The 72,089-nt window shown below is 35.5% G+C and overlaps 1 protein-coding gene and 2 non-coding genes across 3 annotated transcripts; 2 read left to right on the forward strand and 1 right to left on the reverse strand.

The window, feature by feature from the left end:
• Positions 1–26,543: 26,543 nt before the first annotated feature.
• On the forward strand, positions 26,544–26,651 carry LOC148565925 (small nucleolar RNA R71). Its single transcript, XR_015885177.1, has one exon. It is a non-coding gene; the product is annotated as a small nucleolar RNA R71 (small nucleolar RNA).
• A 20,576-nt stretch (positions 26,652–47,227) lies between these two features.
• LOC148565926 (small nucleolar RNA R71) lies at positions 47,228–47,334 on the forward strand. Its single transcript, XR_015884311.1, has one exon. It is a non-coding gene; the product is annotated as a small nucleolar RNA R71 (small nucleolar RNA).
• An 8,748-nt stretch (positions 47,335–56,082) lies between these two features.
• LOC107642071 (purple acid phosphatase 17-like) lies at positions 56,083–59,524 on the reverse strand. The gene is made up of 7 exons (XM_016345391.3): positions 58,955–59,524; positions 58,137–58,293; positions 57,934–58,041; positions 57,317–57,441; positions 57,040–57,168; positions 56,879–56,946; positions 56,083–56,763 (listed from the first exon to the last, which is right to left on the reverse strand). The coding sequence occupies exons 1-7, from the start codon at positions 59,138–59,140 to the stop codon at positions 56,553–56,555; spliced, it is 984 nt and encodes a 327-aa protein (XP_016200877.1). The 5' UTR covers positions 59,141–59,524; the 3' UTR covers positions 56,083–56,552.
• Positions 59,525–72,089: the final 12,565 nt, after the last annotated feature.

Consider the following 72,089-nt stretch of genomic DNA (forward strand, 5'->3'; position numbering starts at 1 on the left):
ATTCATCAACATATTCAACAAGTACAATTTATTATTGCCAGACTTGGAAGCATACAAGGATTCAATTTGATTCCACAAAGCCCTAGCATGAGTCTCATTAGCAATGTGATTATAAACATTATCATCCACCCATTGCCTAATAAAACCACAAACTTGTTGGTGTTCAAACTCCCATTCTTCATCTGTTTTAGATTCTGGTTTTTGTGTAGAAAATACGGGTAAATGTAGATTTTTGACAAACAACAAATCTTTCATTTTTTCCTTCCATAGATGGTAATTAGTGCCATTCAAACTTATCATCCTAGTAGAATTATTTGCCTCCATCTTTCAAGCAAGTTATAACCAAATACCCAAAACTGAGCTCTAATACCAATTGATAGGAATAAAACACACAATTCCCTACTTGCAAGAATTAGAGGAGTAACAATATCTACTCACAACAAGTATTAACACCAACACAATAATACCCAATAGCAGCGAAAAAATCACATAAACTAGAAATTATAAACAAGCTAACACACCAAGATTTTTAACGTGGAAAACCTCCTCAATGAGAGAAGTAAAAACCACGAGTCACCAAGACCAGGATATAGTTTCACTATGATGAAAAATAGGGTACAAGAGAGTCACAAATTACTGCACAAAATGTGCATACAACAAGCCAAACAATCCAAGCTTCAAAGCTTTCAAAACAAGAACAAGAAGATGAAAATACCACAAAAATAGAGCTGCTGTGCGTGGCTAATATCTCGAGCTACAGATGTCGAATTGAAGATCCGAACGGTGAAATCAAAGAACCAGATGTGTAGAACACACTGTCCAAATTTGAGCTCGATCCAACGGTTAACGAATCTGCAGTAACCAATTTACAGAGACAGCTTTGTGTATGTGCGAAAATAACTTTCTCTCTTCTCTTCTCTCTAGTGTTTGGTGTTCTCCTTGCAAATGAGACCTCTCTAACTCAACCCTAACTCACCTCAGCCACTTCAACTATTCATGGGCTTAGATACTAACATTTGGACTTTTTCTCCACATAGGAAGGGAGCCCAAAAACCCAACAGTGTGCACTATATTGAATTGGTTATTATTTTTTATTCTACCAAACTTTATTTAGTAAGCTAATTGAATAAGTTTTTTTAAATCTAATAAAAGGTGTATACACTATATTAGCACCAAGTACTAATGATTTTCTTTTTTCACTTTATATTGAATAAGTGAACTCCAAATAACTACACAAATTGAGTACCTTGCATTAGCGAAAAGTCAGTAACAAACCCCTTATTCATAAATTATGCAATTTTTTAAAATAACCAAACAACACTTTTCATTTTCTGAAGTTTATGCAATTTAAAGCAGTAAATTATATATTATATTAACATTCAGATAACAAAAAAAATTATCACTATATTAAAGTAAAATCATAGAATATAACAATTATTCAGTATGTTAATTAATATTGTAACATGAAACTTAAGACACACGATAAGTTCATTTTTAATAATAATTTTTAAATGCTTTTATTTAATGAACAGAAAAGAAATATATGATTTTTTTTAATATTTACACTTAAAATTTTTTTACAATTTGTAAATACAATATGGTCTAAAAAAACATATTAACTAAATCCATTTTTTTTATTATTTTTAGATAGCAATTAATACAATTGCACAAGAATGAAAAACTTGACTTTAATAATTATATCATACTCCTGTAGTTGAATTAATTAAAGAAAATTACATTAGGTATATAATAATGATTCATAAAATTACATTTTTAGAAACCATCATAATGATAGTGATAAAAACTACCATAATAAGTGGTTTTTAGAGGTCAACACATAGTTTTGTAAAAACCAAAACAACAAAAATTTATATTTATACCAAGAACCTTTTTAACCATTTTATTTACTCAGAAGCTGATAAAAAAAAAAGCAGCTTTCAATCCTTGATAAATTTACAAAAGGATAATAACCATTGTCTACATAAAATCAACATATTTTTTAATCAGGTACAAACAATCAACTAAGAGGTACTTACTCTATTTATAAACACATCTCAATTGAAAAATTTGAATTTTGAAATAGATAATTTATTTTGTTTGGGAGGAAAAGAAAAAAAATAATCTCTGAGAATTTGAAATTACACATTCAGCACACAAAGCAATGAACACATTATAAGAAACATACATACTACCTCTTTAGAGTGGCCAATAAAAGTAAAAATAACAAATGACAGTAGTAGGTGATGAGTCTGGAAAACTCTAAGCAAATATTTGTGATGACTAAACATTATTACTTTGATAAATAGTAAAAATATTAATTCACATATAATAAATTAATTTTTGCTATGCAGGTACAATTGGGCCGAAAATTAAATGATTTTATGCAAGCCCAAGTGTGAATTTATTCAGCATGGATATAAAAATAAAATAATTATATGGCTGAATTGTTGTGATATTAATTGGGCCAGAATGAATTTTGTTGCTCCAAGCCCAATTATGATTTATGCTAAGTGATCCAATGCTTGATCCAAAATCCATCAGGAAAGCAAATGTTATCATTTGCCATATGCTTTCCAACGGATTCCAATTCTCATTAAGGATGGATTTCAAATTTTAATTTGGTAGCATTGGAAACATAAATGAGAGAGAGAAAATGAGTGACATGATTGATATATTTAAGCTACACGCCACTCTAAGGGAAGTAAAAGCATCTTTTGAATTAAATTGATTAACTCATTTAATTGCTTTCCTTCCAAGTTGTTTATTCTCTCTCATCTCTTTCCTTCTCTGTTTCAGCCATTACCCAGGAAACCATGAAAGCAAAAATGAGCTACCGAAGTGAAGGAAGAACAAGCTACAAGACCATCACAATGATGGCAAGAAAACATAACAAAATAAAAGTATGTCTGTGGCTGAGATTTTCACCAAAAATGGTAAGATTTGGTGAGGTAATCTCGAGCTCTTCATACTCAAAAAGAAAGAAGAAGATTCGGCCAGCAAGGTAGAGATTCTTGGAGGCATGGCTTGTCTTTGATTCTGCTCAACCACCACAGGAAGTAGCTAGAGTGGCGAAGTGATGGAAAAGGCAGAGATAGGAGTAGATGAAGCCATCATCATCATGAAGCATCAAGGGCCAGAAATCCATCTTGGAGAGCAAGCCAAGGATGGAGAGCTCGGATTGATGAAGAGTGATGACCAAGGAAGGACTAGAGGTAATTGCATGTTGGTTATTGCATGGATTATCTCTTCTCTCTCTCTGGCCAAACCGGTTCTGTTTCTTGGAGAAGAAGAAGTTGGCTTGGTTTTTGGCTTCAAAAGTGGAGGCTTCCCTCTTCTATAAAAAGAGAGAACAGCCACTGTTTGGAGCAAGGAGAAAGTTTGAGAGTGCAAGGCACAGAATTCTCAGAGCTACCTGAGCTAACAGTTTTCTCTTCTCCTTCAATGTATTCTGTTTTGTATTTTTCTATTTAATTTTATCATGTCTTGAGTCTCATGGAAAAAGGCAAACAGTGATATTTGTATGAAAAATCCATAGAGCGGAAAAAGGCAGAGAGTGCAAAATTAAAAGAAAAAGCCATAGATGTCCTTAGAGTTCCTTTGTTCATCTATGTTGTGTTTCATGATTCTGTGGGAATCCCCTTGTAAGTTGGGTTAGCACTTTACAGATTGTAATCAGAAAGATTATAGTGAAATTCCATCATGTTTGTGATGGAGACTGGATGTAGGCTGCACTGCACTTAGCAGCTGAACCAGGATATCTCTGGGTGTAATTTTCTCTCCTCTCTACTCCATTTCTGTTTCTACTGCACATGAGCTAAAATCGAAAATATCTCGTGTCAAGTGACGAGACAAAAAGAAAAGGCTCGTGGCTGGGGACGAGACAAAAGAAAAAGTCTCGTGGCTAGTCACGAGATAAAAAGGCAAAAAGTTTCCAAAGTTGGTTTCAAAGATCAGCAAGTATTATCAAGCGAAAAGGTGGCTAAGATTCAACCCCCCTTCTTTTAGCCACTGATAACCATCAATTGGTATCAGAGCTTGGTCTCAAAGAGATCAAGCTTTGCAGCTTGGAGTAAAGATCCTCATGGCAGAAAACAGTGGCTCAAATGTGGTGTCCTACAATCTGACCGAAGGACAATCAAACAACAGACCTCCTCTTTTCAATGGAAAAAATTATACCTATTGGAAGGAGAGGATGAAGACATTTGTACAAGCAGTGGATTACAGACTTTGGAAGATCATCCTAGAAGGGCCTCAATATCCAACAGTTACAAGTGCCGAAGGAGTTGTTTCTCTTAAACCTGAAGCAAGTTGGACGGATGAAGATAGAAAAAAGGTGGAGCTCAACGCCAAGGCCATCAATCTGCTCAACTGTGCTATCAGCTTTGAGGAGTACCGACGGGTATCACGTTGTACAACAGCAAAGGAAATCTGGGATAAACTACTAGTTACTCATGAAGGAACAACCATTGTGAAAAAGACCAGGATTGATATGTTAAACAGAGAGTATGAAATGTTTGCAATGAAAGAAGGAGAATCCATTGATGAGATGTTTGAACGCTTCAACACCATTATTGTTGGCTTGGATGCTATGGGAATCAAGTATCCTGAATCTGTGCTAGTGAGAAGAGTGTTGAGATGTCTCACAAAAGAGTGGGAAACAAAAGCTTTAATTATCTCTGAGAGTAGTGGTCTTGATTCTATGACTTATGATGATTTGAGAGGAAATTTACTTGCTTTTGAAAACACCTACTTGAAAAAAGATTCAAAAAGGAAAGGAATAGCCTTTTCTTCTGTCACTAACCCTCTGGATGATGAATCCAGTGATAACTCATCTGAAAATGAATTTGTGTTGTTTGCAAAAAAATTCAGAAAAATGGTGAAGCTCAAAGGCAAAGGCAGCAGCTCAAGGAAAATGAAGAAAGACCTTAGCAAAGTAACTTGTTACAACTGCAAGGAAATGGGGCATTTCAAATCTGATTGTCCCAAGTTAAAGAAGGAAGAGAAGCCAAAAAGAGGAAAGAAGAAGGGACTGATGGCTTCATGGGAAGATTTGGAAAATGACTCGGATGATGATGATGAAGAATCCGAGACCAAGTCACAACCTTGTCTCATGGCAGATCACATAGATCAGATAGTCTTTCATAACCCTAACACTGAAGATCTTCATCTTATAATAGACCACCTTTCTGAAAAAATAAGATGCTTTCTGCTGGAAAATCAAGAACTTGAACAACAAATCACCATTCTTAAAGCTGAAAACAGTTTTCTTAAAGAAAAAGTGAGGGAGGCCGGAACTGCTTGTGATCTTGTTGAAGAAAATAAGCAGTTAAAAGCCCAAATTAAGAGCTGTGAAAGTGATCATTCCGTCCTTTTAAAAGAAATGAAGAGTTGCTTAACGAGGTTAAGAGGCTTAAGGAAGACTTAGCCAAGTTCACCCAAAGTTCTGAAAATCTGAATCAAATCTTGGCTAGTCAAAAACCTCTTTATGATAAGGCTGGGTTGGGGTTTTATAAATCTGCTGAAAAATCTCATTTTGAAAACTATGCTTCATCATCTAATGATACAAGATTTCAAGATCCCACCTACTTTAACAAAACAGAAACTCTAAGATTTTGTAGACTATGCAATCGAAATGGACACTTTCCTATTCAATGTTTTTTTGGTGAAAGAATGATTGGTGATAAAGTTTGTAAAGTTGTTTTTTATTACAATGGCTTAGGACATAAGAGATGGTTTAACGTGAAAGGATTCAAGAAAATTTGGATACATAAGGTCACTTAAGCTTGTTTTGTAGGTGTGCCTAGCATCCGAACGGAAAGAAAATATGTGGTATATGGATAGCGGATGCTCTAGGCATATGACCGGAAAGACAACCTTCTTCATAAAGCTTGATGAATATGATGGAGGACTTGTCACTTTCGGTGATGATGCAAAAGGAAAAATAGTGGCTGTTGGGAAAGTTGGTAAAAATTTTTCATCTTGTATAAATGATGTTCTTCTTGTACATGGTTTGAAACATAATTTACTTAGTGTTAGTCAATTGTGTGATTTAGGCTTTGAGGTTATTTTTAGGAAGTTTGTTTGTTTAGTTGTTTGTGAGAAAACTGAAGATATTTTATTTGAAGCTAAAAGATGCAATAATGTGTATGGATTGACTCTTGAGGACTTAAAAGAATAAAATGTTACATGCTTTACATCTCTTGAATCTGAAAAATGGCTATGGCATAGAAAGTTGGGTCATGCAAGCATGTACCAAATTTCTAAGCTTGTTAAGAAAAATATGGTTAGAGGAATTCCAAACATCAAATTTGACAAGGATCTTACTTGTGATGCTTGCCAATTGGGCAAACAAGTAAAATCCTCCTTTAAACCTAAAGATGGAATCTCAACCAAAAGGCCATTAGAGATGTTACATATTGATCTTTTTGGACCAACAAGAACTCAAAGTTTAGGAGGTAAACACTATGGTCTTGTGGTGGTAGATGATTACTCTAGATTTGGTTGGGTACTTTTCCTCGCTCATAAAAATGATGCTTTTCATGCCTTCTCCACCCTTTGTAAGAAAATTCAAAATGAAAAGGATTTAAAAATTGCCCATTTAAGAAGTGATCACGGAAGAGAATTTGAAAACTAAGACTTTGAAAAATTCTGTGACGACTTAGGAAGTTCTCATAACTTTTCATGCCCTAGAACCCCCCCAACAAAATGGGGTGGTTGAAAGAAGGAATAGGAGCCTTCAAGAGATGACTAGGGCTATGCTTTGTGAGAATGAGATTCCTAAATTTTTATGGGCTGAAGCTGTGAATACAGCTTGTTACATTTTGAATAGGACAATCATTAGAAAAGGGTTGAAGAAAACCCCTTATGAGCTATGGAAAGGAACCCCTCTAAATCTTAAGTACTTTCATGTTTTTGGATGCAAATGCTTTGTACTTAACAATAAAGAAAACCTTGGAAAGTTTGATCCAAAATCCTATGAAGGAATGTTTGTTGGATATTCCACCACAAGCAAGGCTTATAGAGTTTATCTCAAGGAACATAGAACTATAGAGGAATCCATACATGTTACTTTTTGTGATTCTAACTTAATTCCCAGTGCTGTGATAGATAATGATTCAGATGGTGAAGAGGCTGGAACAAGTGAAGAAAATCCCAAATCTGCTCAAAACGAAGAATCTGCCAGTCCAGTTTTGTCTTGTCAAATTGGAGGAGATATTTCCATTTTATCTCCTGAGCAGACACGAGAAACTGAAACAGTGAGACCACCAGAAACTCATCAAAGCTCAACACCACTTCGAAAGCCTAGAGAATGGAAGTCTATGAGGGGTTATCCTTATGACTTCATAATTGGTGATCCCTCTCAAGGAGTAACAACAAGATCCTCCACCAAAAGGCAATCCGAACCAAACAATTTTGCCCTCTTGTCTCAAATGGAGCCCAACAATGTCAAACAAGCTCTTGAAGATCCATCTTGGGTCAAAGCAATGCAAGAAGAGCTTGCTCAATTCGACAAGAATGAGGTTTGGACACTAGTACCTCATCCGGATGGTAAGAAAGTTACGGGTACTAAGTGGGTGTTTAAAAATAAACTTGGTGAGGACGGACAAGTTGTTCGTAACAAGGCTAGATTAGTGGCCCAAGGTTACGATCAAGAAGAGGGTATAGATTTTGATGAGTCTTTTGCTCCGGTAGCTAGAATGGAAGCAATTAGGTTGCTTCTTGCCTATGCTGCCCATAAAGGTTTCAAAATGTTTCAAATGGATGTTAAATGTGCTTTCCTTAATGGCTTTATTGATAGAGAAGTGTATGTGGCTCAACCCCTCGGTTTTGAACATAAAGATTTTCCAAATCATGTTTTCAAACTATCTAAGGCTCTTTATGGTCTTAGACAAGCTCCAAGAGCTTGGTATGAAAGGCTTAGTGCCTTCTTGTTGGAAAATCAATTTCAAAGGGGTACCACCGACACTACTTTATTTATTAAAGCATCTAATGATGATATACTCCTTGTTCAAGTTTATGTTGATGACATTGTATTTGGATCGGCCAATGTATCCTTGTGTGAAGAGTTTGGAAAACTCATGACTAGTGAGTTTGAAATGAGTTTAATGGGAGAGCTAACTTTCTTTCTTGGCCTCCAAATCAAACAAACTCCTAGTGGTACTTTTATTCACCAAGGAAAGTATGCAAAAGAACTTATCAAAAATTTTGGCCTAGAAATTCCAAACCAATGGGTACACCAATGCATCCTAACACAAAACTTGAAAAGGATGATGATGGCCAAGATGTGGATGAAACAAGGTATAGAGGAATGATAGGTTCACTTATGTACCTTACCTCCTCTAGACCGGATATTGTCCAAAGTGTGGGTGTATGCTCAAGGTTTCAATCTCACCCAAAAGAATCCCATCTAACGACTGTTAAATGCATCATTAGATACATTAAGGGGACTTGTAATTTTGGATTATGGTATCCTAAATCTGATGATTTTTGTACAGTAGGATTTTGTGATGCAGATTATGCGGGAGATAGAGTAGATAGACGGAGCACATCCGGCATGTGTTGCTTCCTTGGAAGCTCACTCAACATGTGGTCAAGCAAGAAGCAAGCCACAGTGGCTTTATCCACGGCTGAAGCAGAATACATTTCCGCATCTGCATGTTGCTCTCAATTAATTTGGTTAAAAACACAATTGGAAGATTACAAATTAAAAATCAATAGTATACCCTTATTTTGTGATAATATGAGTGCTATAAACATTTCAAAAAATCCTGTTCTGCACTCAAGAACCAAGCACATTGAGATAAAATATCATTTTATTAGAGAGCATGTGCAAAATAGTACTATTGATATTCAATTTGTAAAATCTGAAGACCAAATTGCTGATATTTTTACAAAACCCCTCTGTGAAGACAGATTCTGCACCTTGAGAAAAAGTTTGGGAATGTTTGATTTAAGTTCCATTGATAACTTGTGAATTTTTGACTCTGTTCAGTTTTGTCTCGTAGGTTTGGACGAGATAAAAATGAGAGCATGATGGAAGAAGCTATAATCAAGGGGGAGGGAACGCATAATTCAATTTTAATGGGCCCTACCAAACATCTTTGACCCCACCATGGTAGTTTTGTTAGTTCCTCATTTTTTGAAAAATAAAATCACAAAATCTCTTGGTTGTCTTATCAAATCTTGTTAGAAGAAGCATGTTGTCAAATCAAATCTTTCCTTGCAACTAATCCCTTGATTCAAGGAAACTCCTTTTCAGTTTTTTGAAACTTCCCTGGTTAATAACCGCACCCTTAATGGTTAATAACTCCCTCCACTATCTCTTTCCAATCAGCATTTAATGTCCCTCTAACCTCCCTCCACTCACCTCACCATTCGGCCACCTCTCTCTCTCTCTCCAACTTCCATCACCATTCATCTTCCTCATTATGAAAAAGAAAACAGCACCAAGGAAGAGTGAAAGAATTCGTCTCTCTCAAAAGCCTTCCACTCCCCAAACACATACACACATACACATTCACTCCACTTCTTCATCTTCTCCTTCACCTCCCACCAAGAAAACCGAATCAATGAGGCGCAAGGTTATAGCCCAGAAATCTTCTGGAAGGAGAAAAAGTGACAAGAACAAGGAACCAAGCATGGAGGAAGAGGAAGAGGAATCTCATACATCACCTCCTCCATCACCACCGAAGAAGTCCACCCCTCATGCGTCTGGGAAAAGCTCTCAGAAAACCAAAGGTTTCGTGCTTCATGAGACCCGGGAACCCGCAAACCTTGGCTCAATGGATTTCAAGAACAAATTTCATAAGCCACATTCTCACTTTGATCCTTCAAGGTTTTCTACATGTGCCTTCTATGAATTCCACAAAGAGGTTTTGGAAAAACGGCATCTGTGCCCATCCTACTTGGTGAATCTCGAGTCTCTGGCCTCCAAAGGAATCAATCTACAACCCCTGTTTGATAGTCTCAAATGGTCACCATTGCTCCTTATTCACAAAATGGTTTACCCAGGGTTGGTAAGACAGTTTTATGCGAATCTGAGATTTATTGATGGTAGCCTTCACTCCTACGTGAAACGTGTGCATATCACTCTGAATGTTGAGACCATTGCTTCTGCCCTTGGTTACATTGATGAAGGGCCGAAGGTTTACATGAGTGATAAATGGGATTCACACGTTGGGGTTGCATACAAGCAAGTTCTTCATCAAATCTGTGAAAATCTGTCTGGACTGGACAGAACCGTTCCTACTCACAAGGCTTTGGGTCCTACCAACTCCCTGCTGTACCGCATCATAACTCACATTCTCACCCCCACAAAGTGGTTCTCATAACAGGGTAACCGTATCTGACTGTCTCATAATATTTGCTCTTGTTACTTCATCTTCCATTTCATTTAGTTATCTCATGATTAGACATATGTGGGAGTCTGTAAAGAGTACAAAAAAGGCTAATTTACCTTATGGAATGTTTCTCACGTGCACCTTTGAGTACTTTAAGGTAGATTTAACAAATGAGGATGTAGAGAACAAAGTCTCTATGATCAAAGGAGGCGGGGCTGTTAAAAAGGGAAAGAAATCTATGGCTTCTGATGATGACTTTGAAAGCCGGCCAGAATCCTCAAAGGCGACCAATTCCCTAAGAGACATTCTCACAGAATTCTCAAACATGTCCAATCTCATGGTTCAATTTCACAAATCTGCTCGCAAACTTGCATATGAAAATGAGTCGGCCTGGAAGAAATGCCAAGAAAGAGTCGGTTTAATGCTGGAAAGCCTTGATAAAGTCGGTAGTGAAGCAGGGGCTGAGGACTCGGACTTTAATCTCTCTGATGATTAAATTTCTGTTTACTGTTTGATATTGGCACACTTTGGCTCAATTTGTTACTTTATTTTGTTAGGATGGAGACTGCTAGCAGTATAACTATGTGACACTCTGTTAACACTTTTGGATTATGTTTTGAGTTATCTTTTTGCATACTCTATTTTCTATGTTAAACATTTCTTGCAGGTGCCCCTTTGATGACAAAAGGGGGAGAAAAGCTGAAAATTGAAATCTGAAAAACAGAGGCGAAAAACAGGAGATGAAATTTTCGTTTGAAAATTCATGATCACCCTTGTTAAAAGGATGCATGTTGTTATTGCATTGGTTTCACTATGATTACTGCTGCTGAAAATGCATTTGGCATTTGCTTTATGATGATGTTTGACAATGCATTTGTTTTGATTATATGAATGCCTGGTTGTTGATTTATCTTGATGAACATGCCTTTATTGAAATAGGAATATTCTGATTCATCTTGGTAAACATGCTGGCTTGATAATTTATTTTTGGCAGTTCCTTTCAATTGTGATATCTAACAGCTGCCATGTTTTTTATGTGATCATGTATGATTTAAAAATATTTTCCTTACTTGAATAATATTGCTTTGATATCTTGACTGGGAAATATTTGAAATTTTTGAACAAACATTGTTTTGTACTCAATTGATGTGTGTAAAGATTGAGCAGAAAATCAATTTATTGATAACAAAAGAGTTTTGATTATCATCCAACTCTGCTCATAAATCAAGCATTTAGCATCATGTAATGAATATGCTAAATAACACTGTTACTTGAAGCTTGATTAAAATGTTACAGGTTAGTGCTTCCCTTGGTAAAAATGGTATATATTAAGGGGGAGCCATGTGACAACTTGAAAGGGGGAGAAATTCAAATCTTCAAAGGGAGTACTCTATACTCTAATTTTTAAATTTCTTTCCATTTCAATTTTAATAATGTTTGTCATCAAAGGGGAGATTGATGAGTTTGGAAAACTCTAAGCAAATATTTGTGATGACTAAATATTATTACTTTGATAAATAGCAAAAATATTAATTCACATATGTTAATAAATTAATTTTTGCTATGCAGGTACAATTGGGCCGAAAATTAAATGATTTGATGCAAGCCCAAGTGTGAATTTATTCAGCATGGATATAAAAATAAAATAATTATATGGCTGAATTGTTGTGATATTAATTGGGCCAAAATAAATTTTGTTGCTCCAAGCCCAAATATGATTTATGCTAAGTGATCCAATGCTTGATCCAAAATCCATCAGGAAAGCAAATGTTATCATTTGCCATATGCTTTCCAACGGATTCCAATTCTCATTAAGGATGGATTTCAAATTTTAATTTGGTAGCATTGGAAACATAAATGAGATAGAGAAAATGAGTAACATGATTGATGTGTTTAAGCTACACGCCACTCTAAGGGAAGTAAAAGCATCTTTTGAATTAAATTGATTAACTCATTTAATTGCTTTCCTTCCAAGTTGTTTATTCTCTCTCATCTCTTTTCTTCTCTGTTTCGGTCATTACCCAGGAAACCATGAAAGCAAAAATAAGCTATCGAAGTGAAGGAAGAACAAGCTACAAGACCATCACAATGATGGCAAGAAAATATAACAAAATAAAAGTATGCTGTGGCTGAGATTTTCACCAAAATGGTAAGATTTGGTGAGGTAATCTCGAGCTCTTCATACTCAAAATGAAAGAAGAAGATTCGGCCAGCAAGGTAGAGATTCTTGGAGGCATGGCTTGTCTTTGATTCTGCTCAACCACCACAGGAAGTAGCTAGAGTGGCGAAGTGATGGAAAAGGCAGAGATAGGAGTAGATGAAGCCATCATCATCATGAAGCATCAAGGGCCAGAAATCCATCTTGGAGAGCAAGCCAAGGATGGAGAGCTCGAATTGATGAAGAGTGATGACCAAGGAAGGACTAGAGGTAATTGCATGTTGGTTATTGCATGGATTATCTCTTCTCTCTCTCTGGCCAAACCGGTTCTGTTTCTTGGAGAAGAAGAAGTTTGCTTGGTTTTTGGCTTCAAAAGTGGAGGCTTCCCTCTTCTATAAAAAGAGAGAACAGCCACTGTTTGGAGCAAGGAGAAAGTTTGAGAGTGCAAGGCACAGAATTCTCAGAGCTACCTGAGCTAACAGTTTTCTCTTCTCCTTCAATGTATTCTGTTTTGTATTTTTCTATTTAATTTTATCATGTCTTGAGTCTCATGGAAAAAGGCAAACAGTGAGATTTGTATGAAAAATCCATAGAGCGGAAAAAGGCAGAGAGTGCAAAATTAAAAGAAAAAGCCATAGATGTCCTTAGAGTTCCTTTGTTCATCTATGTTGTGTTTCATGATTCTGTGGGAATCCCCTTGTAAGTTGGGTTAGCACTTTACAGATTGTAATCAGGAAGATTATAGTGAAATTCCATCATGTTTGTGATGGAGACTGGATGTAGGCTGCACTGCACTTAGCAGCTGAACCAGGATATCTCTGGGTGTAATTTTCTCTCTTCTCTACTCCATTTCTGTTTCTACTGCACATGAGCTAAAATCGAAAATATCTCGTGTCAAGTGATGAGACAAAAAGAAAAGGCTCGTGGCTGGGGACGAGACAAAAAAAAAGTCTCGTGGCTAGTCACGAGATAAAAAGGCAAAAAGTTTCCAAAGTTGGTTTCAAAGATCAGCAAGTATTATCAAGCGAAAAGGTGGCTAAGATTCAACCCCCCTTCTCTTAGCCATTGATAACCATCAGTAGGTAATTGAGAGTGATTAGTGAATACTAATACTTAGGATCCAATATATTTAATTAATTTTTAGACCCAAAAAAAGTAACAGAAATATATTCATAACAATTAAAAAAATTTTCAGATTGTATATTATAAACTAATAGGTTTAAGCTCTAATACCATAAAAACCAAAGGATAACATAACAGTAAAAGGAAAAAGATAACCTCTTTGATTTTATTTTGAAAACTACTAATCGTGAAAAGAACTAAACTCTTGAAAATGGTCTTCATAACCATTAAAATTTACAATTTAATTTTCGTATTTTAGCTTCAAAATATGAATAAATGTCAGTATAAATGTACAATTCAGTTGATTATAGAAAAAAATATATAAATTAAAAAAAAGGAGAATTAAAAAAAGGAGTAGTCCGAAGCTTATTCTTTCTTCTTTTAATACTTTAGTTGCCTCCAATTTTTTCATTAGCACAACCGTCTTTCTTCTAATTCGGAATTCTCTCATGTAGTGATTTAATCTTTCTATCGTAACTGTAAAAAAAAAGGATGGCACCTGAAAATTATATTGCCAATGAAATATAAGTTCTGTGAAATTCAAAACATTAAGTGTTTAGATTTAGCATAATTATGATAATAATGTCCTTGTAATGCCTATTGTGAAGCAACAATTTGGTGGAATTGTTATCCCAAATACTATAGTCACTTACCTTCTTTGTTTCATTTCGAAAAAAAAATAAAATTTTTTAGTTAAACTATTAATTTTATAATAAAAAATAATTAGATTCAATTATGAAAAAAAAACCTCCACATTATAGATGGAATATAATAATAAACAATTTTTTTTACTAATTTTGGTCACTTTTCAATTTTCTATCATCATTAATAATTTAAAAGTTAATATTAAAATTTGAATTATAATGTTATATATTTGAGAAAGAGTAAGTAGCTAGGCTGCTAAAATAATTAAACAAAAAACTAATAAAATAACAAAGTCCAATAGAATAATAAAATATATGAATATATTCACACGTATATAAATATAAAAGTCTAATAGAATAACAAATTGAACTTGTTTTTGATTATATATTTTTTTAAAACAACTCGAATTTCCAATAAAATCTACAAACATAAAGAAAATAATAGAAAACCTAATAGATAGGGAGTATCTAGAGAGTGATAAGAACAAGATAAATATACAATTACCTTACTTAAGTTAGTATGTTTTTTACTTCACATTATAGAATTTTCTTTTGTAAATGACAATTATGGGAAAGACTTCACTGAATTTTCCAATCATACATATGATATATAATGAAAAAATTTCACATTATATAATTCTTGTTGTTGTTTTTTATTCCTTTTTATTTCTAGAGCTTTTTGTTATATTTGTACATGAATTTTGAAATTAGTATGATAAAAATTGTGATAATTCTAAAAGAATCAAACATGTTTTAATAATCGAAGGCATTCAAAATCTAGTACTCTACATTATGTTAATTCAGGCACAACTAAAAAAGTTCAAATTATTTATGAGTAAACTCCAAGTTATTCTTACATCATAACAATTACAAAAATGAAATAATTTTCTCTCTAACTGAAATTTACTTAATCTTGTTTAACATGACAACCACTAACCAAAATAGCATTCATAATTGAGGGAGGGGAGGAACAGAATCCAAACAATTGAAAAGAATTAGATAAAATCTGCATTATTGATTGCAAGTTCTATGGACCACATGTATTTAAGTTTTCAATTTCAACCATGATTGAGAATTTCTTTTTGATAATATATGCATACAAAATATTGAAACTAATAATAATAATAGAAGATTCATATATTTCAAAGAGCAAGCAATATTACCTGCTAATACTTAATTTCTATTTCTTGTTTCGACTTTTTTTTTTAGTCCTCTTAGATTGTCACTTTCTACGATAATAAAAGTATTTTTGTTGCTCAATTTTTAATTAAAGGTAAAAGCTTTGTTTATTCTATCATTACTAAAAATATATAAGTATCCTTTCTTAACTTCTTATAGTTTGCAGAAACCTTTTCAATTAGGATCAAGTTTATATTCATTCTTTCTATTCTTACCTTTTGAAACATTTATTTTGATGAGCACTTCTTAGAATTGGCTATAGAGATCCTGTCTCACAATACATTGTATCTTATTCAACTTCATAAATTATACAATACCAAATACAATTTAAAAATATAAACAATGTAGTTCAGAAGATAAATATGAATAAGAACTATAACTAATATAATTTATGTATATTAAAAATTTTTTTTTTGATTTATCATGTTAAAATAATTTATTTTTTGGATACAATTTTTTTTTTACAAAAATGTAAGTTGTCATTTTTCAATGCTAATAGAGGTCTATAAAAAAGAGAGGACCGAATGCATAAAATGATGAAGAACTTAAGGATTTGAAAAAACTACTATTTTAGCCTTTGATTTTGTTTATTTGCTGATTGAAGAAAAAGAGAAAGAGAAAAAGAATGGATGTCTAAAATTTTTCATTAAACTTGTTATTTTTCAAGATGAAAGAAAGAAACAGAGAGATAAGTGTAAGGCTTCTTTTGCCCAACTTCAACTTGTTCCTACAAATCTCTCAACCACTACCTTTTAATCCAAATTCTAACTTAGATGAGAGAGCGCACTATAGAGGACGATACTTTTTGGTTTATCTTTTATGTTTTTTCTTTTTTGCTTTCTCTTATATTCTTTATTCCTAAATGTTGTGAATGTGACGCTTGAATGAATACTTCACTGCTATTTTAATGTACAAAATATAGTCTATTTTTAATATGCTATTTAAAAAATAAAGAGGAAGTATTTTAAAAATGGTTCCTGTACTGTAGTCTCTGGTATGAGTTGTGAGATGGATCGGGGACTTGCGAGTCGAAGCAATCACCGGATTATCTGACTGGAGCAATGGGAGTGGTACCTTCAAAGACACTCTGAAGCTCAAGTCAAAATGGATCTGAGAGGTATAAGATGTGTAGAATGAATGACGTACCTGAGGGGGACTTTGACTTCCCTTTATATAGCTTAGTGATAGTTATCTCATCTTATCTTATTTTGCTAAGATAAGGGAGATATTTGTATTTGAATATCGGTTAGAGGCTGCGGGGCCGTTTTGGGCTTGTTACAGGAAAAAAGGGGGCCGATGATAAACCCCAATTTTGTGGTTTATCTTGTGTTGAATTTGGTTTATCTCACATTTATTCAATGAAATAGCATGCTTTTTCAATTCTCCCAAAATATGTGCTTAAGAGTGAAAACAAACTTTTTAGGCCTTAAAATAACTAAATCTAATTCACTTTAATTCCATTCGATGCCTTGATATGTTTGTTGAGTGATTTCAGGTTCATAAGGCAAGGATTGGATGGAAGAAGTGAAGAGAAAAGCATGCAAAGTGGATAATTCATGAAGAAATGAGCATTTCGAGGATTCATAGCCACGCGCACGCGTCATCCACCCGTACGTGTGAGAGAGAACTTTGTCAAGGCCATGTGCACGCGTCACCCACGCATACGCGTGAGGAGGAATTTCGGCAGTCGACGCGCACGCGTCGACCACGCGCACGCGTGACGTTGGTCACGTGACCTCATTAAAGTGAAGACGCTGGGGGCAATTTTTGAGCTTTCCAGGCCCAAATCCAACTCATTTTTGAGGCTATTTGATGCAGAATTCAAGATTGGACAAGGGAGGAGCAATTAGATTAGCTTAGGACCATGCTTTAGGTAGTTTTCTAGAGAGAGAAACTCCCTCTTCTCTCTAGAATTAGAGTAGAATTAAGTTAATTCCTCTTAGATCTAAGGTTTAATTCTTGTTTTCATCTAGTTTTCCTTGCAATTTATTGTTATTACATCCTTGTTCTTTTAGTTTCTTTTGTTAATTTTTCTTTTATGTCATTTTTATGTTATGAACACTCTTGTCAATTTCAATTTCCTTTAATGCAATTTGAGGTATTTCATGTTTAATGTTGCTTTCTTTAGTTGTTATTGTTGATTTCTTGAATTGGGTAGTAGTAGATTTTATTATTCTTGCAATTTTACCATACTTTCCTTTTATGCTTTCCAAATGTTTGACAAAATGCTTGGTTGAATTTTAGAGTAGATTTTGAGCATTCTTGGTTTGGAAAGAGAAATTAGGCAATATTGAGTCATTAATACCTAACTTATGTTAGTGATCTAGAGTTGTTAGTTAATATTGTTTCCATTGACTCTAATCTCTTGCTAATTTAATTAGTGAGTTGATTAGGACTTTTGGATTGAGATTAACTAGGCCTATTTGACTTTCTTCCTATGTTGAAGATAACATTGTATCTTCTTCCTATGTTGGAGATGACGAAATAGGATTAGCTCTTGTTAATTGTAGTGTGATAATTAATGACTAGGATAGAAAGCCTAGATTCTCAATCTTTTCCATGAATGCCTCTCTTTAGCATTTATTATCTTTAATTGTTTGCTTTATTTTATTGTCATTTATTTTCTTGCCCTTTTATCAACCCAACCCGTGAAACTCATAACCAATAATTGAGCACTCGATTGTGATTCATAGGGAGAGTGACCCGAGACTAATACTCTCGGTTATTTTTATTGGGTTGGACTTGTGACAACCAAAAATTAAACTCTAATTGAGTGTTATTTGTCGATTTAGAATTATACTTGCAACGAAGTTATTTTCTTTTACCGAGAAGAAATTCTCCTACCGTTGTGCGTCCTACGTTTGCTTGGTGCCTTCGTGCCGCTTTCTACTGCAGTTTTCTATCAGGTTGGTATTTTCTTCCTCCTTTTGTGTATGTTTTGAGTGCCTGAATGATTTTGCTTTCTTCAATTCTATGTATCGTGGCTATTGTTTGGGTAGAGGTAGTGAGTTATTCAAAGGGGATGAGCAGCACTGTAGTTTTAGTTTTTGTAGTAGATAGTAGACTTAGTGTTTTGCGATTTTTCACGTATGGCTTTGGTGGGTTAATTGGTGGTGCTCCTCTCCTTTTTTAGGCATGTCTCGGCAGAGGAGTGAGGTGGTAGCTGCTCCAGTGGTTCCGACCAGTGGCATTCCCTCGACTTATTATTGGGTGACGTCGGATGTTTGGGGAACGTCGTCTCAAATGATGGAGGCGGATCTTCAACTGCTCCGTGATTAGGGGGCTATTTGCGGGGGCAGCAAGGTGGAGCATCAGTATGAGCTCACGCTCTCGGGTGTTGATGAGAGGGTTTGTTACATAAATCCTGACTCGCTCACTGTACCGGACTGGATGTGGGTGTACGAGTTGATGTTCACTCGTCTGGGGGTGTGACTTCCCTTCTCGGGTTTTATCCAAGCATTGTTGAACCATTGTTCTGTGGTGCTGTCTCAACTGCACCCAAATAGCTGGGCAGCCATTCGAACTTTTGAGCTCATATGCGATTTTTTGGAGCTCCCGACTTCGGTTGATGTCTTTTTATTCTTTTTATTGTGCACCTTGTCGACGAAGAATAGGAAGCATAAAAAGGGATATATGTCGTTTAGGGCCCAGCCTAACAGATGCATATTTGGTCTGTTTGAGGACTCTTTTTATGGATTTAAGAGGGAGTACTTCAAGGTGAGCCAAGCTCGGGGGAACCATCCCTTTTGGTTGACTCTGAAGGGGGAGCATCGCTATGCGACGTCCTGTGGCACGTCGTCGGGGAGCGTCCATTGAACCCTCGGCACGTTATGGCGGATCCAGCAACGTGCCGGACTTATATTGTTGTGTAACTCTTCCTTGTTTTTCTTTATTTTCCCGGGCTTGTGACTTACGCTTTTCCTTTTGTTTTTTTTTTCGATTCAAATGGCCGGTGGCTTGAGTACATTAGCGAGATTGAAGGCCACCATGGATAAGGAGGCGGGTTCAGATGCTTCTCCTTCTAATCCTATATCCCGACCTCAGGCAAACTCCCCAACCGTCTCTCAGGAGATGGTCTCAGCTAGAGGTGGGGGTCCCATTTCTCCTAGTTCGATGGTCGCGGGGCCTAAAGAGGAAGTGATTGTGGTTTCGGTTGCCGAAGCATCTCGGAAGCGGAAAGAGGCCGAGAGAAGGCAGTAGTGAGAACTTTGAAGAGGAGGGTCTGGTGCCTTCTGTAATGGATTGGAGTTTTAATGCTCTGACCTTCATTGATCAGCATCTCCTTCCTGGCACCGAAGAGTTTTTTCAGGATTGCGACGTCGTCGGGCAGGCGAAGTTGGTGTATCATTGGTGGACGAAATTGTGATTACACTTTGATTATGTAAAATTCATTGCTCTTTCTTTCCCTGGCAATGGCGCCAAAAACATGATTCCAATACCATGGTTCACAACTTCGCACAACTAACCAGCAAGTGCACTGGGTCGTCCAAGTAATACCTTACGTGAGTAAGGGTCGAATCCCACGGAGATTGTTGGTATGGAGCAAGCTATAGTCACCTTGTAAATCTCAGTCAGGCAGATATAAAATAGTAATGGGGTTTTCGAAAATAATAAATAAAATAAGGATAGAAATACTTATGTAATTCATTGGTTAGAATTTCAGATAAGCGTGTAGAGATGCTTTCGTTCCTCTGAACCTCTGCTTTCCTGCTATCTTCATCCAATCAATCTTACTCCTTTCTATGGCTAGCTTTATGTAAGGATGTCACCGGTGCCAATGGCTACTTTCGATCTCTCTCGGGAAAATGATCCAAATGCTCTGTCACAGCACGGCTAATCGTCTGGAGGCATCACCTTTGTCGTTGGTTGCATCCTATTCCTCTCTGTGAAAATGGTCTGATGCGCTGTCACTGCATGGCTAATCATCTTGGAGGTTCTCGATCATACTGGAATAGGATTTACTATCCTTTTGCGTCTGTCACTACGCCCAGCACTCGCGAGTTTGAAGCTCGTCACAGTCATTCAATCCCAGAATCCTACTCGAAATATCACGGACAAGGTTTAGACTTTCCGGATTCTCATGAATGCCACCATCAATCTAGCTTATACCACGAAGATCCCAATATCTCGGACTCGGTCCCCTGTATTAGTAATCTAAGAGATACTCGTTCAATCGAAGGTAGAACGGGAGTGGTTGTCAGGCACGCGTTCATAAGGAATGATGATGATTGTCACGTTCATCACATTCAAGTTGAAGTGCGAATGAATATCTTAGAAGTGGAATAAGTTGAATTGAATAGAAAACAGTAGTACTTTGCATTAATCTTTGAGGAACAACAGAGCTCCACACCTTAATCTATGGAGTGTAGAAACTCTACCGTTTGAAAATACATAAGTGAAGAGAGGGTAAGCATGGCCGAATGGCCAGCCCCTAAGCGTGATCAATAGATCAAAATATGATCCAAAGATGATCCAAAGATCTCTAATACAATAGTAAAAGGTCCTATTTATAATAAACTAGCTACTAGGGTTTACAGAAGTAAGTAATTGATGCATAAATCCAATTTTGGGGCCCACTTGGTGTGTGCTTGGGCTGAGCTTGAGTGTTACACGTGTAGAGGTTATTCTTGGAGTTGAACGCCAGTTTTGGTGCCAGTTTGGGCGTTGAACTCCACTTTGCAACTTGTTTCTGGCGCTGGACGCCAGAATTGGGCAGAGAGCTGGCGTTGAACGCCAGTTTGCGTCATCTAAACTTGGGCAAAGTATGGACTATTATATATTTCTGGAAAGTCCTGGATGTCTACTTTCCAACGCAATTGGAATCACGCCATTTCGAGTTCTGTAGCTCCAGAAAATCCACTTTGAGTGCAGGGAGGTCAGAATCCAACAGCATCAGCAGTCCTTCTTCAACCTTTGAATCTGATTTTTGCTCAAGTCCCTCAATTTCAGTCAGAAAATACCTGAAATCACAGAAAAACACACAAACTCATAGTAAAGTCCAGAAATGTGAATTTAACATAAAAACTAATGAAAACATCCCTAAAAGTAAATAGATTCTACTAAAAACATACTAAAAACAATGCCAAAAAGCGTATAAATTATCCGCTCATCACAACACCAAACTTAAATTGTTGCTTGTCCCCAAGCAACTGAAAATCAAATAGGATAAAAAGAAGAGAATATACTATAAATTCCAAACTATCAATGAAACATAGCTCCAATCAAATGAGCGGGACTTATAGCTTTTTGCCTCTTGAATAGTTTTGGCATCTCACTTTATCCATTGAGGTTCAGAATGATTGGCATCTATAGGAACTCAGAGTTCAGATAGTGTTATTGATTATCCTAGTTCAGTATGATGATTCTTGAACACAGCTATTTTATGAGTCTTGGCCGTGGCCCTAAGCACTTTGTTTTCCAGTATTACTACCAGATACATAAATGCCACAGACACATAATTGGGTGAACCTTTTCAGATTGTGACTCAGCTTTGCTAAAGTCCCCAATTAGAGGTGTCTAGGGTTCTTAAGCACACTCTTTTTTTTTGCTTTGGACCTTGACTTTAACCGCTCAGTCTCAAGTTTTCACTTGACACCTACACGCCACAAGCACATGGTTAGGGACAGCTTGGTTTAGCCGCTTAGACCAGGATTTTATTCCTTTAGGCCCTCCTATCCACTGATGCTCAAAGCCTTGGGATCCTTTTTATTTGCCCTTGCCTTTTTGTTTTAAGAGTTATTGGCTTTTTGCTCTTGCCTCTTGGTTTTAAGAGCTTTTGGCTTTTTCTGCTTGCTTTTTCTTTTTCTTTCTATATTTTTTTTTCGCCTATTTTTTTTTCTGCAAGCTTTGTTCTTTGCTACTTTTTCTTGCTTCAAGAATCATTTTTATGATTTTTCAGATTATCAAATAACATGTCTCCTAGTCATCATTCTTTCAAGAGCCAACATATTTAACATTCTTAAACAACAACTTCAAAAGACATATGCACTGTTCAAGCATACATTCAGAAAACAAGAAGCATTGTCACCACATCAATATAATTAAGCTAAGTTCAAGGATAAATTCGAAACTCATGTATTTCTTGTTCTTTTGAATTAAAACATTTTTCATTTAAGAGAGGTGATGGATTCATAGGACATTCATAACTTTAAGACATAGTTACTAACTACTAATGATCATGTAATGAAGATGCAAACATAGATAAGCACTTAACATAGAAAACGAAAAACAGAAGAAATAAGAACAAGGAATGAATCCACCTTAGTGATGGTGGCGTTTCCTTCGTGAGGAACCAATGATGTCCTTGAGCTCTTCTATGTCTCTTCCTTGTCTTTGTTGCTCCTCCTTCATTGCTTTTTGATCTTCTCTAATTTCATGAAGGATGATGGAGTGCTCTTGATGTTCCACCCTTAGTTGTCCCATGTTGGAACTTAATTCTCCTAGGGAGGTGTTGATTTGCTCCCAATAGTTTTGTGGAGGAAAATGCATTTGAGGCATCTCCGGGATCTCATGGTGATGAGCTTCCTGCGCCTCTTGAGCTCCATGAATGGGCTCTCTTGCTTGCTCCATCTTTTTCTTAGTTATGGGCTTGTCCTCTTTAATGAGGATATCTCCCTCTATGTCAATCCCAGCCAAATTGCACAGGTGGCAAAAGAGGTGAGGAAAGGCTAACCTTGCCATAGTGGAGGACTTGTCAGCCACCTTGTAGAGTTCTTGAGGTATAATCTCATGAACTTCCACCTCTTCTCCAATCATGATGCTATGGATCATGGTGGCCCGGTCTATAGTAACTTCAGACCGGTTGCTAGTGGGAATGATTGAGCATTGAATGAACTCCAACCATCCTCTAGCTACAGGCTTAAGGTCTAGTCTTCTTAGTTGAACCGGTTTGCCTTTTGAGTCAATCTTCCATTGAGCTCCTTCTACACATATATCCATGAGGACTTGGTCCAACCTTTGATCAAAGTTGACTCTCCTTGTGTAGGGGCGTGCGTTCTCTTCCATGTTTGGCAAGTTGAACGCCAACCTTACATTCTCCGAACTAAAATCTAAGTATTTCCCCCGAACCATTGTAACATAGTTCTTTGGATCCGGGTTCTTACTTTGATCATGGTTCTTGGTGATCCATGCATTGGCATAGAACTCTTGAACCATTAGGATGCCGACTTGTTGGATGGGGTTTGTTAGAACTTCCCAACCTCTTCTTTGAATTTCATGTCGGATCTCCGGATACTCATTTCTTTTGAGCTTGAAAGGGATCTCGGGGATCACCTTCTTCTTGGCCACAACATCATAGAAGTGGTCTTGATGGGCTTTAGAGATGAACCTTTCCATCTCCCATGACTCGGAGGTGGAAGTTTTTGTCTTCCCTTTTCCTTTTCTAGAGGATTCTCCGGTCTTGGGTGCCATCAATGGTAATGGAAAAACAAAAAAGCTTATGCTTTTACCACACCAAACTTAGAATATTGCTCGCCCTCGAGCAAGAGAAGAAAGAATAGATGAAGAAGAAGAAGAAATGGAGGAGAGGGAGAAGGGAGTGTGTGTCGGCCAAGAAGAGAAGAGAGGGTTGTGTTGTGTGAAAATGATGAAGAATGGAGGGTTATATATAGTGGGGGGAGAGGGGGTTAGGTTCGGCCATTTAGGGTGGGTTGGGTGGGAAATTGATTTTGAATTTTTGAAGGTAGGTGGAGTTTATGAGGTAGGTGTATGGGGAAGAGTGGATGGATGTGAGTGGTGGTAGGTGATGGGGAAGAGAGATTGAGGTGATTGGTGAAGGGTTTTGGGGAAGAGTGTTTATGGGATTTTGTTAAAGAGGGGTGAGAAGAAGTGAGTGGAGGTAGGTAGGTAGGAATCCTGTGCGATCCACAGATCCTGAGGTGATCCTGTGGGGTCCACAGATCCTGAGGTGTTCAAGGATTTTCAACCTTGCACCAAATTAGGCATGTAAAATGCCCTTGCACACAATTCTGGGCGTTCAGCGCCAGGTTGGTGCCCATTTTGGGCGTTCAACACCCATTTGTTGCCCATTTCTGGCGTTGAACGCCAGAACCATGCTTGTTCTGGGCGTTCAGTGCCAGCTCTTCTCCAGGGTGTAATTCTGGCGTTCAGCGCTCAGATGCTGCCCATTTTGGGCGTTCAGCGCCCAGATACTGCCCATTTTGGGCGTTCAGCGCCAGAACCATGCTCTGTTCTGGCGTTGAACGCCAGACAGGTGCTTCCTCCAGGGTGTGATTTTTCTTCTGCTATTTTTGATTCCGTTTTCAATTTTTATATTTATTTTGTGACTCCATATGATCATGAACCTATAAAGACATATAACTAAGAAAAATATAGTTAGATAAATAAAAATTGGGTTGCCTCCCAACAAGCGCTTCTTTAATGTCAATAGCTTGACAGTGGGCTCTCATGGAGCCTCACAGATGTTCAGAGCATTGTTGAGACTCTCCAACACCAAACTTAGAGTTTGGATATGGGAGTTCAACACCAAACTTAGAGTTTGGTTGTGGCCTCCCAACACCAAACTTAGAGTTTGACTGTGGGGGCTTTGTTTGACTCTGCTTTGAGAGAAGCTTTTTCTGCTTCCTCTCCATGGATGCAGAGAGAGATCCTTGAGTTGTAAACACAAGGTTGTCCTTATTTAATTGAAGGATCAATTCTTCTCTGTCCACATCAATCACAGCTCTTGTTGTGGCCAGGAAAGGTCTTCCTAGGATGATGGATTCATCCTCTTCCTTTCCAGTATCCAGGACTATGAAATCAGCAGGGATGTAAAGGCCTTCAACCTTTACTAACACGTCCTCTACTTGTCCATAAGCCTGTTTTCTTGAATTGTCTGCCATCTCTAATGAGATTTTAGTAGCTTGCACCCCATAGATTCCCAGTTTCTCTATTACAGAGAGGGGCATGAGGTTTATTCCTGAACCAAGGTCACACAGAGCCTTAAAGATCATGGTGCCTATGGTACAAGGTATTATGAACTTTCCAGGATCCTGTCTCTTCTGAGGCAATGTCAGTTGATCCAGATCCCTTAGTTCATTGGTGAACAATGGAGGTTCATCTTCCCAAGTTTCAATACCAAATAATTTGGCATTCAGCTTCATGATTGCACCAAGAAACTTGGCAGTTTGCTCTTCAGTAACATCCTCATTCTCTTCAGAAGAGGAATACTCATCAAAGCTCATGAATGGCATAAGGAGGTTCAATGGAATCTCTATGGTCTCTAGCTGAGTCTCAGATTCCTTTGGTTCCTCAGAGGGAAACTCCTTATTGATCACGGGACGTCCCAGGAGGTCTTCCTCCTTGGGATTCACGTCCTCTCCTTCCCTTACAGGTTCAGTCATGGTGCTTATGTCAATGGCCTTGCACTGTCCTTTTGGATTCTCTTCTGTATTGCTTGGGAGAGTACTATGAGGGATTTCAGTGATCCTTTTACTCAGCTGGCCCACTTGTGCTTCCAAATTTCTAATGGAAGACCTTGTTTCATTCATGAAACTTACAGTGGCCTTGGATAGATCAGAGACTAAGTTTGCTAAGCTAGATGGATTCTGCTCAGAATTCTCTGTCTGTTGCTGAGTGGATGATGGAAAAGGCTTGCTATTGCTAAACCTGTTTCTTCCACCATTATTAAAGCCTTGTTGAGGCTTTTGATCCTTCCATGAGAAATTTGGATGATTTCTCCATGATGGATTATAGGTGTTTCCATAAGGTTCACCCATATAATTTACCTCTGCTATTGCAGGGTTCTCAGGATCATAAGCTTCTTCTTCAGAAGATGCCTCTTGAGTATTGTTGGATACAGCTTGCATTCCATTCAGACTCTGAGAAATCATATTGACTTACTGAGTCAATATTTTATTCTGAGCCAATATAGCATTCAGAGTATCAATTTCAAGAACTCCCTTCTTCATAGGCGTCCCAGTACTTACAGGATTCCTCTCAGAAGTGTACATGAAACTGGTTATTAGCAACCATGTCAATGAGTTCTTGAGCTTCTGCAGGTATTTTCTTTAGGTGAATAGATCCACCTGCAGAAGTATCCAATGACATCTTTGATAACTCAGATAAACCATCATAAAATATATCCAGAATGGTCCATTCTGAAAGCATGTCAGAAGGACACTTTTTGGTCAGCTGCTTGTATCTTTCCCAAGCTTCATAGAGGGATTCACCTTCTTTCTGTCTGAAGGTTTGAACATCCGCTCTAAGCTTGCTCAGCTTTTGAGGAGGAAAGAACTTGACTAAGAAAGTCGTGACCAGCTTATCCCAAGAGTTCAGGCTGTCTTTGGGTTGGGAGTCCAACCACACTCTAGCTCTGTCTCTTACAGCAAAAGGGAAAAGCATGAGCCTGTAGACTTCAGGATCTACTCTATTAGTCTTAACAGTATCACAGATCTGCAAGAATTCAGTTAAGAACTGAAAAGGATCTTCAGATGGAAGTCCATGAAACTTGCAGTTCTGCTGCATCAGAGAAACTAGCTGAGGTTTCAGCTCAAAATTGTTTGCTCCAATGGTAGGAATGGAGATGCTTCTTCCATGTAAATTGGAATTAGGTGCAGTAAAGTCACCAAGCATTCTCCTTGCATTATTGTTGTTGGGTTCGGCTGCCATCTCCTTTACTTGTTCGAAATTTTCAATAAGGTTATCTCTGGATTGTTGTAATTTAGCTTCTCTTAGTTTTCTCTTCAGAGTCCTTTCAGGTTCTGGATCAGCTTCAACAAGAATGCCTTTTTCTTTGTCCCTGCTCATAAGAAAGAGAAGGGAAAAAAGAAAAGAAGAGGAATCATCTATGTCACAGTAAAGAGGTTCCTTATTGTTAGTAGAAGAAGAGAAGAAGAAAAAAATTCGAACACAGATAGAAGAGGGGGTTCGAATTTGGTGAGTGATGTAAGGAAGAGATGTTAGTAGATGAATAAATAAATAGAATAAGATGAGAGAGGGAGAGGATTTTCGAAAATAATTTTTGAAAAAGAGTTAGTAATTTTCGAAAATAGTTTTTGAAAAATGTTAGTAATTTTCAAAAATTAAGATTTTAAAAATTGAAATAATTAGTTAATTAAAAAGAAATTTTTGAAAAAGAGGGAGATATTTTCGAAAATTAGAGAGAGAGGGAGTTAGTTAGGTAGTTTTGAAAAAGATAAGAAACAAACAAAAAGTTAGTTAGTTAGTTGAAACAAATTTGAAAATCAATTTTGAAAAGATAAGAAGATAAGAAGTTAGAGAAGATATTTTGAAATCAATTTTTTTTGGAAAAGATAAGATAAGAAGATATTTCTGAAAAGATATGATTGAAATTGGTATTGAAAAAAATTTGATTTTTTTTTTAAAATCACAATTAATGACTTGATTCACAAGAAATCACAAAATATGATTCTAGAACTTAAAGTTTGAATCTTTCTTAACAAGCAAGTAACAAACTTGAAATTTTTGAATCAAAACATTAATTGTTATTGTTATTTTCAAAAATTTGATATAAAATAAGAAAAAGATTTTTGAAAAATATTTTTAGAATTTTCGAAAATAACTAAGAAATTTGAAAAAGATTTGATTTTTGAAAAAGATTTTGAAAAAGATAAGATTTTCAAATTGAAAATTTGATTTGACTCATAAAAACAACTAGATTTTTAAAAAATTTTGAAAAAGTCAACTCAATTTTCAAATTTGATGAGAGAAAAAGGGAAAGATATTTTTTTTATTTTTGAATTTTGAATGATGAGAGAGAAAAACATGAAAATGATGCAATGCATGAGATTTTTAGATCAAAACAATGAATGCATGCAAGAATGCTATGAATGTCAAGATGAACACCAAGAACACTATGAAGATCATGATGAACATCAAGAACACATTTTTGAAAAATTTTTAATGCCAAGAAAACATGCAAGACACCAAACTTAGAATTCTTTAAGGCTTAGGCACTAAGAATTCAAGAATGCATATGAAAAACAAGAAAAGACACAAAACATGTAAATGCAAAGATCAAACAAGAAGGCTTACTAAGAACAACTTGAAGATCATGAAGAACACCATGAATGCATGAAATTTTCGAAAAATGCAAGATGCACATGCAATTGACACCAAACTTATAACATGACACATGACTCAAACAAGAAACACGAAATATTTTTTATTTTTATGATTTTATGATTTTTTTTGGTATTATTTTTTTTTCGAAAATTAATTTGAAAAAGAAAAATAAGGATTCCAAAATTTTTAAAATGAATTCCAGGAATCTTATGCTCTTTAGCCTAAAGCTCCAATCAAAGGGTCAGGCATGGCTTAATAGCCAGCCAAGCTTTAGAAGGTATTGATAGTTTTTTTTTTTTGTATAGAGCAACTAAGTGTGTGAGAATCTCTTCATTTGTGATGGCAAGTTGAAACCCCAGTCCAAAAAATTAGACATAGCTTACAGCCAGCCAGGCTTCAACATGCTTCATGAAACACTAGAATTCATTCTTAAAAATTCTGAAGAAAAATATGTTTTTGAAAACATTTTTATTTTTTTTTTTGAAAATTGATGAGGAATTTTTGAAAGATTTTTGAAAAATTTTTTGAAAATAAAATAAAAATAAAATTACCTAATCTGAGCAACAAGATGAACCGTCAGTTGTCCAAACTCGAACAATCCCCGGCAACGGCGCCAAAAACTTGGTGGACGAAATTGTGATTACACTTTGATTATGTAAAATTCATTGCTCTTTCTTTTCCTGGCAATGGCGCCAAAAACATGATGCCAATACCATGGTTCACAACTTCGCACAACTAACCAGCAAGTGCACTGGGTCGTCCAAGTAATACCTTACGTGAGTAAGGGTCGAATCCCACGGAGATTGTTGGTATGGAGCAAGCTATAGTCACCTTGTAAATCTCAGTCAGGCAGATATAAAATAGTAATGGGGTTTTCGAAAATAATAAATAAAATAAGGAAAGAAATACTTATGTAATTCATTGGTTAGAATTTCAGATAAGCGTGTAGAGATGCTTTCGTTCCTCTGAACCTCTGCTTTCTTGCTATCTTCATCCAATCAATCTTACTCCTTTCTATGGCTAGCTTTATGTAAGGATGTCACCGGTGCCAATGGCTACTTTCGATCTCTCTCGGGAAAATGATCCAAATGCTCTGTCACAGCACGGCTAATCGTCTGGAGGCATCACCTTTGTCGTTGGTTGCATCCTATTCCTCTCTGTGAAAATGGTCTGATGCGCTGTCATTGCATGGCTAATCATCTTGGAGGTTCTCGATCATACTGGAATAGGATTTACTATCCTTTTGCGTCTGTCACTACGCCCAGCACTCGTGAGTTTGAAGCTCGTCACAGTCATTCAATCCCAGAATCCTACTCGGAATACCACGGACAAGGTTTAGACTTTCCAGATTCTCATGAATGCCGCCATCAATCTAGCTTATACCACGAAGATCCCAATATCTCGGACTCGGTCCCCTGTATTAGTAATCTAAGAGATACTCATTCAATCGAAGGTAGAACGGGAGTGGTTGTCAGGCACGCGTTCATAGGGAATGATGATGATTGTCACGTTCATCACATTCAGTTTGAAGTGCGAATGAATATCTTAGAAGTGGAATAAGTTGAATTGAATAGAAAATAGTAGTACTTTGCATTAATCTTTGAGGAACAGCAGAGCTCCACACCTTAATCTATGGAGTGTAGAAACTCTACCGTTTGAAAATACATAAGTGAAGAGAGGGTAAGCATGGCCGAATGGCCAGCCCCCAAGCGTGATCAATAGATCAAAATATAATCCAAAGATGATCCAAAGATGATCCAAAGATCTCTAATACAATAGTAAAAGGTCCTAATTATAATAAACTAGCTACTAGGGTTTACAGAAGTAAGTAATTGATGCATAAATCCACTTCCGGGGCCCACATGGTGTGTGCTTGGGCTGAGCTTGAGTGTTACACGTGTAGAGGTCATTCCTGAAGTTGAACGCCAGTTTTGGTGCTAGTTTGGGCGTTGAACTCCACTTTGCAACTTGTTTCTGGCGCTGGACGCCAGAATTGGGCAGAGAGCTGGCGTTGAACGCCAGTTTGCATCGTCTAAACTTGGGCAAAGTATGGACTATTATATATTTATGGAAAGTCCTGGATGTCTACTTTCCAACACAATTGGAAGCTCACCATTTCGAGTTCTGTAGCTCCAGAAAATCCACTTTGAGTGCAGGGAGGTCAGAATCCAACAGCATCAGCAGTCCTTCTTCAACCTTTGAATCTGATTTTTGCTCAAGTCCCTCAATTTCAGTCAGAAAATACCTGAAATCACAGAAAAACACACAAACTCATAGTAAAGTCCAGAAATGTGAATTTAACATAAAAACTAATGAAAACATCCCTAAAAGTAACTAGATTCTACTAAAAACATACTAAAAATAATGCCAAAAAGCGTATAAATTATCCGCTCATCAATCGTGCCCTCCTCCGTTCCGCTGTGATAGTTCAGAAGGCAGAGCCGGCAATGGCCCAAGTGAGTGTGCTGGACGGGAAGCTGCGTCAGTCTCAGGCTAATATTGGCAAACTGAAGAAAAAGTTGGAGGCATCGGGGACAGCACTCTGAAGGCTGTCAAGGATGCCGAAGATGCTGGGGCCGAGTTGCTCTGTCTTTCTGAGGTAGAGACTATGCTTCTGTCTCACCTGGGGGTGAGAGGAAGCGAGCTTCTGATTCTAAATCCCAGGCTGCTGTTTTGCTTGTCGAGGCGGAGGCTTTGCAGGTTGAGGTAGCAGTTTTGAAGGAGAAGGGGAGCTGCTGGCAGGTGTGAAGGGTGCGATTTCCGCGACCGAGGAGACGATGAAGGCCCAGGATTTGGTTCTTACCCTGGGCGTAGACGTGTCTATGATGAGAGTGTTCAAGATCGTTAAGGATGGCCAAATCGTCGATTTGGAGTAGTTTCTCCTATGTAATTTTTCTTAAGTTTGGTAGGCCATTTTGGCGTAACACTTGTGTTTTACGACTTTGTTTGTTTCCTACCGTTTTAGTTTATTTTGGATTTTTATTATGATGGAACTGTTTAGGCCGTTTTATTTGGAGCCGTTTCTATGACTTGTTATTTTTCTTGCGATGGGCCGTTTCGGCCGTTTTTTCTTAAAGCTGCTTATATGACTTGTTATTTTTGTGATGGGGCTATCTGGGCCGTGAATTTGCTTATTTTGTGACAGGGTCATCTAGGCCGTGTACTTTAAGCTGTTTTGTGACTTTGTTTGTTTTGATGGGGCCGTTTAGGCCGTTTTAAGCCGTTTTTATGACTTGGGGTCTTTTTAATGGACCGTTTGTAATGGACCCTTGGTGGGTCATCTTTAGTTTAGTATTTTTGTGGATTTCTGTATTTGTTTGGCCTCGGAGGTGATTGGTTCCCGGGATAGTCGTGTGTAGTTTGTGCCATCGTTAAGGCAGTATTTATGAAACAAAGATAAATAAATTTTTTATTAAGATGTTGGGCCTCGTTAAAACCTCCCGAAGTAGGTAGAAAAGAGTACCCGATGATGATAAATGTAAAAAGGGGCAAATAGAAAAAATAAAAGGAAAAACAAAGGAAATTTAAATACATTGTTTCCCGGCTTGAGATGATGTTCCTAGGTGTAGTAGCACCATAGATTTACGGCATTCCAGGTTCTCGATATTTCAGTTCCGTCAAGTCGTTCGAGCTTGCAGGCCCCTTTTCCGATCAGCATTTTTATCCGATATGGGCCCGCCCAGTTGGGAGTGAGTTTTTGTTTTCCGGGAATGGGGGACTGATGTTATTCCGTCGTAAGACGAAGTCATCAGGTTTGAAGTCCCATTGGACCAGGCCGCAATTGTACCTTAGACTTTTTCTTTGATTTAGAGCTAGCTCGCATTGGTGGGCTATGCTTTTGACCTCGCTTGTGAGGTCACATTCTACTTCTTTGTCGTTTTCTCAGATGGTTCTTCGTGGGCTGGGGTCCCTAACCTCCACCAGGATGACAGCCTCTACGTCGTACATTAGCCGAAAAGGGATTTCTCCGGTTGCGGTTTGGGGTGAGGTTCAGTATGACTAGAGGATCGATTCGAGCTCATCGGCGCAGAGTCCTTTGTCTTCGTCGAGCCGCTTTTTTAGGCCTTTTACTATTATTTTGTTGGCCAATTCGACTTGCCCGTTTGTCTGTGGGTGCTCAATTGAATTAAACCGGTGAGAGATGTGGAGTCCTTCTAGGAATTCTCTGAATCGCTTGTCCATAAATTGGGTTTCGTTGTTTGAGATTTGATAAACCCATATTTTATGATATATTTTGTGCTTAATTTGAGTGATTTATTCAATCCTTTACCCACTTATTCATATTAATTGCAAGGTTTTACTTTCCCTTCCTTATTATGTGATGTATGTGAAAAACATGTTTCTTATGCTTTAATATTAATTATTTTAATTACCTTTATTTCCATTCGATGCTGTGATTAGTGTTTTGAATAGTTTCAGATCTTCTAAGGTAGGAATGACTTAAAGGATGGAAAGGAAACATACAAAAATGGAAGGAAAGCACAAAACGGAGCTTCTGAAGAAACTGGCATCCACGCGATCGCATGAACAAAGCGATCGCACGCCAAGCGCGACTCAGCAGCGACGCGCCCGCATGACTGACGCGACCGCGCGCCTTAAGCAGAATGCACATGATGCGGTCGCATGACTGACGCGACCGCGTGGCAAAGAAATGCTCCGAATGACGCGACCGCGTGACCCACGCGGACGCGTGACAGAGGCCACGCACCAGAAATTGCAGAAAACGCTCATAGCGAATTCTGAAGCCCTTTTTGGCCCAAATCCAAGTCCAGAAGGCATAGACCAGAGGTTACAAAGTGGGGAAACGCATCCATTCAGAGAGGGCTCGCCAATTTTCACTTTCCATGATTTAGATTTAGTTTGAGAGAGGTTCTCTCCTCTCTCTCTCTTAGGATTAGGATTAGGAGTTAGGACTTCTCTTAGTTTGTAAGAGTGACTCTCGATCCAGGTTTAATATTTACTTTAATGCTTTTAGTTGTACCTATAAATGTTGCCAACTTGACTTATGAAACCTTTCCATGTTATGATTTGAATTAATGATTATTTGAGGTATTTCAGTTATTGATTGCTTTCTCCTTAATTTGTGTTACCATTGCTTTCCATTTAAGGACATTTTTATTCCAACAATTTTACTTTTTCCCTTTTGGTCTTGGTTAAGAAATCAGTAACTCAACATTATTAAACTCAGCATAATTCATAATTGTTATCTTGCTAATTGAACTGAACTTCAATAATCCCAACTTTTTCTTAGGAAATAAATAGGATTCGAAGGTCAAACTAATTAGTCCCTTGACTTTCCTTTACTTTAGTAAAGGTTAACTAAGTGGGATTTAGATTCAACTTTCATTATTGTTGAGAGAGATAACTAAGTTGGACTTCCAATTTCTCTTATCTTGCCAGAAGTTTACCTTAGAGTATTCATTTACTTTAATTGCCATCTACCTCACCTGTCATTTAAATCACTTGCTTCTCACCTTCTAAACTCCGATTACAACCTTTATAGCCAATAATAAGAACATACTTCCTTGTAGTTCTTTGAGAAGACGACCCGAGGTTTAAATACTCGGTTATCAATTTTAAAGGGGTTTGTTACTTGTGACAACCAAAACGTTTGTAAGAAAGGTTGATTGCTTGGTTTAGTAACTATACTTACAACGAGAGTTTATTATAACCTCTAAACCATCAATCCTTATTTCTTTAAGATTAAAACCTTGGGAATCCTGAATCGGGTTACAACGTGTCTCTAGAAGAACTTCTGTATTGGGTGGCCATGGGGAAGGGGCCAACGAGGTCAATTCCCCAAGTTTCGAAGGGTCGATCCGCCGTTATAGGAGCTGATGTGGGGCGGCTTAGTGGAAGTCAGAGTGGATTTGGCATGTATTGCAACTTTTGACTAGTTGGAGGGAGTCCCTTATGATGGAAGGCCAGAAGTAGCCTACTCGATTAACTTGTTGGGCCAGGGTTTTTTCTCCTACATGGTAGCCACAACATCCTTCGTGGATTTCACGAAGTATGAAGTCCGTGTCGCCAGGTTCTATGCACTTCAGGAGTGGTTGTGAGAGTCCGTGTTTGTAAAGTTGTCCCACTATTGTGGTGTAGTTCACGACATCACGTTTCAGGCACTTGGCTTCCTTGGGATCCTCGGGTAATGTTCCTTTCATGAGGTATTGAAGGATTGGGGAGGTCCATGAGTTTTGGCTCGAGATCGGGAGGTTGATAAGTGGATATCTTATACACTTTTTCATTACATTTTCTTAGCATTTTATTTATATTTTATTTATATTTTATTAAGTTTTAGTATTTTTTAGTGTAAAATTCATATTTTGGATTCTACTTTGAGTTTTTATGATTTTTCTTTAATTTTAAGTGATTTTTGGGCAAATTTGGCAAAATCTTATTCAGAGGCGAAGAAAGGATAGCAGATGCTGTCAATCCTGACCTTTGTGCATTCCAACGAGCATATCTTGAGCTACAAAAGTCCAATTGACACAGTCTCAACGGCGTTAGAAAGCTAACTTTTAGAGCTTTTCAGAAATACATAATAGTCTATACTTCTCTTCCAGAAACACAGCCCAAAATGGGCATTGAACGTCCACATCTGAAGTTCAACGCCCAAGAAGGACTGACCTCCCAAGTTGAACGCCCAAAACTAGCGTTCAACGCCAGCCAGGGACCAGAAGCCAGCAAATTCACCCCTCTCTCCAAGTTGAATGCCCAGAACCTAAGTTGGACGCCAGGCATCAGCCCAAACACTCACCAAGTGGGCCCTAAATGGATTTTAGCACTCCTTAGTTTATTTTATCTTATTCTTGTAACTTTTAAATTTAAATTAACATCTTTTAGGTCTAGAATTGAGGGTTTTGGATAGTATTTGGTTAAGTTTAAGAATCCTAGAAAACCACCCTTATTTATGGTTTCAGTTTTAATTTTTAAGTTTTATAATCTGAGTGTCGGCGTTCTAGGATTGCTTTGGCTTTCTCGGGGCCTTATTTATTATATATGTGGGCACCTTAACCATACTGAGAACCCCAGTTCTCATCCCATACAATATTGTTATTTTTCAGATGCAGGTCGAGATGCACCTCGGTGAGCGTCTGGAGTTTCCTCTGCAAGCGAAGTTGGTTATCCTGGGATTACTGTATTTTGTTTTATGCTTTGTATATATGTATATAGATTCTCCACCCTTGTATTTTGTCCCTCCTAGAGGTTGACTTGGAGAAATAGGTGTTTTGTCATATATTTGGGGTTACTCTTTGGCCAGTTCTAGCTTCGCGAGCTGAGTCAAAAGCTTTGCTATATGTACCTTTGGAATTCTTCTCTCATATTTATCTCTTACGCGAGTGATACAATTTTCTGTTTAATACCTTGCTTATGTTTTCTTCACAGGCTTCTAGTTAAAATTTCTTTCAACTATTATTATATATTTATATTTTTTTAATTTTAGAGGTCATAATACCTTGCCACCTCAGCTTTATGACTTAATCATAAGACTTTGTGTGGTAGGGTGTTACATCAAGCTTGGGGGCTATGATCCGTTGGCTATAACTCGGCTCAAGTAAAACTATAAATCAGAATCTGCTTAAACACGTGCTACATCGGGAGTACGTGGAGTACGTGTTTTGCTCTCCTAATGGACTTATCCTGTAAAATCAAACAACTACGTTCCAACCCAAATCGGCGCAGGAATCTCTCTGTAAATCTCTCTAAACAAGGTCATTAAAACACAGTTACGAGATAATTAGCTAAAGCTCCACAAAAGCAGTTTTGGAAATATTTATAACTGCCCCAAACACAACAACTTTATAAATACAAGTGACTCATTAGGTCACAGGTACGTTATTCATTCTGAATAACTTCGTATTTATCTTCTACTCTTACTAACTTGAGCGTTGGAGTGCCGTTGCAGGTGTCCACTGCCGCCATTCTTGGAGAAGACTGACTTATCTTGTCAAAGAAAAAGCGAGTCCGAGCATAGAAAAACAAGATATTCCTCGGAAACTGTCACTCACACAGGAACATTTGGCGCCCACCGTGGGCCGTATATCTAAGCCTACCATCTTTTCTGCCTAATTTTTACCTTCTTTTCCAGTATGTAATTAATGGCAGAAGAGCAAAATCCTGCAACACACTATAAATTTCAAATTTTTCGGTAATATTATCTAGCGGTATGTGATGTGGCACAGAAGTTGGTGAATTAAAAATTATTAAAATAGTTACGTTGCAAGTATAGTTCTTAACTCACCAAAAATCTGCCTATCAATTTAGAAATATGTCACAGAGAGTTTAAATTAAAAATTACTGGGATTTGGAGTCCCAGGTCGTCTCCCAACGAGTTGCAGAAAAGTGTGCTATTTTATTAATCAGATGTTCCAAGAAGTTGAGTTAAGCAGAGGGAAAATTAAAAAGAGGAAATTTAAATAATATGAATAAAAGCCTTGACTGGGAGTTGATTAGTTGGAATCTCTATTATTGATGGGATGATTTCAAGATTAATTTATAATTAATGGTTGTTCTGTTTAGTTATCCTTTACTAGGTAAAGGAAAATCAAACAAGTTGGAATGCTAGATCTGTTCACGAGTTGCAACCCACTTAGTTCAAAGGGATTGGTGTTAGTGATTAGATAACAATCCCATAGTTAACCCAATTACAAATTTTCTTTCAATCCTTCCAACTCAAGAGTTCATTTCAATCAACTCCCCATCAAGTGAGGGAACTACTCGCTCATTGTAAATAATAAACCCATAACACATGAAAGGGAATTAAAAGAAGACATGCTTATTGGAATGGAAATTAAATAAAAATGGAAGAAATAGTCATTGTATTAGATAATCATGAAAGTATTCAAATGACAAAATTGAACAAAGCAAAGAACACGGAAGAATAAAACCAAGTTAAGAGAACGAACTAGAATGACGAGGTCTTGATGAGGAAAAATAACTCTTCTCAATGTTCCAATGCTAAGATCAATTCCCAAAATTAAAATTCTAAAACCTAGAGAGAAAAACCTAGAGGAGAAAAAAACTATATCTAAAACTGTAAACTGTGTAGAATGAATGTTCTCTTTTGTTTCTGCATATTCTCTGGCTCTAGTCTGCTGTTCCGGGCCAAAAACTGGGTCGAAATAAGGTCCAAAATTGCCCCCAGCGAAGTCTGCAGATTATGCAGATCGCACATGTCACGCGATCGCGTCATCCATGCGGACGCGTCATTCGCGCTTTTCCTTGCCACGCGTTCGCGTCGTCCACGCTACCGCGTCGCCTGAGCTTTTCCAATCCGCGCGGCCACGTGAGCCATGCGGTCGCGTCACTGCGATTTGCTCTCCTTCGCGCGGTCGCGTGAGCCATGCGACCGCGTCACTTCTCGCTGGTTATCTCCTCAAATTCTTGTGTTCCTTCCATTTTTGCTAGCTTCCTTTCCAATCTCCAACTCATTCATGCCCTATAAAGTTTGAAACACTCAACACACAGATCACGGCATCGAATGGAATAAAGGAGAATTAAAAATACATAATTAAAGTTTCTAGGAAGCAGTTTTCAAACATGTTATAAATTCAGGAAGGGATTATAATTTCATGCTAATTTAATGAATAAGTGGGTAAGGATCATGATAAAACCACACAATTAAACACAATATAAACCATAAAATAGTGGTTTATCAACCTCCCCACACTTAAACATTAGCATGTCCTCATGCTTAATTGAAGGAGATAAGGAAATAAGTATGAACATGTAGAAACTCATGAAATGCAATGCAAGCCTATATATATATATATATATATATATATATATATATATATATATATATATATATATATATAAATGCAACTATATGATTCTTGCCCACTTGATCAAAAGTAAATAAGCTCTTCAAAACAATTACAAATCAAATTCCACTAATTCTATCATTATACAATAAAACAGATAAAGGTGCAAGAAGATAGCTCATGAAAGCAGGGAACATGAAAATTCAAGTATTGAACCCTCACTGATAATGTATGTACGCTCTAATCTCTAGTGTATAGGGTAATCACTCTATCCTTCTTTAATCATGCTTTCTAACTTTTGTTCTTCTCCTAACCAATCAACAATAGTTAATATACCAATGCAAACATCATGAGGTCTTTTCAAGGTTGTAATGGGGCTAAGGTACAGGTAGGGTGTACATATGGTTAAGTGAGCTAATAAATTGAATCTTTAATTAACCCAAGCTTCAACCCAACCTATATATTTTTAGTGTAATCTTAAAGTTCATACCTAGCTACCCAGAATTCCCTTTTTCTATTCATACTCATGTATCAACTTTATATTTGATTCTATCATATGTGCATTGATCTTTGAATTCTGAATTTAACATTGGGGTAATTTTTGTCCCCTTTATTTATTTATATAAATATATTATTATTATTTTTTTTACATTAAAATAAATATAGCTTATCAATGCACATAGATTTTTAATTCTTATAGTTTCACATGAGTAGGTATCCAAATTCCCATTAAATTCTCATGACACATTCCCTTAACAACTTTTGTTCCCACAATTTCCCATACTTAACTAGCACACACAATTCTATCTTAAGTTAACCAAAGATTCAATTTGGGATATACAATTGTTTTTCAGCTTAAGGTTAGTAAGGTGGTAAAATATAGAACAAATGGGATTTAAAGGCTCAAAGTGGTTAACAAAGGTAATTGAAAAGGGTAGGCTTAATTTGGATAAGTGAGTTTAAACAAATAATGGCCTCAATCATGTGCAGGCATGCAAATATAATAAATGTTGGACATATAAGATAAAATAAAATATAGATCACAATCATAAAGAAGTAAACACACAAGAATGAAATAATTATGGTTAAGTAGTGTAACCATACATAAAGGCTCAAATCTTTCACAGGTTGTGTGTTCTTTAGCTCAAATATCATGTTCCAAATACAACTCAAGCAAATTTATCATAAAAATTTTGAAAAATTAGTGAAATTTTGTTCCAAAGATAGAGTCTTAAAAGAAACTTATTGTCTTTTCAATCAAGTAGAACATGCATGTAACTATCCTAACCTATGCAATTTATTCTATTCTATAAAAGAAAGAAAATCTAACTAAAGTATCCTAATTATTGGTGCTAGGGAAAAGAAATTATCTCCGGAAGTCAGGTACTGACCGACCTCCCCACACTTAAGGCTTTGCACCGTCCTCGGTGCCATCCGTCAGGAACAGGGGTGGGCTGGTAGCAGTATCTCCACAATCGGGACCGTCATGGCTCCCTGTGCTGGTAAAAGAAGTGGAGTCTGGGGTATCCGAGTCCCTGAAGTGTCCCTTAAGTAGCTCCTTGAGGTGTTTGAATCGGCGCTCGTTACGACGCTCTCTCAACTTAGCTTTGTGTTCTTGCCAATCCAACCTTTCGATTATCTGCTGGAGCAATTCATCAGTTGTAGGTGCTTGTGGTGTTGAAGAAGGATTATCTTCAACTAGAGCAGTAGGAAGACTTGTAGTGGCTGCTGGAAGTCTGAGGTATTTCCCGTTAGGGACATACTGATCATCCCGTGGAAGCACGGCTTTGGTGTCCCCAGCTCTGTAGGAGACTCCGGCTGCTGAGACAAGATCTAAGACCAGGGCGGGGAAAGGTAAGTTGCCCGCAATTTGTACGTGTCCCATAGCATTCCGGATATGTCTTGAGAGATTCAGAGGTTGGTCTGTAAGGATGCATCATAGTAGAACGGCCATGTCCGCGGTGAAGGAGGACTCATGAGTGCTCGGAAAGACGTAATGGGACATAATCTGTGCCCATACGCGAGCCTCCAAGGTAAGTGCTGAAGCCAAGATTCTTTTAGGGCGGGTACGGTGGTATCTGTAGATCCAACGGCTGCCAAGTAATGCGATAACTCCGAGAATGGAGTCCCAGTTAAATTGGTACCTCTGGCGCTTAAGTGAGGCTTCTTGGAAGGCGTCCATTCCTTCTGGAATATGGGGAAGACTCAGAGCTTGCTGAATGGCCTCTTCTGTGATGGGGACTTGCTTCTGCCGGACATAAACAGACGGCAGGGATGGCATGTAGAAGTTAGAGTAGAACTCAACTACCCAAGAAAGATTGACCTGCCTTGGCTGTCTCCGTAGGAAACCCCATTGTCTTCGTTCAATTTGCGGCTCAACAAAGGTAGCAATGTTGGACGGGAGGATAAGAAGGTATTCATTGTTATAGTTTCTTTCTGCCAGGATAGGGAACATCTGCTCATAGTAGCGATTGGGAAATCGCGCAGTAGCCTTTGCTGGAAAGGCTTTCTCCTTTTCATCAACCTTTATTATCCTCTTAACTCTTTTGTTGAGGGCTTGACTGCGGTTGAAGAAGGCTCTGCCACTAATGCTCTTTTAGTTCCTCTTCTTGCTGGTGGTTTGGAAGTAGCTTTCTCTTTTCCTTTCTTGGTGGCCATCCTGAAAGAAGGGAAGAGAAAGTAAATTAAATTCAAAAAGATATACAGTAAGGAAGGAAACGGAAAAGAGGGTGATGGATGCACATTAAGATATACTGACATTATCACATGCTCGCGAGTACATGTGAAAAGCCAACAATGGGAATTAGCTAGTGCATGTAAAGACAAGTGAATGCAAGGTGTTTATTGGCATGCCGGCAAAGGGCATGAGTAGCATAGACCAAGCAATACTTTGTAACAAACCATCACGTTTGTATTAACAATTAAATTCAATTAAAATAATAGTAAAGGAAAGTTGTGAAAAGTAAGCATTGAATAGTATAACAACATAGAGAAGTGCATAATGCCATTTGAGCTTTTTCACAAACACATAGCATGCATGGTGAAAAAGGTATAGAAAATATGAAGGGTGCATGCAAGCAATCCCTTAAATAGAATAAAAATAATTGTCAAACAATTTGCAACAATCCACAAGCATATAATGAGGGATAATGACTCAAAAAATTTCTAACACCATGTAAAAAGGAAAAGAAAAAAAAGAAAGAAAATATGAATAATGAAAAGAAAAAGAAAAGAAAAGAAGATACATATAAAATAATAAGAATGATAGAAAAAGAAAGAGGGAAGAAGAAAATAAAACCTTGTTAATGGAGGTGAGAGAGATAGATAGTGAAAGGTGAGATAGAAGGGGGAAGGGGGAAGGAAGAAATAAGGGGGAAAAGAAAAACTAGGATTTGGAGGGGAGAAAGATAAGATAATTTGGCAATTTAGGTTGAGCTGTGCGGTGCACGCGACACGGCCGCGTGGGGCACGCGTTCGCGTGAATGCGCTTCAAGTAAGGTGACGCGATCGCGTCGGTCACGCGGTCGCGTGACCCATATTATGCTTCTGGCACGAGTGTAGCCTCGCACCAGCACAACTCTCTGTTCAAATTAATTTATTTGCCAAAATTGGGACGGCGCAATCGCGTGGGGCACGCGATCGCGTGAGTTTGTGCCAGAAAATGGATGACGCGGCCACGTCAGCGACGCGGTCGCGTGATAAGGATTGTGCTTCCAACACCAATCCAGCATCACTTTCGCACAATATTTCATTGTGCACCCTTTTACGTCGAAAACCTCAGGGCATGCGGCCGCGTGGGGCACGCGGTCGCGTGGGAGGCCATGATTCCCATGCGACACGAACGCGTCAGCTACGCGGTTGCGTGGAAGAATTTGTGCTATTGGCACGCCTCCAGCCACACTCCATTGTGACTTTCTGTTCATTTTTATTTTTCTTTACTCTCCCTGTGATGCGAACGCGTCGCTGATGCGATCGCGTCGTGTAGCAAAATTTTCTTTTTTTTTAAACATGTAAATGCAGATGCACGAAAGTACTACGAAAGAGAAGAGTTATTGAATAGGAAAAACTAAAAATAAAGAAAAGAACGATCATACCATGGTAGGTTGTCTCCCACCTAGCACTTTGCTTTAACGTCCGTAAGTTGGACGCTCCACTAGCTCAATCTTCTGCTATGTGGGGATCTTCCATGAGGAAGATCTCAAGCTTCTTGTTTCTCTGTACCTTCTCGCCATGGTATAGCTTCAGGCGTTGTCCATTAACCTTAATAAGTTCAGAGCTTGAAGGATGGCTTAGGTGATAAACTCCGTACGGTTCGGCCTTCTCTACTCTGTATGGACCTTCTCATCTTGATCTCAACTTGCCTGGCATGAGCCTTAGTCGAGATTTGTAAAGGAGGACTAAATCCCCAGGTTGGAACTCTTTCTTCTTGATGTTTTGATCATGTACATCCTTCATCTTTTCCTTGTATATTCTGGAGTTTTCATAAGCTTCTAGGCGAAGGTTCTCCAGTTCTTGCAGTTACAACTTCCTTTCAGCTCCGGCTTTCTCAATTCCCATGTTGCACTCCTTAACTGCCCAAAAGGCTCTGTGTTCTACTTCAACTGGGAGATGACAAGCTTTTCCATAAACCAAGCGGAAAGGACTCATCCCAATGGGTGTCTTGTATGCTGTTCTGTATGCCCAGAGTGCATCTTGTAGCCTGGTGCTCCAGTCTTTTCTATGAGGCTTTACTATTTTTTGCAAGATACGCTTAATTTCTCTGTTTGACACCTCGGCTTGCCCATTAGTTTGGGGATGGTAAGTTGTTGCAACTTTATGAATTATCCCATGCTTCTTCATTAATCCCGTCAGTCTCCTGTTACAAAAATGGGTGCCTTGATCGCTCACGATTGCTCGTGGTGATCCGAAGCGACATATAATATGGTTTCTCACAAAGGAAACAACAGTGTTAGCATCATCAGTGCGGGTAGGAATTGCTTTCACCCGTTTGGAAACATAATCCACAGCTAACAATATATAAAAATATCCATTAGAGTTTGGAAATGGACCCATGAAGTCAATGCCCCAAACATAAAAAATTTCACAGAAAAGCATAATTTGTTGAGGCATCTCATCCCTCCTGGATATATTACCAAATTTCTGGCATGGGAGGCAAGATTTACAAAACTCAGCAGCGTCTCTAAAAAGGGTAGGCCACCAGAATCCACAGTCTAAGATCTTTCTAGCTGTCCTTTGAGGACCAAAATGTCCTCCACACTCAGATGAGTGACAGGCCTCTAAAATGGACTGGAATTCTGATTGAGGCACACAACGTCTAATTACTTGATCAGCGCCACATCTTCATAAATATGGGTCATCCCATATATAATATTTAGACTCGCTTTTCAGCTTGTCTCTTTGATGCTTAGAGAAATTTGGAGGAAATGTGCAGCTAACTAAATAATTAGCAACAGGTGCATACCAAGGGACTACCTCAGATACTACTTGCAGGTTATCAAAAGGAAAATTATCATCTATAGGAGTAGAATCATCCTTAATATGCTCAAGGCGACTCAACTGGTCTGCCACTAAATTCTGATTACCACTCCTATCCTTTATTTCTAAATCAAATTCTTGTAACAACAGTATCCAATGTATAAGTCTTGGTTTGGACTCCTTTTTAGCTAATAGATACTTTAAAGCTGCATGGTCCGAATACACTACTACTCTAGTACCAAGTAAATAAGCTCGGAATTTATCCAGAGCAAAAACAATAGCAAAAAGCTCTTTTTCAGTAGTAGTATAATTGGACTGGGCAGTGTCTAAAGTCTTAGACGCATAAGCAATAACGAAAGGATCCTTACCTTCACGCTGAGCCAGCGCTGCTCCTACTGCATGGTTGGAAGCATCGCACATGATTTCAAATGGCTGGCTCCAGTCTGGTCCTCTCACAATTGGAGCTTGAATCAGAGCAGTCTTCAGCTTATCAAACGCTTGTTTGCAATCCTCACTGAACTCGAACTCAATATCCTTCTACAGTAATCTAGATAAGGGAAGTGCAACCTTACTAAAGTCCTTAATAAATCTCCTGTAAAAACCTGCATGGCCAAGAAACGAACGAACTTCCCTCACAGAAGAGGGGTAAGGTAAACTGGAAATAACATTCACCTTAGCTAGGTCTACAGAAATGCCATTATTAGATACCACATGTCCTAATACAATTCCTTGTTGTACCATAAAGTGACATTTTTCGAAATTTAATACAAGGTTTGTATTAACACATCTATCTAATACTCTAGATAATCCATCTAAGCAAAGGCTAAAAGAATCACCATAAACGCTAAAATCATCCATAAAAACTTCCATACAGTCCTCAATGAGATCAGAGAAAAGACTCATCATGCACCTTTGGAAAGTAGCTGGTGCATTGCACAAGCCGAAGGGCATTCTCTTATAAGCATAAGTCCCAAAAGGACATGTAAAAGTAGTCTTTTCCTTATCCTCAGGAGCTATATGAATCTAGAAATAACCTGTGTAACCATCTAAAAAGCAATAATGTGATTTACCTGACAGGCGATCCAGCATTTGATCAATGAATGGAAGTGGGTAGTGATCCTTACAGGTAGCTTGATTGAGACGCCTGTAATCAATGCAGACTCTCCACGCATTTTGAACTCTAGTTGCTATGAGCTCTCCATGCTCATTCTTCACTGTAGTGACTCCAGACTTCTTGGGCACCACTTGTACTGGGCTTACCCATTCACTGTCTGAAATGGGATATATGATATCTGCTTCCAATAGTCTGGTCACTTCCTTTTTGACAACTTCCAAGATGGTGGGATTCAATCTTCTTTGGGGTTGACGGACAGGTCTTGCTCCCTCTTCTAAAAATATTCTATGCTCACATACTTGAGGGTTGATGCCTACTTTGTCTGCCAAGCTCCACCCAATTGCTTCCTATGCTTCCTCAGCACATCAAGTAACTGCTCTTCTTGTTGAGAAGTAAGTTCCCTTGCAATGATAACTGGAAACCTCTGCTCATCTTCAAGATAAGCATGTTTGAGATGTGGAGGGAGGGGTTTCAATTCTAACTTTTGATCATGGGCAGGCTCTGGATTATCTGGAGCTTGTGAAAATGACGAAGTGTCCTCATTGTCAGTTAAAAGGGTCCCCACACTTGGACCTTGTCCAGTGTGCCTCTCTTCTAACTCTTCCTTGTGAACTTCAGCTACACTTTCATCTATGACATCACATTGGAAGATGGAACGATCTTCTGGGGTTTTGTCAATGACTCCATTCAGATTGAAGATTACTATGCGGCCATCTATTTCAAAGGAGTATGTTCCTGAAAAGGCATCCAATTTGAATTTTGATGTCTTCAGGAATGGTCTTCCAAGTAGGATTGATGATGGCTTATTTGAATCATTATGGGGCATCTCCAAGATATAAAAATCAGTGGGAAATGTAAGTCCTTTAATGTTCACCAAAACATCTTCAGCAACTCCAACCACTGTAATAATGCTTTTATCTGCTAACACAAAACGAGCTGCCGACCTTTTTAAGAGAGGGAGCCTCAATCATAAATTACACAAAACGAGCTGCCGACCTTTTATACTGACACATGCTCCTAAATCACACATGCAATCATAAATTACTACACCACCAATAGTACAGCTAACTATACAAGGACCTAGATCACTACATTTTTCAGGTAATCCTCCCATTAAAGCAGATATAGAACTACCTAAAGGAATAGTTTCTAATTCATTAATTTTGTCTTTATGGATACATAAGTCTTTTAGAAACTTTACATATTTAGGTACCTGCTGAATAACATCAAAAAGAGGAACAGTTACCTCAACCTTTTTGAATATTTATACCATTTTGGGGTCGGGTTCCAGCTGCTTCCTGGGCTTCCTTGCAAGTTGTGGAAATGGAATAGGAGTGGTGTCTTCTGTGGTGTCTGCACCTTTTGGTGATTCCTCCTGTGGTTGAGCTATTTCTTCTTCAGCTATGTCCTGTATGTCCTCTTCCTCTTCAACATCTTCTATTTCTACTACCTCTTCAGCTGAGGTGTGTTCTAGTGGGCTTGGTTCCTCCTGACTCCTCTCCTGCAGTGTGGTTCCAGACCTTAGGGTGATGGCATTAATGCCTCCCTTTGGATTGGGTAATGGTTGAGAGGGGATTCCAGTGGAGCTTGAAGGTTGGTTAATGGAATTTTGCGTTGATCCAAGCTGTGACATAAGAGCTTGCAAAGTAGAGGTGAGACCATTCAGACTGGCGTTAATACTATTCATGTTATTTTCCATGGTCTGTTGTCTTCGCTCAAAAGATTGTAGTAGCTCTTCATTAGGAGATAAAGAAGAATGAGTAAATTGAGATGTCTGCTGTTGATTGTTCTGTGGTCCTTGGTTTTGCCTCAGGTGAGGTGCTCTGTAAGGTTGATTCTGCTGCCTGTTATTGTTATTATTCCACCTCTGATTTCCCTGATTATCTCTGCCTCCTCTGTTATTGTTGTCCCTCCAATTCTGGTTAGAATTGTCCTGCCATCCATGGTTATTATTTCCACTTTGATTGTACCCTTGGTTGGGGCGGTCATAGAAGTTATGAGTGGATGCCACCATGTTGTCTTCTTGTTGGAGCTGCGGGCATTCATCAGTGTAATGGCTACAATCAGCACAGATTCCGCAAATTCTTTGCGGGACTAATTGTTGGTTTTGCTGTGACGAAGGAGGTTGAGCTTGCTGAGCTTGTTGTTGATTCAATTGCATCTGCTTCAGCAAGTTGGTCATCTCACATATACTCTGAGCTAGAGCCGCAGTCTCTCTGTTAGAGGATACTTCTGCAATGGCTTTTGAACGGCCTTGCTTTTGCCTGTGGTTCCTAGTAGATTCAGCTAAATCACTGACATCAGTGATCTTGTACTTCTTCATAGATCCATTGCTAGCACTTTCCAATGTGGTCTTATCTTGGGGCCTCATGCCCTGTGTGACATAGCTAAGTAGCACTATCTTGTCAATCCTGTGGTGGGGGCATGCTTCCAGAAGATTATTGAAGCGCTCCCAGTATTCAAAGAGAGTCTCATTGTCATCCTGAACAATTGTGGAAATATCCTTCCTCAGTTTATCAGTAACTTCAGATGGAAAGAATTTTTCCAAAAACTCCTTTCTGAGTGTATCCCAGTTGGATACATTTGCTAGAGGTTGAGTGTAGTACCACTCTCTTGCTTTTCCCTCAAGAGAAAATGGGAAAGCTTTCAGCAAAATTGAAGTTTCATCAGTACCATCACGCCTGACAGTAGAACAGGCTGCCTGGAAATCTCTCAAGTGCTTGATAGGCTCTTGAGCAGGTAGGCCATGAAACTTGGGCATCAAATTTAGCAGTGCGGTCTTTATTTCAAAATCTGTAGCTACCGCTGGATGATGCGCTTGAAACGGTTGCATTGTAAAATCAGGGGCTCCTTCCTCCTGGATGGTAACTTTCCTAGCTGCCATGTCTTCTGCACGTAAAACAACCGAATCAGTAGAACGGGGGCTGGTTTCTTCCTCAAGTTCACTCTCAGATCCGCCCTCAGAGCGGACTAACCGACGCTGTTCTCGCCTTATTCGTGAAATAGTCCTTTCAATTTCAGGATCGAATATTAGCAAGCGCGGATCAGGAAGTGAACGCGTCATTTGATGGAAGAAACATGCAGCTCATAGTAGCAAAATGAAATAAAATGCAAATAAATAAATTCTAATTAATAACTTTAGCACTCTATTGCAACTCCCTGGCAACGGCGCCAAAAATTGATGTGGCACAGAAGTTGGTGAATTAAAAATTATTAAAATAGTTACGTTGCAAGAATAGTTCTTAACTCACCAAAAATCTGCCTATCAATTTAGAAATATGTCACAGAGAGTTTAAATTAAAAATTACTGGGAGTTGGAGTCCCAGGTCGTCTCCCAACGAGTTGCAGAAAATTGTGCTATTTTATTAATCAGATGTTCCAAGAAGTTGAGTTAAGTAGAGGGAAAATTAAAAAGAGGAAATTTAAATAATATGAATAAAAGCCTTGACTGGGAGTTGATTAGTTGGAATCTCTATTATTGATGGGATGATTTCAAGATTAATTTATAATTAATGGTTGTTCCGTTTAGTTATCCTTTACTAGGTAAAGGAAAATCAAACAAGTTGGAATGCTAGATCTGTTCACGAGTTGCAACCCACTTAGTTCAAAGGGATTGGTGTTAGTGATTAGATAACAATCCAATAGTTAACCCAATTACAAATTTTCTTTCAATCCTTCCAACTCAAGAGTTCCTTTCAATCAACTCCCCATCAAGTGAGAGAACTACTCGCTCATTGTAAATAATAAACCCATAACACATGAAAGGGAATTAAAAGAAGACATGATTATTGGAATGGAAATTAAATAAAAATGGAAGAAATAGTCATTGTACTAAATAATCATGAAAGTATTCAAATGACAAAATTGAACAAAGCAAAGAACACGGAAGAATAAAACCAAGTTAAGAGAACGAACTAGAATGACGAGGTCTTGATGAGGAAAAATAACTCTTCTCAATGTTCCAATGCTAAGATCAATTCCCAAAATTAAAATTCTAAAACCTAGAGAGAAAAACCTAGAGGAGAAAAAAACTATATCTAAAACTGTAAACTGTGTAGAATGAATATTCTCTTTTGTTTCTGCATATTCTCTGGCTCTAGTCTGCTGTTCCGGGCCGAAAACTGGGTCGAAATAAGGTCCAAAATCGCCCCCAGCGAAGTCTGCAGATTATGCAGATCGCACATGTCACGCGATCGCGTCATCCATGCGGACGCGTCATTCGCGCTTTTCCTTGCCACGCGTTCGCGTCGTCCACGCTACCGCGTCGCCTGAGCTTTTCCAATCCGCGCGGCCGCGTGAGCCATGCGGTCGCGTCACTGCGATTTGCTCTCATTCGCGCGGTCGCGTGAGCCATGCGACCGCGTCACTTCTCGCTGGTTATCTCCTCAAATTCTTGTGTTCCTTCCATTTTTGCTAGCTTCCTTTCCAATCTCCAACTCATTCATGCCCTATAAAGTCTGAAACACTCAACACACAGATCACGGCATCGAATGGAATAAAGGAGAATTAAAAATACATAATTAAAGTTTCTAGGAAGCAGTTTTCAAACATGTTATAAATTCAGGAAGGGATTATAATTTCATGCTAATTTAATGAATAAGTGGGTAAGGATCATGATAAAACCACACAATTAAATACAATATAAACCATAAAATAGTGGTTTATCAGTATGCTGTTTTAGTTACATGCTACGCATTTTCGATTTTTATATTTACATTAGAAATGTTGGCCTCGTAAGATTATATAACTATTTGACCAAATAGCAAAATTAATTTCATTATCTTTGATCGAGAATAAAATTCCATAGTATTTAAACAATTTGAACATGAATAATTTCGTACTTTCAAGATATTAGTTCAAAAAGACTTATCATCTATTCTACTCCTTTAGTAAAAGCGAATCTTTCGAACCCATTTGGAATTCAAATATTATTTGTGAATAGGAGTTCTGTCTTATTTTTTATCTTACATTGTTTTACTTTATTCACAACATTTATTCTTATACTAATTGTTCTTTTCTTTCTTATAACATTTTCTAATTAATTTCCAATGAAGCAGCATAAATGCAAAATTATTTATTGACACAATGAGATACATTTATTCTCAATTGTTTTTATTTATCGTAAATTTTTCTAGTTGTTTTTACGTTGATATTGCTGGTAAGTACTATTTTATTTTTCAATTGCATTTTGATTGCTTGATGCTCATACGGTCCTATTTGTGTTTTTCCTTCATTAACTTCAATTATTTGTTTCTTAGACTGACGAAGTTTAACTACAGCTTTAGTTAATAAACTCAAAAACAAGGTGATGTAAAAGATCAAAGAAGTCCTGGTACCACACTTTGGGAATAATGACTGTGGTAATAGTCACTCTAAACCCATCAATAGAGAAAACAAATGCTCTGGTAACATTATCTAACCGTACACAATTTTAACTATATATTTGCATTTTCAGTTTCCATTCGTTAGAAATTTTGAATTAGCACAATTATGCAAGCTTTTGATCAAATAAATTGATTTTATTATTTCTAATATATAACCAAGAGTTGGATCATATATGAATTTAAATCAACTTACAACAAATTTTTCTTGTTCTTGTTTACATTGCCATTGTTATAATTTTTTTTTCTCTTTTGAAACCACACTTTGCTTGCTCAGTATTTAATTCATGCTATTTTATTTAAGTCTTTTTTTCATTTTCTTCAATTATTTTGCTCCCGTAATAAAGAGATTCAGTTATAGTCTTAACTGACGAATTCAAAATATGAATTTAGAATACAAAAAAAATCCAAAAATTAAATTGAATGACAATTGAGATGCGAATAACCACTTATATATTCTTTTATTTTAATCTTCAATACGACATAGTCTCTTATAAGGTATTCACTCACCTATTTACTTGAACCATTTTACCTTAATATACAACTATATTTAGTTGTATATTATCAATATGTATTTCATTATTGATTGACATTCTTTAAGTATATCTGGTACTATTTTTTTTTCTATTTATACATTTTTGCGTCGAAGTCTTATATATAGGATAATACAATTACGTCAATTATCTCACCAAAACAACTGCAGCAACAGTACTGTCATGCAGATTGAAACTCGGACAATTTGCATTTTCTAATGACCACTCGACACCAAAATTAATATACAAAGACTAGCCTAACAGGTGTATCACAGTCTAGCTTATAAGACGACAATATGATTATGTGTTATTTCTTCATTAATGAAATATCTTTACTCTTTTACTTTCAATTTTTCCTATCATTTTCATCATTCCTAAATTGATCTATAAGTCATCTAATACACGATAAACATAAACTGCTCTGCTACGAATCTTCAGAATCATGTACAAATCTTCGACCGAGATATACTCCCCCATAAAGCACGTTACCAAGTTATGTATCACCAATTCTTTTCATACAAAAACAAACTTACAATTTGGATGGTCAAATTCCAAAAGTAAATTACAAATCGATTGACATTGAGTCAACTGCTCAAGCTTATCTAGAAGGATATTCAGATCTATTATTCAAATTCGGTAATTTGGTTTTCAAGCAAATCACGACTTTTACTCCTCTATTGTCTGAAGATACTATCCACAAATAAATATCTGTGACTTAATTAACTAATCAAAATCAAGCTATACTTCGATTTTCAAATGCACAAGCTACCAAGCTATCTATCGATTCAAACAAACCGACAACTATAAGTCGAACTCATTTCAAACTACCCAACACCTATGAATCGGAATAATTTCAAGCAAACTGATCTATAAGTTGGTACAATTCCAAATATGCTATGCCCAATTCCAACCCGATCTATTACATCGATTCATTGATTTTCCAAACAACTCAAAACAACCAACGATATCGATTTGACCTATCAACAACAGTCCTCACTGATTACTACTAGTCATGCCTATTCAATCTTATAATTTCAAGAGCAACACATATCACTCAGCCTATCTTGTATAATTACTTATTGACATTTGCCAAATCAAGTCAATGTTTATCTCTTTTTCTCATCAATATTTCTACTCCTTATAAGTCAAAAATACTTTTTTGATCAAATTATTTCAAAGCATCAACTGTCATACAGAACAATTATCATAAAAATCATGCTACCTCTATTAACCTCACTATACTCAAACATCATCTGCAATAAATTTATAGACATATCGAATCACCTAACAATGTTAAGTAGCAGTTTATCAAAAGTACAAACAGTTTTCAACAAAACCAAATCCAAACAATCTGACAGTTATACATTGGAACAAATTCAATCATATTTTCTTCTATAAAGTCTGATTCAATCCAAACAACCTGACACTTGTATGTTTGGAATAATAACTCCAAACAAATTTGTATCTATAAATCGAAATAAGTCAAAATAAAGCCGATGCATACCAAAAATCTTTTTCAAAGAAATATTTTATTCTTCATGCCATTAAATTAAACTGGGGGCTTATCCTCATTATTTAACCATTATTCCTAATCATTCTCAAATTTCTTTTACTTTACTATTCACCTACACCAAATTTCAAGCATGACTACCATTTTTTCATACAACAAGTTGAGCTTGGGGGCTACTACTATTACTATCACTATTCCAAACTATGATTACAATCACTATTCTGAACTACGTTTATCATTCCGTTTTATAACACCAGAAAAACTCAAGCTCAACCCGTCGTATCACTACAAAAATATAACAGGTCAAGCTTGGGGGATATGATCAGTTAGCTATAACTCGACTCAAGTAAAACTATAAATCAGAATCTGCTTAAACACGTGCTACATGGGGCACGTGTTTTGCTCTCCTAACGAACTTATCCTATAAAATTAAACAACTACGTGCCAACCCAAATCGGCGCATGAATCTCTCTACAAATCTCTCTAAACAAGGTCACTAAAACACAGTTACGAGATAATTAGCTAAAGTTCCGCAAAAGCAGTTTTGAAAATATTTATAACCGCCCCAAACACAACAACTTTATAAATACAAGTGACTTATTAGGTCACAGGTATATTATTCATTCTGAATAACTTCATATTTATCTTTTACTCTTACTAACTTCAGCGTTGGAGTGCCTTTGCAGGTGTCCACCGTCACCGTTCTTGGAGAAAACCGACATATCATCCTTCTTGTCCAAGGAAAAGCGAGTCCAAAAACAAGCTATAGCTTGGAGTCGGCCACTCACACAAGAACAATAATCATGGTGAGACAATGAAATAGTACTTTTGCAGAAAATGATAATTCCAAACAATGAAAGAGAACATTAAAATATATTGGCAGAGTGATTAATCAAACGATGAGTTAAGTTAAATTTATGCGACAAAAAGAGTCCTATAACTAATTTTTTACAAGTACTTCAAGTTAAATAAAATTGACAAAATAAATAAATCTACATACAGTTATAAATTTTCACCTTTCTACTTACACAAAATAACAACATCATGAATTTGGTGGTACATCTAAACTAGTTCCAATGCCATTATTCTACACATCATAAATATTAGTTAACTTATAATCTTGTCATTTCTATTCTTCATTTCTAATAATTTGTTATTCATTAGTATTTTTATATTTTACCTCAAAATTATAATTTAAAATCCATAAAAATTAATTTCATAAAAATTATTAAGAAAAACTAAGGTCAAAACCAGTCCCAACGACCAATAAAGCCCAACGCTTGTAGCTGGACAAACGGAATCCAACACAACGCCATTCCGTTCGTTGTTCACACAATCGACTCAGCTCAGAGACCCTCCCTATGAGCGCCCACAAAGCACAAACTGCTAACCTCCTGCACCATTCTATAAAAGCCAGGTAAATATGTCAACAGAATATACAACTAAAGAGAATATCTATATATATATGTATGATAATTGATTTGCACCAGAGAGTGCCCCTCAAATAAATGTCCAAACTCCAAACTGCACAAAAATACAAAATATATTTGGGAAGTTTTGTGGTGCTGACAAAGATTATCTGCATGGTATGAAGACAAGGCGTGTCGTTGTGAGAGTGCAACGCGTGGAAGGTGGAAGGTTGATAGGTGATCAGAGTTCTACGTTGACCGTGCATGAGTGAGTTGGTTTCCCGTTTTGGTGGGAATGGTTAATTATGCGTTAATGGCGTTGTTAAGGTTGTTAGATGTTGATGCGTGAGCATCTTTCCTATCTTTTCCTAGTGAATTTGCATTTGAATTGTTAAGTTTAATCAAGATTTAAATACTTTTTAGCCACTATGAATACTATTTCGAGTTGTGTGCAATTTTTTTATTTCAGGTAGCATTCGAATGGATTTGACGGAGTTTTATAGAAGAAAAGGAAGAAAGTGGATGATGCTGTCAACCCTGACCTCCCTATACTCTAACAGATATAACTTGAGCTATAAAGATTCAATTGACATGATTTTAGTGGCATTAGAAAGCTAACTTCTAGAGCTTTCCAACGATATGTAATAGTATATACTTCTTCTTCAACCTGTACGGCTATATTGGCGCCTAACTTGGCTTTTTCCAAATTAGGCGCTGAATGAAGCACTTATTGCCAAGGCCAAGCCTAACTTTAATTTCCTAAAGTTAGGCATGAAGATCACTCAATGCACTCCAAGACATGCTGCCAAGGCCAAGCCTAACTTCAAGAAAGCGCCAATCCAAGGAAAAGGAGTGGTCCCCGCATCCATCAATTATTATGCTCGAAGATTTTATTTAATTTCGATTAAATTTTATTTTATTTATAAATAGGAAAATATATTATTTAGTTTTACAAAATATATTTTACATTAATTAGGATTATATATAAAAGAGAAAAAATTCAGCCCTTTAGCCTCTCTTCTCTCTTACCTCATTCTGCACTTGACAGTTTTTCAGAACCCTAGTTTTCTCTCTGAGCCATGAGCAACTAAACCTCTACTGTTAAGGTTAGGATTTCTGTTTATTATACGGATTGATACTATTACTCTTCTATTTTAATTACTGTTTTGATTTCAATTTCAAGAATTTGTTTTCATTCTTCATCTTATGAATCTGGGTGGAATGGAAGTGTGACCCTTATTCTAATTGAGTTGTTGTAAACCTTAGAAAAGCAATTTACTTGAACAGCTTGAAAACAATTTCTCCTAAATTTCTAATTATCTGGATTTAACGGGATATGTGACATATAATCCTCTTATATTTGGATAATTAGGATTTTTGTGGCACATAAACTAGTTTTGAACTTAACCCTCTAATGGGAATCAAGTGACCAAGGAATTGGCGGTTGATGAAGGTTAGAGGAGACTAAAAAGGTCTAAGAAATTAGGGTTTAGTCAGTTACAGTTTGCCATAAATTGAATCTTGCATGATTAAAATAATTGGTAATAAAAGTTAATCTGGAAGATAAACATCTCTGAAACCTTAACTGTTTTACTCATATATTCTTCACACCAACTTACTGCTTGCTTTATTAATTCTCTGAATTTACTGTTTAATGCAAATTGGAACCCAAATACCATTTTCTGCTTGTCTGACTAAGTGAATCACTCAACCATTGTTGCTTGATCCATCAATCCTCATGTGATCGATCCTCACTCACTTGAGGTATTACTTGGTACGACCTAGTGCACTTGTCGGTTAGTTTGTGGACTTTAAATTCCGCACCAGCTGTGTGGGCCAGAATGCGACAGGCTTGGATAATGGGTTGGATTTGATACTGGTCTTGCAATTTTACGCTGGAGAAAAACAAATAAAAAGACCCTGAACTTAGAAATAAAGAAATAAAAAGAAAAGTTTCATGACAAAGAAAAAAAAGAGAAATTTGAATATTATTATTATTATTATTATTATTATTATTATTATTATTATTATTAACTGTTTTTCTAAAAGTTTTATTTTCACACAACTATCACAGCATGCTACAAAAATGCTACAAATCTACAATCCATATTCAAAAGAGATCAGTTTCATCAGAATAAAAGCTACAAAAAATCTATGATCTAGTTCAGTTATTCTACAAAAATGCAAAAAATCATCACATGGTCAAAAGAGTTAATTAATCATGCGAACTAATTAACCAATTTGAATTTGTCTAGTTCCATTGGCTAAAGATAAACTCTTGAAGTTTTGATCTATATTAAATTAATCTTTGACCTACCAATCCAAAAAATACCGTAGATTTCTACACAGTACATATCGATGGAAAGTCATTAACAAATCCGGTTCACTATTCATAAAGATTGATAATTGAGAATTTAACAACTTTATAAGTTTTCTTTAACAACCTTCATGCTAAGTGCTAACATGCATCACACAAATAATCAAACACAAATTTCCCTTATATTAACAAAAATTTGCTGGCCCACAAACGACCCAGCCCAATAATCCAACTAAGTTAACCACATCATTTTCGCTAATTAAACTCTCCCACAAGTCAAAAAAAAAAAAAAAAAAAAAACTCTCCCACGAAATGGAAAACACGACAGCAACAACATGCCATGTCAATCAAGGCAAATCCCATACCACACGCAATTTCCACATATCTTGCTTTAACGATGACATGTCTGGACAACATCTTATGCTGACATCCTTGATCAGCACCATAGAATTTTCCAATATATTTTATTCCTCAACTAAAAAAATTGGTGACACAATTTGAAAATGCAAAGTACTAATTCTAATTCTCCTAGACCTTAGCGAATGTCTACCTTATCTATCAATCTAGTATACATACAAAAACTTCAGAAGGAAGAATAAAGCTGCTTTGATGAAGTAACTGTGTGAAGAACATTTCCATCAACATCATAGAACTCAATTTTTGCATCAGACGGAGTCAATTGCACAGACATGAAACCTTGTCCATCATAGTAGAATTTTAGGCCTTCTCCTTTTTCTTGAATATCTCCTCTATATGTTTTTGACCCCGCCCCACTAGTCAGAAACTGAATTGGGCTGCATTTAAAAAAAGAAGTTAAAATTGGATATTAGCATAAAAGAGTTTCAATGTAAATAAAAAAAGTTAAACTTGTATGTAACTTTGTATGCTTTGGTTGTTTTTCTTTTTTACCTCTTCGTGTCACTAATGTGTTCAAGACAATGGTCATGTCCATTCATGTAAAAATCAACATTATTTGCCTGAAATTTGATAGCAAAGCCATTAGGATTTGGCATAAGAAGGAAAAAAGAGAGGTACTTCAAGAATATTTGCATTTTTAGATTCTATTTTACCTGAAGAATTGGGAGAAGTTGGTCTATAAGTTCTTGAGTATCACCATGATGTCCAATACTTCTGATTGCATGGTGTCCAATAACAATCTTCCATTTTGCACTTGATTCCTTCAATGCCAATTCTACATTCTGGAATTCAATAATCCATAAATAAAATAGCAACACTTTACTGATATTGAAACTAGCATCTATTCATGTTGATTGAAAAGGCATGCTTGTTTTTCACAATTGCACAAGTGTGTATATATATATATATGGAAAAGGAATCTTTTCATACCTTGAGTAAGTTGCTAACGTAAGATTTTGGTGGGTTAATTCCACTCCAATCATATGTGTGTTCTGTTTCAGTGTAGTACTCTTGAACAAAAGGAGTTGTGTCCACAAAGAACATCTCAACCAGCTCTAAAAAAATGAAAAAAAAAACACAAAACTACTTCAGATTGAATTTTATATACATTTTGATGCATATCTATTAAAGAGGTAAAATGTTTGATTCATATGCAGTGGCATAGCGACATTCATTCGTATAGATATCCTTTTCGTTTCTGATCATTTGTCCAAAGGACAAAGTTCAAACAAATTTGCCATTCACAATTCGAAAATTCCTAACTGGTCCCCAACCATTCTAATAACTAGTCTAAACCATCTCTGTTATTAGTCTAAGCAGTCCCGACACCTCAACAGGTCACCGTTTACATCATTACTTGAATGGTTGAAGGCTCTGATTAGGAATTTTTGAATTGTGAAAAAAAGCTGCTTTGTTCTTTAAATAAATAGTAAAGAACCGAAAAGAGCATTTACTCTAGATAAAAGCTATTTCTCTCCATGCGACGACATCCAATTGAGTGTCAGTGTGTTAAAAGGCTTAGATAAATAGAGGATAACAAAAAATACCTGCATCTACAATAAATGACCTTAGGCAAAGCCATCTGCAATCAATTTCCCTAAGGAAAGGGCTCAACTGGGCCTCAGCATCCCCCCTATAGTCATGGTTTCCCAACACTGCAAGCCAATTTATGATTTAATTAATCAATCATCATATGTAAGGTCTATAGCATAATAAAACTCTAATCCCTTAATCAGTAACTTGAACTTACCAGCGTACCACTGTTTTTGTAGGCTCTTAGCAGTGTAGATTTTGGTGAATGATTCCTCAAAGAATGGATCATGATCACTAGTTAGGCCATTGTCATAGAAATTGTCTCCAGTTGAAATCACAAAATCAATGTCAAGCTTCTCTCCTATTTCCCCCATCTACAAAGACAACCAACTTCCTTTTCTTAGCTATAATTATAATTTGCTCATAGACAACTTTAATGGAGTATTTTTGGAATATCACTTCTAATAGCTACAGAAAATAAACTGTTTTAAAATAAAAATTTGTATTGGAAATAACAAATGAAATGAAACTAGTCTCAATTTATAGACAGTATCATTGACAGAAAACTAATTAAATTTTGCTATTTTGTATAAGTATTTTTGTTCAGTTTTTTTAAATTCAAAATCAATTGAAACCAAATATTAGAGTGATAAATTACAAACTTGATCTCAAATTATTAGTTATGATATATGATTCCACAAATGTTGATAGTATTTTGTTGGATCCAAAATGAAATGAAAGGTAATATTAGAGATGCTCTATTAAAGATTAATCTTGCCACCAAAAAAATTATTATTCTATAATAAGAAATTTCTCTTAAGAAAATGGTGCATGCAGAATTGTTTTCTGCAAAATAACAATGTTCTAAGAATCTGCAATGATGTGAAGAACATAACATCAAGAAATTTGGATTCCTCAGGACGAGTACATTTATCATTTTAATTTTCGTAATTAAATTATCCGGCAATTCAAATAGTTTATCATAAATCATAATAGATAGGAACGAGAGAAAGAAAGAGTGAAATAATGGCAAACCTGGTAAGCAACTTCAGATTGGTTATATTCACCTCTTCTTCCCCAATCACCAACCACCAAAAAATCAAGAGAACCATCACTTTTACATGGTTGTGTAAATCTCTGAAGCTCTGCAGATGCATAAAGAACCCACAAACCAAAGCTAATAACAACAATAATCGTGAAGAGAAGAAAAGATTTAGACATGGTTATTGTGAGTCTTGAAACAAATGCAAAACCAAAGAGGAAAGATCACTCTGTTTTTGAAAAACGGTTGGTGTTTTCCTACATTTATATATATAACCAATCCTCAACGTAACCTGCTTAGAAGAATATTAATAATCAAGGTACTAAGTAACACAAATTAATGTTAGATCTTGTGAAACTGTGAAAGGGACAGCAATTGTAAGCCACTGGAATTTTTCTATTAACAGTTAATTCCAACTCAATTTTCAAGGAGCATATCTTAGTAATATTTTAATGTTTACTATATTTGGCAATTGACATTAGAATCAACTTGAGAGAAACTTGTAATATACTATTACTCGCATCACATTTTGTTAAATTTAGTGACATTGACATTGAGATATTGGTCTTCTTAGAAGTGAGAACCAATACAAAAGCAAAGAGTGATGTGTCATTCGGATTCAATAATGTGTTATGTGTGTGTGATGCATGATAGTTATATGTCAAAATCAGTTACTTACATAAAATATATATTAAAAATAATAAATTATAGATATTTTTATTCATAAATACATAATTATTATTTTTGGTATGTAAATAGTATTTTTGAATATTATTTATTGTTTTCACTTTTAATGGCAACTGCAAAAACCAAACAAGTGGTGCGGTTGATCAGGAAAATAACATGGGTTTGCGAATTGGGAGGTATTAGTTGGTTATATCTAGGGAATATGCCCAGCATAACTCTTTGCAAATGGATATTCCAACGAATATCCAATAACATATTCGCATATTTATATATAATAATAATCATTGTTGATTTTGTTTTTTTTTTTTTTAAATTTGTATTGTTTATTGAATTTAATTGGTTTAATTACTCTATTAATTCTCACTTATAAATTTTTTAAATTTGTAATTAGATTTTTATATTATTTTTTTAATTTAAATATTATATATCAACAAAATATTTGATCTAATAAATTATCACTATAAAAAATATAATAAATTTAGAATATTTATCTATTTTGGTCCTCAACAAATTTTGGACCAGATACTTTAGTCCTTAATTAAAATTAATTATTTGATTGATCTCTAACAATTAATTTTGTAAGTCACTTAGGTCCTTTGTTCCGTCAACTCTAACGAATGACAAAACAGTCCCTAAAAACTCTAAAAAGGGGTAAAATGGTCCCTAACCTCCTTTGTTCGAAAACGACACTGTTCTTCTCCAATTTCCATCATATCTCGCATAACACTAACAGTCTAACACTGTAACTTCAAGCTACACAATGCACACTCTGCAACTTCAATGTTCACAGAAAAAAAATCCTCAACTTATTCTCAACTAATTCATACTCAGGAAACTAATGACTACATCTCTCAAGTACTTGTCATCTTCGATGGATCCGATGAATCTAGACAGCAAGTCTGATTTGTTAAGACCCAGCGTCGTTGTCACCATCTCCCTCCTCCTCTGTCCTATCATCTCCATGGCCACATTATCCACCACTCCGATCGCTTCCTTCAACTTCTTCTGCGAAGCAATATTCAGTAATTATGTCAATTTTCATATGAGCAGTAACGGCGACATTGCTCGTTGTACTGATAGCTTGGATGCGAGGTCTAAGCTGTATGGCAACTTGGACTCTGAGAAAGAAGGAATGAAGCACTCGGAGTCTATTCCAAATGAGAATTTGCATATGATGTCGAAGAAAAATCTTCTCATGATGTTCTAATGTCCAACAATCTATATTGCTTGTCGAATAGTGGAGAAGGGCGTGCCCTTGGGGTAGTTGTGAAACTTGGTCTTGAGAATGTGGTGGATGTTGTCAAGGTTGGAAGTAATGCTGTTTGAGGATGTGGAGGTAGATACTTCTGGTGAGTGAAGTGCGAAGGAAGTGGGTATACCAGCCACAGAGATTTAGGAAGTGTGTGGTCCATGATATGTTGAGGTAGGTGCGACACGCGTGGCAGTTACACTATGGCTTGATCTTGGAGTTGAATAGGAAGAAGAAAAAGATAGAAAAGAAGACTGTGAAGGTGAAGAAGGAAAGTATGAATGTTAGTGTTATGCGAGATATGATGAAAATTGGGGAATAACAGTGTCATTTTCGAACAAAGGGGTCAGGGATCATTTTGTCCCTTGTTAAAATTGTTGGGGATCATTTTGTCCGTTATTAGAGTTGTCAAAGACCATTTTGTCTTTCGTTAGAGTTGACGAAGCCAAGGACCTAAGTGACTGATAGAATTAATTGTTAGGGATCAATCAAGTAATTAATTTTAGTTAGAGACTAAAGTATCTAGTCCAAAATTTTTTGACAATTAAAATGAATAAATACTTATAAATTTAAGTAAAATTTAGTTAATACGTGTTTTAAAGATACATGAAATTATTATTATTATTACTATTTTTTTTTTTGATAAATACAAAACAAGTAAGTGGTGTATGTGCTGCATTAATTATTGAGTTGAATTATCCAACATTAATTATTGAGTTGAATTATCCAACATGCATGAAGTGATAAACTAAACTATTTTGCCCATTTGTGTGAAAGGATAAAATTGGTGACCATTGGAGCAGCATGGATTTTCTGAAGCTTGATGGATTATCAATTAGATGCGCTACTCGTAACTTGGTTCAGTTTTCAAAGTACTGTAGTTCATTTTTTGGTGATTTTTTTTTTTTTTTGGTGACTTAAGTACTGTAGTTCTAAACCAATTTAATCTAAACTTCGAATTATTTAATGGTGAATGCTATGGTGCCTAAAAGGTGGTGCCTATTTATTAAAAAAGGTTAAAAATCAATATTTAATTTAAAAGATATAAAAATAAATAATTTTTAAAAATTCAAAACCTACTACAAAAGAAAAGTTAGGCAAAATTTAGGCACCAAGTCATAGGCACCATAGAATTGGCCTTATTTAATTATGAAAATGAAATGTTGGGGAAACAAAAAGAAGTTTTGAGTAGTTTATTTAAAAAAATTAATGACTATTGTAAATGTGCCTAATTAATTGTGTACTAATTGATTACTAATCTTAAGTGATTGATCGATCTATTGTTCTCTAATTAATTATTTATTGATTTATTTTGACTTATCAACCCACTATGATTTACTGATCTACTGTCGAATTAATATTTATTTGGGTATTATTATCTTGATAAAAAAATTTTAATAAGTTTTTTTTATTTTTTAATGTGTTTGATAAATTTTTAGTAATAAAAATAAAAATACTAAAAAAATTAAAAAAATATCTTTTTTGAGAAGTTACAATTTACATCTTTTTTTAAAGATATATTTTTCTTTAAAAAAGATATTTTTTATATAATAAATAAACAAAAAAGTGTTTTTATATTGTTATATTCAAACATAATTGATATATAAAAAGATATTTTTGCATGAGATATCCAAACATAAAATTACTTTTACTTTTTCATAAGATCTTTTAAAAAAAGATAACTCGAAAAAAAAATTTCTTAGAAGCTTACCCAAACAAAATATTAACCTATTCTACTTAATTGACGAACACTCTTTTGACTGATGTCGACTATATATTCGACCCACCTTGACTCATTGACTAACTGCTAATCTATCAACTGATTATCCTGTGACTGACATCGGTCATCTGACTAACCTACCAGCTAAGCGTTGAAAAACTCGAACCAATCGATTAATACAGACTACTAAGCGACAGTTCGAACAATCCCAACTAACTAACCAACCGTCTTCCCAATCCGAGAAAAATAGCTAGACTAACTACCTTATGACCTACATTGACCTACCGATCGACCACCAACCTCTTGATGCTTTATCACAATGTCCCTGACCTATTTAGACCTATTACTGATTGACTTTGGCCAACACAAATAACTAACCAACATTGGTAATCTCGACCGATCATTGAACAACACTTACTGACTTAACCTGGCAAATCATGATCGACTGATGGACGTCTTCAAAATATACAAGTCGACTATCATTACCCATCTTTAAAGTAGCGTTTGGAAGAGAGATAGAGACTGAGAGACTGAGATTGGGAGATAGAGACTAAGGCTCCGTTTGGTTGATGTATAGGATGAGACATAAACACAAAGACACAGACATTAAAGACATAGACATAAAATATTTGTGTCTATGTATTGTGTTTGGTAAAAATAATGAACAAGACACAAATATTTGAAAAAGACTGAATTACCCTTCATTTAACCACAATTTTATCAACACCACTACACACCCATCGCCTCAAACGCTACATATATCATTACAATTAAATTTTTATTTCTTTTCGTATTTTTTCCTTCTAATATCATCTCAAATTATCATTCAAATATTAAATATACAGTTTTTTTTGAAAAAAAAATAGAAAACCAAAGCCTAAAATTTATCAAAGATTAATTAAAATTTAAATAAATAAAAGGTTAAATGTATAATTTTTTTTTTGAAAAAAATGGGAGAACAAATTTGGTTGTAAAATCTAAAAGAGAAAGTAAAAAAAGAAATATTTGAAGAGATAAGAGGATAAATTTTGAAAATTTAAAAATTGAATAAGGATAAAAGAGTAAAAAATTAGTGTCTTACAAGTTGTGTCTCAGTGTCTCATCAAATTGGAGGTACACAAATTTAGTGTCTCCGTGTCCATCCGTATCCTCCCGTGTCCATCAAAAATTTATGTCTTACCAAACCAAACAGCAGACATGTGTCACCGTGTCCATGTCTCATTGAGACATGGACATCAACCAAACACTACCTAAGAGACTGAGATTGTGAGACAGAGACTAAGAGATAGAGACTAAAATAAGTTTTAGTATTATGTTTGGTGTAAAGTGAGAGACAGAGACTGAAATAAGAATGAAACTCTAATTTAATTTACACAAAGGGTAAAGTTGAAATTAATTAATTGAAATTGAGGTATTTTAGGTATAAAATGTTATTAAAATTTCAATCTCTGTCTCTAAAAAATTCAGTCTTCTGTGTCTCCATTTTTTAAAAGTACTAAAATACTGAAATTTTAGTACTAGTTTTTAGACCAACAAATATAATACTAAATTTTAGTGTCTCAATCTCCGTCCTAATATCTCAAAATAAATGCTACCTAATTACCTACCAACCAATCTTTACAGACTCTTTTGGGTTATGAAATTCTTGACTCACATATATAGGATTGATATTATTGACAACCCTACATATTTTTTTATTTAATTTAATAAAATCTTTAATATTTATTACAAGAACGTTAGATGTTAATTTTTCTAATTTCATAATAAAAATTAAATATTGAGACACAATTTATTTCGAATAACTTATAATTTCGTGATATTATTTGGGATAAAACAAAAACTAATTTCATCAATATATAGTGTGTTGTTTGTAAGAAATAACAAAAATATGGATAAAATTGAATTATCTGCATATCTATTCATTCACTGTGCTATATTGTATGCATAGAGAAAGAATAAAGTGCGTGGGAGTAGAAGATAGATACATCTCATTATAAAGTATAAACCACCTAACACTACACAGTGAAGTGTACAATTATGAAGATTGTGGAAGAAAATTGGCTTTATGTTTGGGTTTTTGTTACTTTCGGGATGATAAAGGTTGAAGACGCATCACGCATGTTTGAAGAGAAATTGACGAATAGAAGGAGCAGATTGGGAAAAATGATACTGGGAGGAGTCTCAAAACTCATAAGATTAGCATGAAGCTTCTTTCTTTCATTCATAAAAAAGGGGATTAGCAACGATGTGAAGGTGAGAAGCAAGGAAACAAATTAAAGGCATTGCAATGGACTGGGTACTCTGCCTCGGAGGAGGACCGAACCAGAGTGAGATGTTTCTTGGTTTGAAAAGAAAGAGAAGAAGCAAGATCTAGATTCTAGAGTCTTAAATGGCTTAAATGGGTAAGAAATTGGGTTATCAATGAGAGAATTAAATGGCGTTTTGTGGGTGGCCAAAAGGATATGGGTATATTATGAGCTAACAAGATATGATATTTTTTTCTCGATGTGTACAAATCATTAAAAATATTTCCTTGGGTGGCGTTTGTTTACAAATATAGACATATAAAATTGTCCTCGGCATATACCAAAAAAAAAAATTATGTTTAGTAAATGAAATATAGACAAAAATATTGTGTTATGAGAGCTAAATTAATATTTTTTATATCATTTTAATTAAAAAAAGACACATATTAAGTAAAGATACATTTTTTTTAACTGTCATTATCAAATTTTTATAATTAAATTTTTTATTATATTTTTATAATTTTGTGTGAAAAATAGGATAAATTAAATTTTTATTATTTGTTATGTTTTATATTCAATTTATCTCTAAATAAAAAATAAAAATACTAATTTTTGTATATCAATTTTTTTATGTCTTATTCTTAATGTCTCTCGTATTGTTTTGTTATTAAAATCAAATGCAACTATAGTTCCATGTCCAAAAGTTAAAACCTAGAAATATGACTTTATGGGATCTGAGATCAAATTTCTTACCATGAGATTGAAGAATTGATACATAACAAAGGTAACCAAAAGGATTTAAAATGGTGGGTCCTTGTTTCTTGAAACAAACTTTCACAATATAGAATCTGATAGGAAAGGCATAGGGTGTTCTCTCTCTTATTGTTGAACCATGGAGAAGACACATATTATTAAATTTATAGGAATACATCTTTTTAATTTTTTCTCTTGAATTGTTGTTGTAAAATATGATTTTTCACTATATATTTTTTAACTAAAACCAAGTGAAAATATATAAGAAAAGATGTTAAATAATAAAAGAACATACTTGATAAACAAATTGAGAAAAAAATTTGATAGGATCTATTTTTCAAATTTATCATTGCATTCATGTTCATGATCATAGGTTTTTTTATTTTTAGTTTTTGTGGTCACGATGATCATAGGTTTTTTCTTTTGACATGATGATCTATATATGTTAATGCTTTACGAATTCATCATTGAATACATTTTGGGTTTTTTGACATTTGTATCAAAATCTTCATATTAGTTAGGTAAACAAATAGGCCTAGCAAAATCTATTTCTGGCCCAACTGAGATGAAGTAGATCCAAGGACTAAAACCATTCTGTCCAACAATATAGGATCACATTGAGACCAAAATAGTAAAATATACAAAGGTTCTTCCACTAAAAGAAATTTTGATAAATCAAGTTGTGTTGGTCTAATTAGAGATATACTATGAGCAGGGTGAAATTGAATTTATTTTAATTTAAATTTGATCATAAATATACTTCAAATCTATTTTTTACACCCTAACTCGTCCATAAACCTAACGAAACCTAAATATTTTTGGGTCATAATTAAACTAGGTCCAAACTAGGTAAAAACCGAACCTTTAAAACTATAACGATAATTTATAAAAAAAACTTATTTATAAAGAAAACGTATTTATGATATACTTATTTATAAAGAAAAAACTTGTTATCAAAAAGTTGATATCCATATTTGAACTTGACTTTGTCTATAAATTCTAATTTGATGTTTCTTTGATCTATTTTCTAATTCAACAAGTGTAATTAAAAATAAAATAATAAGCTTATAATTAATATAACATAATATTAAAATTAATTTAAAACATATATACATTTTTTAGTTTTCTTAGGGTGTACATGAATCGGGTGAAGTCGGATTCGCCTTGACCCAGATCCATCCCTAAATAATAACTGGGTCTATTTTTGAGACCCGTACCCGGCTTTAGACCCGGTGAAATCACACCAAACTAGCCCCTAAAATGTTTGGGTCTGGGCCGGGTCTTCAGGTCGGGCGGGCCACCCCTAGATCTAGTGATTAGCTCACTAGTACGCTTAAACAAGTGTCGGATGTTTAAATCTCGCCTTGTGCATGCAGTAACCTATTGGCCAACGACAAATCCTTAAATGGAGCTCAGTACTGCGACGGATTAATCCTTGAATTGCCAGTTAGGAGATTTCGTGAAAAACCAAAAAAAAAAAAAGAGAAATTTTGATATACTATAAAAATAAAATAATTGTATGCATGTATTCAATTACATAACAATATATTAACAAAAATAACTGATTTTTATATTGACGATATAAATTATCATAAAAAAAGATGTAATTGAATGACTATGTAAAATATTTTATATTATTAATGATCAAAATTAAACTCAAAAAATAAATAAAAAAAAACAAAGCTACATCATTTTTTGAATTTAATTATTAAAACATTGTCTACCATATGTTCTCATTTAGAAGACTCAAATCCTTATTTATACATAGGTAATTTCACAAATGTCAACATGATTAATGTTAGTTTTCAAATTACCCTACTGCCTAGTGACTACTCTCTGAAATTGATTGTCGGTTTAACCTTTCCCTAGCTAGCTGCGACTACTTGCATTGTGTGAACACTTTATGATTGATCCCTACTACCATTAGCTTACTTAGATTCTGATATGACACATGTTTGAAGCAAAAGGCACTTATCTTAATTACTTTTCAGGTGAGTTATTATTATTATTATTGTGGAATTTCTAAATCTGAAAGCTTTAATTAACAACATGAATATCTCTATCTGCCAATGCATGTGGTGTATGTAATTTCATAACTGGCCAGTGGCCACAATGCAAGTTATACCTTTTTACAAATAGATACATTGCGTGTAAGTTATGTAATTAATATAATCGTATATATCATGCTTGAAAGTGACCTGCCCATTATGCTTGAAAGTATTTTGTACTTTCTTATATTATGATGAAGAATAATAATCTATTATCCTTCTACATCTTTGTAATAACAAAAATAATCATCTTTATATGCGTATATATAGTATGTGATTTTCTGATTATTTCGGATAAACTACTACCTGGCCTCTACACTTCCTGATTATATGGAATCAAGAAACTGTCCTAACCGGCATATATCTTAAAAGAATTCGATACCTTTTTTCTATCAATTATCTTTCCTTACAGATTAAATTGAAAATTGTAATAATTTTTATACTCGATATCTCAATAAATAAATAAGGTATTGTCCAATTTAGTCACTAAAATTTTTAATGCTCACTAAAATAGATTTTAAAAATGACTAAATTTGTCTTTGAATTTACGAATTGTGAATTTTTGTACGTTCTTAATTCAACAGTAAAATAATGCGGTTAACACTTCAGTATGATTAAATAAATGCCTTAAATTGATTAATTAAATTTATTTTGATTAATTGATTTTATATTGATGTAGATACTAAAATAAGTTCAATTAATTAATTTGAGACACCTATTTGATCATACTGAAATCTTAGTCATGTTATTTTACTATTGGAAATGCCACATTAAAACTGTAATACTCTATGTCAGTATTGTATTAACCACATTTTAATTATGAACAAAATGAAAATTCATAATTTGTAAATTCAGAGATCAATTTAATCATTTTTAAAAGTCAAAAATTATTTTATGAGTACTGAAAATTTTAAAGAACAGGACATAAATAAAAAGCTTTACTTATGTAACATAATCTACTTTAATATGTTACTAACAATACAATAATGAATAAAAATTAAACTCTGCTAAACATAAACTATGCCAGATTTCTGTGTTAAATTTTGATTATATTCATCTTTAGCGTCAGTCTTATTTCCGGCAAGAGAAACTCATTTGTTGTTGTGATTGTTTTTATTTTTTATTTGTTTATAAATAAAATAAAAATTGAAAGGCACTCCTAGGTTTATGTATGACATGATTTCGTTCTTGGTAAGTGGTATGGTAAACCTTTTAGCGTTATAATAAATCTTGAAAGCAACCATCCTTAGCTTGCATGCATGGTAAAGGAAAATTAAAATTCAATGTGTGTATTTATTTTAGAGCAAACTTAAGTTTACAAGAAAATGACGTAAAGATCCCAAAAATCAGTATGAAGATATGAGATAGTGACAATCCATAGAAGGAGAAGAGATGAAGGGCCCAAGACACCTCGGATGTCATGGAGGTCAAGGAACTTCGAATTTTTCTAATTAATGTCTAAGATAGCACATGAAAGTGATTTTGAACTAGAAATCATTAGAATAGTAAGAATACGTACAACGAATGTAACAAACAAAATCATGATGTGCATTAAGGAGAAAGATTATTACTCCAGTGAGGAGAATGAATAAGAATACTCTATAAAAGGGAAGGCAGAGTTAAAAAGAGTAAGTCTAGTTATCATAAATATAATACACATGAATTAACTTAAGTATGAGAGTATTTTTGTATATACACTTTTTACAATCTTTTGAATTTGTTTGATTTTTGCATTGCGTAGGCCTTCTTTTCTTCTTTTATTTGTCTTAGGTTATTTTTTTACTTTTGGGTTCACCAAGGATGAAACTCAAAACCTTTTGAACATAAAGTTCTGATACCATATCATGAAACCACTTATTCCAAAAGTTTAAACTGATATGAACCAACAACATAAATAGTTATATCTCTAACAACTACAAAGTCGAAAATTCAAAAATACTCTTAACAGTACTACCAATAAAATCCATACATATATTCAGCTATTCAATCATGCCGCACAACGTGATCACTAGTAAAATATGTTGGATATGCACAAAATAAATATGCTATTTTATTCCCTTCATTACTCACAAGGAACGAAGAGAGAATTTCCTATTAGAATTATTTTAATTTCATGCATTTTGATGCTTAATTAGTATGTCCCTTAGCTTATACCAAAAGAAACAAACTAATATGCTTTTAGTATGATTCCCCTTGTCTGTAATAATTTTAATTCGTCCATGCAAAAGTAAGTAATTGGGAAAAAATAGTTGCTGAATGACATTGTAGTGATCAAGATTCAACATTGTTTGAGTGATGAGATTATTATCTACTTGTCTTCCTCCCCCCCTCTTTTATACCCACTACGATCAAATATACATTATACCCTTTAATTGCATTGGTATTTCATATTTAATTAAACATGACACACTACTTTCCTTCTTTTTTGACTTTAAGAAGATGCCTATCATTTCAAGAATATATGGTACAAGCCGTGTCTAATGTATAATTAGCCCCTTTAATTATGGTTGGACTCTTGGAGATGATCCATTATTGATCTTTTTAATTACTTCTTTGATTACATTCAGATTAATTAAAATATAATATAATATTTTAGTATGATTGGCTTGGACCTTTAATCTCACGAATGAAATTAAACTAAGTTAAAGTAGTGATTTGTTTACTAAATTTATCCGTAAACAATTTCTATCCAGTAAATTTTAAATAATTATAATTAATAATTATTAATTTATAATTTTTAAAAAATAAAATTTAAATAATTATTAATTAATAATAATTAATTAATATAAAATGTGGTTTAAAAATGTTTGTTAACTTAATTTTTGACTAAATCCTTGTTGATTATCTAAGGAGATTGATGGATTAATGATAAGGTTTAATTGGTTTTCATGGGCAGACATATACAGTCGCTTCGAAAGGGTTGATGTTTTCATGATTTGATGCTGAATGTCCAAATATAGACGGTTTACCAGCATAATATATTCTATGGGAAACATAATTTTAATATATTATTAATATAAAAACATTTATACATATATCAAATTGTATATTGTAATATCTAAAGAATAATTTATTTTTTGAACTCATTATGTGTTGGAAAAATTTAAAATTTAGATTGATTGACATCGAAAATATCAAAAATAATTTTTTTTATAATTTGTGTAATTAAATAGATAAATTAAAAATATTTTAAATAGCAAATACAATGACAAAAATTAAATAATCAGATATTAAATTTTTATCGTAAAAAAATCTTTAAAAAAGGATAAAACAGTTCAGAAGACTCGGTCCAATAAAATTTTTCACTGTCAAATTAATTGGTACACAATTAGTCTTTCTGGTAGTATTAGAGAATTTCAACAATTAACATAATATATTATCAAAATTGATGAAATCAACATAAACCTTCTACAAAGTGAGTATTTAAATCAGACAAAAGAAAAGACAATACAACTAGTAAGTTATATCCTAATGTTCATCTTTACACCAAGAACAACATACTAAATTTTCCTAAAAAATTGAGCAAGTTTACTTGTTTAATAAGATTAAAATGGCATTGTCCCCCCCCTCTCTCTCTCTCTCTCTCTCTCTCTCTCTCTCTCTCTCTCTCTCTCTCTCATATTTTTTTATTTAGCTCGTAGGTTCCACTTAAATTAAAGATCTACCAACAAATCTCTCTACCGTCGACTTAAGTGGGTATAGGCTATTCTACCAAACCTGCTTTCTCTTTGCAAGAATCAAACTTCACTGTAGGTAAACTCTTAGTCATCATATTTGAACTATTATCATCAGTACGTATCCAATGATACCTCACCTCTATGCGTGCTTCGATATGGAATGAAACGTGAGATTCTTGCTGAAGTGGATAGCACTTTGGTTGTCACAAAATAATACAAACTTCTCTTAATTGATGCCTAACTCTTATAGAAATTTCTTCATCCACAAGAGTTCCTTAGAAGCTTTAATAATAACAATATATTCTGCCTCTATAGTAGATAAAGCTACACATTCTGAAGTGAAATTGCCACGACACAACTCTCCCTGCAAAAATCATCATATAACTAGAGGTAGACTTTCTTGAATCAAGATCTCTTACCATATTTGTATCTGTATAACTATCTAATACAAGTTGTCACTCCTAAAGCATAAACAAACACTATAAAAAAAACGCTCAGTACTGTTGAATTTACTAATGGAATAACAAAAATAATCTTCTAGTAAATATATTACCAGTGGATTTACCGTCAGAAATAATCCGATGATATAACCCTCGCCAATAACCAATCACCGTCGGATTCTGCGACAAATTCTTTCCCCAAAAACCATTTGATTACCGGTGGAATATTTTCACCGGTAATTTTGATGCCACACTATTTTGTTTTTCTCCTAATTTTCGTCAGATTTTTTCCTCGTTTAATCTGTCAA

Source organism: Arachis ipaensis, chromosome B5 (assembly GCF_059453495.1).
Source record: "Arachis ipaensis isolate K30076 ecotype BB chromosome B5, ASM5945349v1, whole genome shotgun sequence".
In the NCBI taxonomy this organism is placed as follows: Eukaryota; Viridiplantae; Streptophyta; class Magnoliopsida; order Fabales; family Fabaceae; genus Arachis; species Arachis ipaensis.

Coding starts and splice junctions, on each gene's coding strand:
- LOC107642071 (XM_016345391.3), bottom strand. CDS start 59,140: ATGTCTAAATCTTTTCTTCTCTTCACGATTATTGTTGTTATTAGCTTT. Junction 57,169..57,316: donor ACGTTAGCAACTTACTCAAG/GTATGAAAAGAT, acceptor ATTGAATTCCAG/AATGTAGAATTGGCATTGAA. Junction 56,764..56,878: donor CACATTAGTGACACGAAGAG/GTAAAAAAGAAA, acceptor TTTTAAATGCAG/CCCAATTCAGTTTCTGACTA.